The 57,714-nt window shown below is 43.7% G+C and overlaps 3 protein-coding genes across 4 annotated transcripts in view; 2 read left to right on the forward strand and 1 right to left on the reverse strand.

Annotated features, from left to right (window-relative positions):
• Positions 1–4,063: 4,063 nt before the first annotated feature.
• On the forward strand, positions 4,064–7,629 carry LOC116355072 (kelch-like protein 42). The gene is made up of 3 exons (XM_031798335.1): positions 4,064–5,287; positions 5,440–5,633; positions 5,820–7,629. The coding sequence occupies exons 1-3, from the start codon at positions 4,524–4,526 to the stop codon at positions 6,269–6,271; spliced, it is 1,410 nt and encodes a 469-aa protein (XP_031654195.1). The 5' UTR covers positions 4,064–4,523; the 3' UTR covers positions 6,272–7,629.
• Positions 7,630–10,837: 3,208 nt separating this feature from the next.
• Positions 10,838–39,145, forward strand: LOC109910308 (nuclear receptor-interacting protein 2). Its single transcript, XM_020509460.2, has 6 exons — positions 10,838–11,723; positions 22,230–22,571; positions 33,478–33,560; positions 33,817–33,932; positions 35,236–35,288; positions 36,629–39,145. The coding sequence occupies exons 1-6, from the start codon at positions 11,568–11,570 to the stop codon at positions 36,746–36,748; spliced, it is 870 nt and encodes a 289-aa protein (XP_020365049.1). The 5' UTR covers positions 10,838–11,567; the 3' UTR covers positions 36,749–39,145.
• A 16,883-nt stretch (positions 39,146–56,028) lies between these two features.
• itfg2 (integrin alpha FG-GAP repeat containing 2) overlaps positions 56,029–57,714 on the reverse strand; it is a 12,588-nt gene continuing 10,902 nt past the window's right edge. For both annotated transcript variants that reach the window (XM_031797467.1, XM_031797468.1), the window contains exon 11: positions 56,029–56,203. In XM_031797467.1, the coding sequence (XP_031653327.1) occupies positions 56,124–56,203 (80 nt within the window). In that variant the 3' untranslated portion in view covers positions 56,029–56,123. The remainder of the gene's footprint in view (positions 56,204–57,714) is intronic.

Below are 57,714 nucleotides of genomic sequence, written 5' to 3' on the forward strand. Positions count from 1 at the left end.
TAAAGGAGGTAAAGGCAATAAATAGACCATAGTGGCAAAATAATTACAATTTAGCAATTTAACACCTGAGTGATAGAGACTGGAGTGATAGATGTGCAGAAGATGAATGTGCAAGTAGAGATACTGGGGTGCAAAGGAGCAAAAAAATAATAATAACAGTTTGGCAATGAGGTAGTTGGATGGGCTATTTACAGATGGACTATGTACAGGTGCAGTGATCTGTGAGCTGCTCTGACAGCTGATGCTTAAAGTTAGTGAGGGAGATATAAGTCTCTAGCTTCAGTGATTTTTACAATTCGTTCCAGTCATTGACAGCAGAGAACTGGAAGGAGAGGCGGCCAAAGGAGGAATTGGCTTTGGAGGTGACCAGTGAGATATACCTGCTGGAGCGCATGCTACGGGTGGGTGCTGCTATGGTGACCAGTGAGCTGAGATAAGGCGGGGCTTTACCTAGCAAAGACTTATAGATGACCTGGAGCTTTGGCGACAAATATGAAGCGAGAGCCAGCCAACGAGAGCATACAGGTCGCAGTGGTGGATAGTATATGGGGCTTTGGTGACCAAACGGATGGCACTGTGATGGCACTGCCAATTTGCTGAGTAGAGTGTTGGAGGTTATTTTGTAAATGACATCGCCGAAGTCAAGGATCGGTAGGATAGTCAGTTTTACGAGGGTACGTTTGGCAGCGTGAGTGAAGGAGGCTTTGTTGCAAAATAGAAAGTTGATTCTAGATGTAATTTTGGATTGGAGATGTTTAATATGAGTCTGGAAGGAGAGTTTACAGTCTAACCAGACACCTGGGTATTTGTAGATGTCCACATATTCTAAGTCAGAACCGTCCAGAGTAGTGATGCTGGACGGGCGGGCAGGTGCTGGTAGCGATCGGTTGAAGAGCATGCATTTAGTTTTACTTGCATTTAAGAGCAGTTGGAGGCCACGGAAAGAGAGTTGTATGGCATTGAAGCTCGTCTGGAGGTGTCCAAAGAAGGGCCAGAGGTATACACCATGGTTTTGAGGAAAAATGCTATTTTTGAAAAAAGTTTATTTGTCACGTGCGCCGAATACAACAGGTGTAGACCTTACATTGAAAAGCTTACTTACAGGCTCTAACCAATGGTGCGGGAAAAAAAGGTATGTGTGTGTGTGTGTGTGTGTGTGTAGGTAAGTAAAGAAACAAAACAACAGTAAAAATACATTTGAAAAAAAGAGTAGCAAGGCTATATACAGACACCTGTTAGTCAGGCTTATTGAGGTAGTATGTACATGTAGGTATCGTTAAAGTGACTATGCATATGTGATGAACAGAGAGTAGCAGAAGCGTAAAAAGAGGGGTTGGCGGGTGGTGGGACACAATGCAGATAGCCCGGTTAGCCAATGTGCGGGAGCACTGGTTGGTCTGGCCATTTAGGTAGTATGTACATGAATGTATAGTTAAAGTGACTATGCATATAAGATAAACAGAGAGTAGCAGCAGCGTAAAAGAGGGGTTGGGGGGTGGGCACACAATGCAAATAGTGTTCAGGAGTCTTATGGCTTGGGGGTAAAAACTGTTGAGAAGCCTTTTTGTCCTAGACTTGGCACTCCGGCACCGCTTTCCATGCGGTAGTAGAGAGAAGACCTTTCTTGGTTAGAGCCAGTTTGCGCTGTTCTGTGAAGGTAGTAGTACACAGAAGTGTGCGAGATCTTCAGTTTCTTGACAATTTCACTCATGGAATAGCCTTTATTTCTCAGAACAAGAATAGACTGACGAGTTTCAGAAGAAAGTTTTTTGTTTCTGGCCATTTTGAGCCAGTAATCGAACTCACAAATGCTGATGCTCCAGATACTCAACTAGTCTAAAGAGGGCCAGTTTTATTGCTTCTTTAATCAGGACAACAGTTTTCAGCTGTGCTAACATAATTGCAAAAGGGTTTTCTAATGATCAATTAGCCTTTTAAAATTATAAACTTGGATTAGCTAACACAATGTGCCATTGGGACACAGGAGTGATGGTTGCTGATAATGGACCTCTGTACGCCTATGTAGACGTTCCATAAAATATCTGCAGTTTCCAGCTATAATAGTCATTTACAACATTAACAAAGTCTACACTGTATTTCTGATCAATTTTATGTTATTTTAAATGGACAAAAAATAGCTTTTCTTTCAAAAACAATTACATTATTAAGTGACCCCAAACTTTTGAACGGTAGTGTATGTTATGGTTCACTCTTAGTTTTCCTTATCTCCACTGTGGAGATGCCCATGTTGATCCTCTTGGTTGTCTTGGTCCTCTTGATCCATCCACCTGTCTTCTTTGTTAGTCAGACCTGACCCCTTCATCCCATAGTTTTGTCCTGTAATCTAATTGAATATGACTGAAGATGCAGAATTTTACGCCAGGCCCCTTCTAATAGGGTATAACAGACTCGTTAGAACTTTTACCACACGCCCTCAAGACAGACTACATGCCCTCTATCAAATCAAAACTGGAATTTTTACTAAAAAAAAAGTTGCAAAAGTATGCTAGATATTTATAGAATAAATCATATCTAGTTTGATGTTTCTGTGACAAACGGTGAATTAGTTATTGATTTATACCGCTTTAAATTGCATTTGAAAGATTTTATGTATTTCCATCAATTCAAAACTGGAATTTTTATTCAAAACAAATATTGTAAAAGTATGCTGGACATTTATAGAATAAACCATCTATTTTTGTATGTTTCTGTGACAATCGATGAATTAGTTATTGATTTTGACCATTTTAAATTCATTTTGACTAATGTCTGTTGAATGTCTGATGAAAGTCTGAACATGTGAATATAAAACCAACTTTACCTCGGTCTAATTGACAGCAAGAACAATTTGTTTTGTTATTAGGTCCACCATCTGTGTATAGACCTATTACCAATAGGGGCCACTGTTAAAATATATTACAGTTTATTTCCATAAATGATTAAACTAAAGTTACCAGTAATATACCCTCACCCTGGAAACATGTATGCATAGGAATACAATTTATCTGCTTTGGTACATGAGAAGGAGGTGCCAGATGGTTGTCTGTAGAGGTGCAGCAAACCACAGTTCTGGGGCAGTGTCCACAACGTATGGACACCTGACAGTCCAGCTCATAGGTCCCATATAGGGTAGACCCATTGCAGGGGTGAATAGCTGCTGTTAGTCCCAGTCTAAGTAGTGGGGTCTGCAATAGTGTTGTGTCATCACCCATCCCCCCTCCTACCAACACACACACACACACACACTCACACACACATGTTGCCTGCCCCTATACATGGCCATCTGCATTCTTGAAGAGAGCTATCAGCCATTATCTAGACTTGTCCTCCCTCGATGAGTGTTTTTTGATACAAAAGTATCAGATTCAGCTTCCTACTACTCTACTGTTAAATTGAGATTCAAATATATATCATTGGTACTCCAAAAGGCCTACTCAGTGAAGTGCAAAACAGTTACATATTTCATCACTGGGTGGCAGTAATGCACCATGCTTGCCTCCAGTCCATATAGCCATTATGTTAACAGTAAAATACTGTATCCTACATCAACCCCCAATAAACATGTCCCTGTTGGGTAGGCTCAGCCTGAGGTTGTAGGCTAGATAAGGTGTGTGTCAGGTGCCACAGAGGCTATATTTTATTTATTTTATTTAACTAGGCAAGTCAGTTAAGAACAAATTCTTATTTACAATGATGGCCTAGATACAGTGGGTTAACTGCCTTGTTCAGGGGCAGAACAACAGATTTTTACCTTGTCAGCTCGGGGATTCGATCTTGCAACATTCCTTTTACTAGTCCAACGCTCTAACCACTAACTGCCGCCCTATACACAGTCTTACTTCATTGCAAGTTTATGTTGTTGATAGTTGGAAACGGTTGGTTTTAATGTACCTGGTTCCATGAAAAGTTGGTGAAGCAAAATATAGGAACATGCACTACGGGTGGCTTGTACCTATACCCCAAGCCAGCTAGTGGCAGCAACACATCTTGTACCAATCTGCATGGCATTGTCTTTACACGAAGAAGAAAACGGTGGTTTCCGGTTGAGCAAGCAAGTGACGCAACCCACAGGATCAAAACAGGAAATATGCTGGCCAATTTCTCCTCAAAAACCAACTGCAGCTTTCTGCAGATTATCTCGACAATGCAAATAAAGTGTGTTATCCAGTATATACATCTTAAAAATGACCACATGGTCCAGCAAAACATCTTCTTTGGATGTACGTCGAGATAATACCCGCTGTTTTTGAAAGATAAAGAGGCTAGCTAGATTTCCAAGTCACTCTTGCTAGCTAGCTAGCACACTCACAGCTGAGTTGAAATGATCCAGGCATCATCCAGACGTATGGGCTGAATATTACCATATATAGGCCTGGTGACTGCGGTGCGACTAGAGTTGCAGACCACCCCTGCGCCTGAGAAATGTAAACTGACAGGCAGTCATTAACAGATCGAGGCCGGAAGAGGACAGTCAACAAAACAGATCACTTGACAACATTATCAAGCTAACCCAACCACTAAGCATGTCATCCGAACAAATAATCGTAATTGTCATGGATGACAAAACGTACAACGTCAACAAAGGCAAGTTGATAGAAAAAAGCGACTACTTCCGTGCACTGTACAGCTCTGGGATGCGCGAGTCCAGAGAGGATTCAGTGCAACTGCAGGGGCTGAGTGTGCCAGGGCTCGAGCTGGTCCTGGAGTTTATCAACACCTCCAAAGTGAAAGTAGTCAACGAGACCCTGGAAGACCTGATTGAGACTGCATCTTTTTTGCAAGTCACCTCTATCCTAAAACTCCTTTCGTCTGAAATTCGACAAGAGAATTGTGTGGAACTATACAGCCTATCTGAGGTATATGGAACTCATGATCTACACAACGCTTGTCTCAGATATATGAGCTGTCACTACCACCCGATGCTGCGGAGACCAGAGTTCAGCGACTTACCTGCTGCTCTGCGCAACCAGGTTAGAGAGATGCGTATGAAAGGCACAGCCACTCTGGTGGCTATCGGACTCTTCACCTGTCTGGCTCTGGACCTACCAGACCAGGACGAGCCCTGGTCCATGCTGAGGTATGGGGAAGTAGAGCAGCGTTGGAAGCCGCTCGCTAACAACCTGCCCTCTGACATGGTCAATGTGAGAGGCTACGGCTCAGCCGTGTTGGACAACTACCTGTTCATTGTCGGTGGGTACAGAATGACCAGCCAGGAGATCTCAGCGGCACACTGTTACAACCCCTGTAGAAATGAATGGAACCAGGTAGCCCCCCTGAACCAGAAGAGGTCAGTACAGGTCAGCTATATGAATAGATCTCTATGCAGTCTGTCGATGTCTTGATCTTCAATCTGTTTTGATGATGAGCCAGCAAACTACATAGGCTACAGTATGTCTCCGTCCTGTAACGTTGTTGTATATCCGTCTCTCCTCCGGTCAGGTCCAACTTCAAGCTGCTGGCGGTACGAGGGAAGCTGTATGCAGTGGGAGGCCAGTGTCAGGGCACTGTGGAGTGCTACAGCCCTGAGCAGGACTGGTGGACCTGTGTGTCGTCACTACCCGACCCCCTGGCAGAGTTCTCTGCCTGCGAGTGCCAGGGCATGATCTACGTCATGGGAGGATATACTGCCAGAGGTTAGTGGGGGTGATTTTCATTCCCAGCAGAAGTGAGAACATTTTCTAAAATGTCCAATGTATACACACAGCAGACATAAAGAACTGTAGGCTACACAAATAGCGCTTGTTCATTTGACAAAATATCAACGGGTTCTTAAATTATTTTAACAAATGCTGTTTGTTTTTTCTCTCTGTATCTATTAGACAGGAATACCAGCGTACTACGCTACTGCCCCACCTCTGACAGTTGGACAGTGTTCCGCTCCTGCTCGGCCCACGTGCGTAAGCAGCAGATGCTCTCGGTGGAAGATACCATCTACCTGGTAGGGGGGTACACCCACGAGCTGGAGCCAGGTCCAGGGCGGCGGGCCAGCCAGACGGAGGACATGCTGACGGTGCAGTCTTACAACGTGATCACGGGGGAGTGGCTCCACCTGAAGGACAACACCTCCAAGTCGGGCCTGAACCTCACGTGTACACTGCACAACGACGGGGTCTATATTATGTCGCGCGACGTCAGCCTGCCCACCAGCCTGGAGCACCGCGTCTTCCTCAAGTACAACATCTTCTCAGACGCCTGGGAGGCCTTCAGACGCTTCCCCGCGCTGGGCCAGAATATGCTACTCTGCTCCCTCTATCTGCCCAAAGTTCTGTGAGCGTTGCGGATGGAATGTAAGGATGTTTAGTTGATGGCAGTGGTCGTACAGTCCAGAGACTACATCATATGCCACAAGAGGCTTGTTTGTGCGTGCTGCGGCTACATAGCTCCCATGAGGAGAAGTGGTAACAGTAGAGCTGTAGATGGCTGCAGTAGGACACAGCGTGGCCACATCCCTGTTGGTGGGGCAAAATATAGAAAGACACAGACTTGTTACATTATTTAAACCTTAAAGTAGCTACAAGCACAGGCAAAGCAACAGTCGCGCGTTGCGGGTCAATGTCTATGTTTGCATAGCAGCATTGGCCTACTATCGAGATCCATTTTCGGATTCTTTGATTAGAAGTAGACTTGAATCATATAGAACATTCCCTATTGTTTACACTGCACATAAAAAAATCTTCATCTTAGTGTTCACTACAAACCTTAAATGCTAATGAAAATTACTAATAGATGTAATACATGTCATATTGGATATTGAAGAAAGTTTGTAGCCAAGAAGTGGCTTTGGTTTTACACTGCCGGTTTTGCATGGGAGATTGAAGAACTGAAATCTAATGCTAAGCTGATGCCGGACCACAAATATTAAACAAATATTTTAACTCTTCAGTGTGAAAAAAAATGGTAGAATCATGAATGGATGAAATTGAGTAATTCATTGACTTGATTTAACTTATGAACATTGTTTAGAAAACAAATGCTAAGCTCAGCAGCAGTACAGTTCAATGAAATGGATAAGGAACGTGCCTTCTCCCTCACCTGGGGGGATTTTGTACAGATAAACAAGAGTTGAATTGTAAGTGACCAACCAAAACGGTGTTTTTTTCCCCTCCCATTTCCCTGTTGAATCATCAGGAAAGAGCTTTCTTTAGGGTACTTTAATTACAAATTGATGAAAGACAATGAGAATGTAGTTTGGGTTTAAAGGTAGACTCAGCGATATGAAGCAGAAAAGTAAACAACATAGTGGTTTAATTTCCACAACTAAGAAGCGTAGGAGCGTGAGGCTCGACTTCTCAGCTATTTTGGTGCCCTGGCTACCACGCTGAGAACAGGGTGACGCGAACCAGTGCACAGATACTGTGTGTGACTGTCGCTCATCTCAATATCTCCGGCGCTGTTTCCGGCAACGTAACTTTGCTGAGTCTACCTTTATTTAAAGGGGATTACAAACCTTTTCTGTGGAGATGGCTTGTATGAACACAGTCTTTCTGCTGATAATACAACTACGTCGTTTGGCTTCTAAAGATGTGTTGGAGTTTGATGAATGTACTGTATATTGTTTTGTCACCTCTGGTTATGTTCTGACAGATGCCTTGGACTTTGACTTAGAAGAATAAAGAAAATATTCAGGGAGTAGGTGTCGTTCTGTTTTATTGTAAAAACATTGAAACCATGCATTCAGTGATTGTGCCTTTTTGGAAGTAGGAGGCTTTGTCTTTTCATCTCTGCAAGTGAAGCTACATAAAATACTTTGAATCACATCTAAACTTTCATAGTCTGGCCATATTAAGGCCTTAAGGATAATCTTTCATCCCTGTCTTCGGTTTAGTCCTTGCTTCTGTACATCCAGGTACTTTGTCCTCTATTTTCTTATGTAGGGGGAACTAACAGCCTTTCTCCTGAAATGATTCCCCTCTTTCCCTTTGTAAGCGGAACTAGCGTCCTCTATTCCTAAATGATTCCTCTCTTCACATTTGTAGGCAAAACTAGTGGCCTCTTCCTGAACAATTGCTGTATTTTCTTTTGTAGGTGGGACTAGGGTCCTCTCTTCCTAAACTCTTCTGCTCTTCCCATTCGTTGGTGGAACTAGTTTCCTCTCTGTCTAAATGATTAATCTCTTCCCATGTGTAGGCGGAACTGGCATTCTCTCTAAACTATTCCCCTTGTCCCATTTGTCGTCAAAATGAGTGACCTCTTTTACAAAACTATTCCCCTCTTCCCTTATGAAGGCGGGACTAGCTTCCTCTCTTTCTAAACTATTCTCTTCTAACATTTTGGAGGCAGGACTAAATTCCTCTGGTCCTGAAGGATCTTTTGCCTTGAGGATGTCCACATCGACAGAGAAGACAAACTGCTCGTAAGCAGTGTAATCGGTGATATTACACCTTCCCAGTATATCAGCTGCATCATCAGTCTGTCTGATTGGGGAGAAAGCCCTTATAAACTCTAGGCCTCCATAGTTCACAGAGGTCCACTCCTTCCCTGGGAAGTCTGGCACAAAGGACCCGTCACAGAGGAACCAGTCAGTGATAGTGCTGCTCTCGCTATCCCCTTGAGAGCCATGGAACTGGCCCTCAGGAAGAGACACATTGGTCAGGGGAATAGTGGAATGTTCCAGAGAGACTCTGTCCCATGTTTGCTTTCTGGGATCCAGGGTTGGTCTAGCTGGAGGGCTATAGTCCAGGGGTAGAGGGTCTGTCTGGAGGTAGGCAAGGTGGAGGAGACCCAGGGCATAAGGATGGCCTGTGAGACGGTAGTGGAGGTCTGGGATGCTGAGGGCCACACACTGCAGGTTCTGCTGTGTCAGAGGCTTCTCTTCTGTATTGGTCAGTCGCACTGTCACTGTGTATGTTGAGTTGGAGTATGTTTCCTTCATGAAATCTGCCCAATCATGAAACAAAGAATGGAACTATGAAATAGTTTGAAATAACTCTGACAAATAATAATAAATTGGTGGCTATTTCACAATTTACATAAAAAAACAATATTTACCTAAATTGAAGGCAGGATCGTCTTCTGCATAGAATGTCAGCTTCAAAAGATATTTCTCTGCATAGGGCTGAACCACCTCCATGTCTTGCAGTGAATCAACACCTTGCTTATTTGAATTAAAACAATATTTTTTATACACTCTTGGTTTGTAATGTCTCTATGGAAACAATAATTTGGAAATGATTCTGAATTCTATTGGAATGGCCCTGCACATTAGTAGAATTCTAAAATAGTGGCCATTAAAACATCTGGAATTTGTCTGCTTCCTTTGAGATTTGAATCTACAACATTTGTGCAACTATGTTTACTATTCTACACAGCTGCAAATCAATGCTAAAAGCATTTTGCAACCCCCACCAAACACACCGATTTAGATTACATTTCTCTTAAACTACATAAACAAAACTAGCCTGGTCTCAGATTTGTTTATGCTTTTTGGCAATGTAGATAATTCCATAAGGAGTTGGCAAGAGAGCAAACACAGACTGGTGCCAAAGCAAAAATACAACCTTTTAATGTCAGCTATGCAAATTGTGGTGTGTGAGAGTGCACATCTTCGACAAAAACCCCATGTAACAATCCACCAGGGTTAAAGAAAAATATCACCAGAAGGTGGCAGTATATCCCTGTCTGAGTATTTAGATTTTCAATACAGTCCATTTCCAATCAATCACCTTGGGAAGTCCAACAGTCCCCTAAATAAACACCGGTAAACAGGTTAATTGCATGTGTGAAAACAATATTCTGTGCACGGAGACATTTTAAGGACATTATACTCTGTTTGAAATGTAAATGTTGAGTACATGAAACATGTGAGTCATGAGTAAATGTACATGTATTGCGTTAGGCTACATGCATTCTTGCAGCACCAGAGAAATGTTGTTTATGACTTAACCTGCCTAGCCCAAGGTCAAAAGCAATGAGTTGCAAAATATATATTACCCTTTTAATAGGTTCTATTACACCGATGCTCATTGAGGGATTGATTTTTTTCCCTTTTGATAATTACATATCCATGAGGTTATACTTATATAAATGGGGGGGTCTGAACTGAAGGGGTTTGTGAATCTCATGCTGGAGCCTGTTCATTTATTCATGGAGCTTGATTGAGTGGAGATCAATGCTGGGGCAACCACACCAATCACACACATCAATCACACACACCAATCACACATACACTAATCACAGACACCAATCACAGACACCAATCACAGACACAACCGTAGCATAGGTGCCGGAACCACTGAAAACCCAGGGGAACTAAGTGACAACTGGTTAGAACTCAGCTAAATACACATATAGCTGACCGAGTGGATGCCTCAATGTGTTATCCATCACATAGACTACTACTGTACAGGAGTTAGAATCTCTATTGGTTGACGGCATTATAACATGTTACATCTCTGATGTGCTTTAGATGTGGCTCGGTGCACGGCTGAAGGACATTCAGGGGAAAGGCTCAAATAAATCCAAGGGGAGAGAATCTGATCTTTATGTATTTATTCAGGTAGTAAGCATCTGATGTGATCATCTCTGATGTTCTATAGCAGCATGACTCAGCATGTTCTGTACGTCAGCCAGGGCAGAAAGGTATTCCAGCTCTGTGTGTGGAGGGTAGGGAGTTAATAAGAAGGCAGCTAGGGTGCTTTTCTACTTCAAAGTGTGTCCCCCCACTACGGGGCATTAACCGAGAACATGTGGGTGTCGTGTTTTGAAACTAGGCGAGATGTGTGTGTGTGTGTACATATATATGTGTGTGTGTGTGTGTCAGTGTGTGTGAAGGAAAGAGGGCTTGAGGGGAGGGACAGGGGGTGGGTATATACTCCTCCAGAGAGCAGCAATGAGAGGAAGAGACAGAATCACAGAGAGAGAGAGAGAGAGAGAGAGAGAGAGAGAGAGAGAGAGAGAGAGAGAGAGGGGAGAGAGAGGAGACAGAAAGAAAGCGAGGAGAACGAGCGAGCAGAGAGAGAGCAGGGAGAGAGGAGAGAGAGGAGAGAGAGAGCAGAGAGAGAGTGAGAGCAGAGAAAAGGAGAGAGACAGCAGAGAAAGAGAGGGGCACAGTTTGCTCCTGCAGCGCTGCAAGGACAGACTGCACTGACAGAGGAGGACACACACACAGCCCAGCCTGAAGAGAGACATGTCTACATAACAGGACCATCAGCACACTAATCATTTCTGGACACTGACAGCAACACAGAACATAAATAGATGCCAAAGACTAGCACCTCAAAACAACCTCACCCTCACAGAGAGGGAGGTCACAGTTTGAAGGTGGAACAGTTTGAAGACGGACACAGTAAAGGTGAAGGAAGACATTTGTTCTGGAAGAGACCAACTAAAACAGGAGTGATCAACGGTATCATCTCCTCTCAGCGATCAATCTCTTGGAAGTGAAAAGGAGAGACTTTACAGTACAGGGCATTGGGCTGTGCTGCTCTGCCTTCAACACTCATACCCTTCTGTGCTGCTACTGCTGTTCCAAACCAGGCTACATCAGACAGTGGTACGCTGAAGGTAGCAGCTCTGCTCTACACTCTAGCTAGCTGTACTGCACTGACTGACTGGTTGACTGACTGACCATGAGTGAGTCGAAGAAGGGTGATCTGGCTATCCGGGATAAAGCCATCCTGGGCCAGCAGAGGCGTCTGAAGCAGGCCACCCAGTTCACACACAAAGACTCAGCCGACCTGCTGCCCCTGGATGGGCTCAAGAGACTGGGCACCTCCAAAGATCTGGTGAGTGGCTGTCAATGTCCCATTGGACTATTCTTATTCTGTTATTGGTGGCACTGTCACTTACATGAGTTCTATTCATTAAGTCACTGCAGTAAAATGTTTTGCAAGGGAAAACATCTGTTTTCTGTTGTAGAGTGCTTTACTACAGTGTTCCCTGCTCTTATTGAACAAGTTCCGATAGTCCCTCCCTCTAACGGTCTTTTGTCTTCTGTTTGCTGCCTTACGACCCTGGTCAGTGGCTGTCTGAAAGTGCCATTAGATCACACTCTATTGCTTGTACTGTGTCACTTTGACCCTTCGTGGTGGTGGCTAATGATGGCTAAATACATTTTGGATGAGACTTGGCAGATAGAAGGTGTTGAAATGAGCTTGTTTGGATAGTTAGTTGAAGAGGCTGTCCTCTGTTTGCCACCAGCTGCTTGGCATTGTTGGTGCTTTGGGGACCGTTGGGAGACAGGTTGAAAGACATGAATGTCGACACAGTATTCTGACAACACTGGGGTCAACGGTTGGCTGAATCTAACTGCATGATTTACTAGGTTTAAAATGCGGTGTAAAGTAAATGTACTAAGTCAATGACTAATGAGGTGGACCCTTGACTGACTATGATATTGCTCTGTTCTCTTGATGTCGTCGTCAGAAAAAGAGTTGAATATCAACACCATGCTGCTTTTCTATCAAACCTGTGGTGTTCCTATCATGGATCTACCGTTCACTGTTACCGCTGCACCATCAACTGCAATTTCCATTATCTGACGAGGTGTCAAGAGAAGAGGGTAGGCCATGTAACCACATAGAAGATGAAAGACTCGGTAGATACAGTAGGTACAGTAGATGAGAGGACTGCCTGTCAAACCCTGTCAGAGAACATGGAGCCTCAGAGACACAGTGTGGCCCTCACACGTCTCCTTCCATCAGTACACTAGCTATGAGGTCAGAGCGACAGAACAAACAGAGCGAGGCAAGTTAGATTAAGATGCAGGCGCACACCCACGCAGCCACCCACGCAACCACCCACGCAGCCACCCACATTCTTCTAATCAATGCATGACACACTGACAGAACACACTGTGAGACAGACCCACAGTCCCTGTTATGAAGTGTCCGTCTGTCCCCCACCATCCTCCCACCTCCTGCTCAATCAGCCCAAACTACCTCCCTAAGTCCTCTCTCCCCCAGTCCTCCTCTATGGACACAAGGGCTTCCTGTGATAATGGCTTTATTGCCCCACTGTCAACTCCTGACACAGTCTTGATTAGATGGCTGCCTCCCAAATTCCCAGAACGCACTCCAAGAATCTCCAGAATGAATGGAGAGCATCAGAAGTGTGTGTGTTTACACTGTCGGTGTGTGTGTGTTTACACTGTGTGTGTGTGTGTGTCAGTGTGTGTGTGTGTGTGTCTGTGTGTGATTACACTGTGTATTTAAAGCCAGCTTTCACAGAAGGCAGCAGCAGCATCTCCATGACTAACTTCCATCTCTCTCAACCCTCTCACGGTATATCTAAATCTCGTCTCTAAATCTATTTTCCTTTGCTCTCAGAGTTGAATTCTCTCACAAGAGCATTGTGGGAGGATAACAAGCTGTTATTTAGAGCGAAATTAAATATTTGTTGGAGCCTGTCTGGTGCTCTGGATTCTATTCACACTCTCTATGCAGTGAGAGAACCTGGAGGTAACTGTCTCCTGCATCCTAAATGGCCCTCTATGCCCTACACACATAATGCTCTGGGCAAAAGTAGTGCACTATATACAGTAGTAAATCAGGTGCCATTTTGGATTCACCCATGGTGTCTGACTTGTAAACGAGCTTCTCCATTCTTCTGAATATAAACAAGAAATATTCAGTGGAATATTTTATTACAATGGTGACAACAAGAGAGGATGATGCCACTGACACACTCAGGCTCTTAAGTGTATATTTACAGTCACATGTATAACTTTATGGCACTTTGTCACGATGTAATGCAGTCAGAGCTGAATCTTTTCTGCATCACCTCCAACATGCAGACCACATCTTCTGAATGGCAGCATTTAATTCTACGACCTTACTGGGATAAATCCCTCTTATGCTAATACCAATTATCTGCTCATAGGAAAGAGAAAAGAACTCTGATTCATACCTCATTTGCTAGAAACCCCATTCGATGGAGGAAACAGGCCACAGGGGTTACAGAATGATTTGCATGTCATCTCACGGCCCTGCATCACATTGTAATGGCCTCGGAGCCTGAACGGCAGAACGCCAGAGAGGCAGCCATTGTTACAGCGCCCCCGCCGTGCCTCGCTCTCCATACTGACTGTCAAAAGCAATCACGCTCCGGGTGGAGACATGGCTAAAGTGAATTGTAGAAGAGCAGCAGGAGTGTCCCTAAGGTGCGTGGGGCTACTCTGAGACCAAACAGAAGCCAGCAGATAGGCAACAACAGGGTAGTGATGTCACCTCACAGCTGAATAGACAGACAGTATGTGTGTATATGTGTGTGTGTCTGTCATTCTGAAATAGTGTTCATATCTCAAGAATGCTCTATTATCAGTCTCATGGGTTCCTTCCCCTATTGAGGAATGATGAACATTTGTCCTCATTATCATTCTCAAGTCATTAAAATAGAACTACTCCTGGTGTAAAAGCACACATTGAACCACGCAGGGCTTCTTTAGATGTACCCTGGTTTGCCCCTCCGCTTCAGCTGAGCCAGTACATCATTTAACAGTATAGAGCCAGTTATATGAGTGAATGTGTTTTGGCTTCGGCTTCTCTCTCTCTCATCTCTCTTCCTTTTCTCTCTCTCTCTCTCTCTCTCTCTCTCTCTCTCTCTCTCTCTCTCTCTCTCTCTCTCTCTCTCTCTCTCTCTCTCTCTCTCTCGCTCTCTCTCTCTCTCGCTCTCGCGCTCTCCCGCTCTGGTAATCATCCTATACCAGAGCCAGGGAGCAGTGAGCATGAAAAGGGCAAAGACAACCCACCATTCAATCGCAAGAGCGAGGGAAGGGAAAAGCAGAGTGGAGGAAGTGTCTGGACTTGGTGTCTGGGTGTCTGGACTCACTCACTCAATGTGATCCCTTGACATGTCCCTAAGAAGTTTGAGAAAAGTGCCCTAACTCTGACTGTGGAGGGCCATGGTGAATTGATTCAGGAGACATCTTAGGAAGGTTCTACTGATTACCATTAGAACCCAACACTGAGCCAATAAGTCCGGCTGACGAGAGCGAAGGTGAGCCCCCCTCTGACTTCAGCCAGACGAGGACCCTTCTCTCTATCCCTCCACACTCTCTTCCTACCTGTTTCTCTCTCTCTTCTCTGCACTCTCTCACCCTCCCCGCTCTCTCTCATCCACTCTCTCCCTCTCTCAGTTGGCATAAGCTTTGATGGGCGGCAGCAGACAGACAGCCGCCTAAAAATACCTGGGTGAAACAGACAGGCACAGAGACCGAGGGGATGGCAGAGGGAGAGATTGAGAGTAGAAAGAGAGAGAGACAGAGAGGGGAGGGAGAGAGAAGAGAGGAGAGAGAGAGCAGATGTGTCGCTGGCTACACCCTGATGGTTTGTATGACAGGAAGCCAGCGGCTGGGGACCTTGATCCAAATGGAAAAGCAGGCATTAGCAGAGTCATGTGACTTCAGCCATGACAGAGAGAGGAGCCTGTTGCAGTTAGATAATTAGCCCACATGGCAATTATGCTCTAATCTCTCAGAGAGTGAGAGAGAGTGAGAGAAAAGAGGACATGCCATGACAAAGAGAGGGAGGGAGAGAGAGAGAGAGAGAGAGAGAGAGAGAGAGAGAGAGAGAGAGAGAGAGAGAGGGAGGGAGGGAGGGAGGGAGAGAGAAAGAGAGAGAGAGAGAAAGAGAGAGAGAGAGAGAGAGAGAGAGAGAGAGAGAGAGGGAGGGAGAGAGAGAGAGAGAAAGAGAGAGAGAGAGGGAGGGAGAGAGAAAGAGAGAGAGAGAGAGAGAGGGAGGGAGAGAGAGAGAAAGAGAGAGAGAGAGAGAGAGAGAGAGAGAGAGAGAGAGAGAGAGAGAGAGAGAGAGAGGGAGAGAGAGAGAGAGAGAGAGAGAGGGAGGGGAGGGAGGGAGGGAGGGGAGAGAGAAAGAGAGAGAGAGTGAGCATCATAGTGACTGGTTTGAACTGGAACACTGTGGACGTGTTCCGAGGGAGGTCACAGCAAGACGCTCATCAGCCGAATCAGCAGTCTGCAATATGTATTAAGAACACAGAGAAACAGTGTGTGTGTGTATATGTATGTGTATTTGAGGAGGGCTTGAAATTATGGTATTGGTATTGGTATTCATCAATAGTGTTATACAGTGATAACAACAGTCATATAAATATTATATGTCATGCCAATAAAAAAACAATTTCAATCTCTACTCCATACTTTCAGTACCAGAAAGGCAATGGGAAGTTATACTCTTTAATTACAGCTAATTGAAGAGAGAATTGATTTCTAGAGACCAACTAGGGGAGAGACAGGAAGGGACAGGAACCTTCACATCCTTTGTACATGTTTAACCAACCATCACAAATCACTATTTAAGACTCATCCAGTCATCATCTCTGCTGGCTGAAATGAATGATGGCTAATCATGATATCAGCCAATATAATCTAATCTGCATGAACACTGATGGATGCAGACAAAGATGAGCCTAATTCATAGCAGGGACGCCAATTCCAAGTGAACCACTTAGCCAATAAAGACTACCACCTATCAGGGTGCATTTACAACCATAAAGGTCTGACGTATGACTGCTACCTTATCCCAGGGGGGATTCAATAGGGGTAACTCCATATTTAGTGTGACAAATCAAATGAATGCCTTGTATGATCTATTTGGCAAAACGAGACAGTTTTGCATGTACTCATGCTTTTGCCATTTGACGGTTGGCACAAAAGTGATGAACGTGTCCACTGTGACAGCTGAAACGGAATAAATAATCAACGTTTACTCGCGGTATTTGGTCGATGTATTATTTAGTTGTTGTTGCAAAAAGCCCTGAAATCATACTGCTTACTTCAGCACGCCATCTTGTCTCTGAGGATGTCATGGCTAGAAAAGAGACTAGACAGACACAACATCAGACATTATTATAATCTTTGTCTCCAAACGGGTTATTTTACAGCCACTTTCATCCCTGTCCCTGAAACCAGACAGAAGACTAAGCACATCTGCCAAAGTGCAGCGCTAGAACAGGGAATTGCATTTGAACTTTATAAAAAGGCCAGGGCACATACTGTATGGCAGTTCACAACCACTGTACACAGGCCGCTTGTTGTGGACAGAGGATCTGCATCCAAACAGTCTGACCTCGCTGTGGCTGCAGGGCAATCGGAACCTACAACAGCCAGCTGCCTCCTCACTCACATGGAGCAGGGGGGAATTACATTGGGTACACTGCTGTCAGCTTCAATCTGCTCTGCTCTTTGCCAGTCAGAGAGTAGCACTGAGGAGGGGAAGTATGGGGTAATGGAGATTTTCTTTAACTGATTTATAATAATGGGATTTAAAGGAAGGTTTCTCATTGGGTGGGGAGGCAGGCAACCAGGCAACTCTTTGCCTCTCCTGTTTCTCTCTCCCTCCCTCCCTCCCTCGACTAATTAATGCTTGTCAAAGTTTCAAAGAGAAATATGTTTATTTCTTCATTTTTTAAATTTCCTCCCAAGGACCAAACAAAAATCCATAAATGTAAAAAGAAACACACTGGGACGGTCAGTCAGGTAAATCAGCAGTTCCACAGACTGTGTCTGTGTCTGAAATGACAGGGATACTATGGGGCTCTGGTCAAAATAGGGAACAGGGAGCCATTTTGCATTTGTGGACGCAGACTGCGACTCCTCCCTCCAGGCTGTGACTCCTCCCTCCAGATAAACCTTTAGTAGTTCACCCAGAAAAGCCCCTCCATCAACCAGCCACACATTTACCTGGGTTTATTATCTCCCTGTGTGTGTTTTGGTACACGTGCTGTTCATTACAGCAGGAAGGAGCGGGGGGATACGTGTTGAAGTACCCTTAATCATTGTCGGATTTAGATCAATTATCTGATGCTGCAAGCTTTGAGAAATGCAAATGAGAAAACTGCTGCAATTACACCTTTTCTGTGTTGCCTTCAACAAGGCTGGTGCTGATGGAAGATAGAAGACTGAATGGTGGGGGTCAAAGGAGAATGACACACTGCTGGTTTTCTAATGACATCTTTGATAAAGGGCTGCAGACATCGAGATAAAACCCGTCTCTATGGGTGTTGATAGCAGGGAAGGTGAGTTTGAGTGATGTCAAAGGAACCACATGGGGCTTGATTTGAATGCTTGTCAGATATGACACAGTCAGAAAACAATGTCCACTTAGTTCCAGGACCATTATCTATTATAATAATAGATCACTATGATTCAGGCCCGGTCCAAGTGGTCCTGTTGATTGATGTGGAGCAGACATCGAGCTGCTCATTGTGAAAAGCCTATTCTGGGGAGGGCTCCTGTGGAGAGGCCTTCTTCACAGCTTGTGTCAGAGCTGACTAACACAGATCAGCCTAACAACTACATGGTCAGCTAGAACTGAGGCTGGGTTGGGAGGACAATAACATACAGACTGGTAGCTTCTAAAGTACCCAGATGAATTGTGTAATGCCCAAACTAGTTGCTTTGGAACAATACAGAAGGATTTTTCTATCTAAGTTCCATGTCCTCTGGGAGTGATTGAATACCTCTTACATCCCGTATCCATTAACCTTGGTTGGACTATGAGGAAGCAACAGCAACAATATACTTTTGCCTTCGCACTGGTAGAAAACAGTGAAGGAGGGGAGAGATGGGAGGGAAAATAGTAGGAGATGTGGGAGGGAGAACTAAAGGGATGACAGATAGGACTGGGATGTGTATATGAAGAGAGGAATACAGTGTGACCCCTAGGTGACCTCTAGGATGACAGGGTGTGTTACAGAGAGACAGATGTCAATCAGTGTTGTGGAGCAGGAGGAAAGCCATTATATACACTGCGCACGCACGCACACTCACACACACACACACACACACACACTCACACACGCACACTCACACACACACACACTCACACACGCACACTCACACACACACTCACACACACACAATCTGTCGTTCTGCCCCTGAACAAGGCAGTTAACCCACTGTTCCTAGGCCGTCATTGAAAATAAGAATTTGTTCTTAACTGACTGGCTGAGTTAAATAAATAAGAGGACAGTATTATAGCTGGGATCTCTCTATCCCTCTTATTCTCTCTATCCTTCATTCATTATCTCCCTGTCTCTACCCTCCTAAACTATCCCCTCATCTTCATTCATATTGTAAACAGGTAGAACAAGCTGCAGCTTCCAGCACTGTGTAGAGAATGGAAATTAGCCCTGCACATTGCACAATACAAAACAAGGATGAACAATACAATCAACTGAGAAAAGAAGGGGACAAAATACCAGCGTGGCATTTATCCTCCTCCTTCCTCTCCGTCTTGCTCCATCTGTTCCTCAGTCTATTGGGTATGATTGCGCAATCGCAGTATTTTGGACAGTCAACCCTCTGGGGATTTGTGCTCTTCGTATCTGGGTGCAATACAATACAATACTGTGATTACAGGAGTGGGCCATGTAAATACTTCATTTATATGCAGAGAGAGCAGGATACAAGGTAACAAGGCTATGAGGTTTTCTAATAACACTAACATACAGAGACAATGTAAAATAACATGATTTATTATAGAACTATAAAATAACTCCATCAGAGGTGGCATTGTAACACAACATAGTAATGAGGCTGATTGTGCTGTGATGTCCTGCAGCTGCTCTCAGTAATAGTATATTTTAGAGGAGGCACTAGACTACAGACTCTAGGCTTCATACAGAACGGACACCTGCTCGTCTGCTGAAGGTGTTGAGGAGGTCAAGGGTCACGTCTGTGTAAACTCTCACCAGACACTTCCGGTGTGACACAGAGCCTTTAGAGAAACTGCAGTCTCCCACAATACCAGCAGCAGAACCCACCTACAGATGTAGGATCTTCATTTGAGCCTCCTCTCCTAATGCAATCTTGCTGACTTTACAGTAGCCATCGCTCAGAGATTTTGAAATGAATCGTGAATAATGCTGAGTGAGACGCACAAAGTTACAGACGCACAAATATCATACCCCCCCACCCCCAAATTCTGTTATTGTAATTGTTAGCATGTCTTGGGGGTTTGAAATTTGTGAGTCTGCAACTTTCTCACTCATAATTTTTCATGATTAATTCAGGACTATCCTTAATCACGGTATCATCCACGTTAATGTAGAAGTGTTTAGAAACATATTCTATTCTTATTTACAATAAAAGTGATTCCAAAATGACACAATAGATTATTTACCATTCATTTCTATTGGGCACAAAATTATCTGAAACGCAACCAAAACAACCAGTAAATCCATCCAACATGTTTGTAGAGTCACAAGCTTGATGTAATCATCACGTGCCGGGAATATGGGACAAAATACTAACCTTTTGACTACTTTAATACACATGAGTGAATTATCCCAATACTTTAGGTCCCCTAAAATGGTGGGACTATGTACAAATAGGGCTGTCATTTCCAAAACGATTCACCCGATATGGATGGAAATACCCTCAAACTAAAGCTGACAGTCTGTATCTTAACCTCATAGTCATTGTATCATTTCAAATCCAAAGTGCTGGAGTACAGAGCCAAAACAACAACAAAAAAGCCACTATCCCAATACTTTGGAGTTCACTATATACAGTATACCCACTGAAGTCAGAGAAAAGTCAGAGAAAACAAGATTCCTGTTTTTGCTTACCTATTAATTTGACCTTGATCATGTGGTTATCACACATACGCAGACCTGCTTCTGGGTGCGTGTGAAAGTGTGTGTGTGTGTGTGTGTGAGAGAGAGAGAGAGAGAGCTACAGTATATATGAGGGAGCGAGAGAGAGAGAGAGAGTGCATATAAGCCTGATTACAGAGAAGCCTCTGCAGAGAGCACTTCCTCCCTGATCAATAGAACACCTACCCACAGAGGTATACAGAGGCCTGATACGATCTATTGTGTGAGCCAGTATGAGAGCACTGACCAGTAATCACTTTGACGGGCTGACAGGGAGAGCTGGAGCACAGGAGAAATGAGCCCAGGAGGAGACTGACAGACAGTTCGGCTCTGATGTTGTGGTCATTACCTGAAACCTTCAACACCTCAACTGAACTCACAATGAGGCCCCAAAGGTGAGATTTGAGACCAGCAACTGTGTGATACAAGCAGAACAACTGTTTTGTAGGCTACGTACTGTACAGACATGCACAGTGCAGATAAAAACACATCAAATTGGAGGCGCGCCTACACACACATAAGCGTGCACACACGCTATTTACAGCTAACGATGTGCCTCTGGCAATAGAGACAATGGATGTTTTTCAGCAGCAGTTATGATATCTGAAATGACCGACATCCTCCTTCTGGTGAATTGATACTGTTGGTTTTGCTGGTGTTTGCTGACCTTCTGTTCACTTCGAACCACATGGCCTCTTAGAAAAACTATTTCCATCTTTCTCTAGAGTGACTCCCTACTGGAAACAATTAGATTACCATGAGGCTCTGGAGCTCAAAATTCTATTCATTTTAGATTTATCACATGAAAACAATTGTTCAACTCAGCCATTGCCCACCAGTTGTTTTGAAATGGTTTAAAATCGAATTTCTTGTTCGTCATCCAGGCAAGTATCAAATCATAAATCAACAGTTGCCTTAATATCGCTATGGAATGGGGTTGGTCTGAGTAACTGAACATGAAAGCTGTACAGAACACTAAGATAGAAATGTATCATATTTAAAGAACTCTCTGTCCTGAAGAATATGGAATCATCATAACATTCTAACATTGAACATCAGCCAATTTGTTCTATTAATTGTTTTTATTGAACCTTTATTAAACTAGGCAAGTCAGTTAAAAACAAATTCTTATTTACAATGACATCCTACCGTGGAACAGTGTGTTAACTGCCTTGTTCAAGGGCAGAACAACAGATTTTTACCTTGTCAGCTCAGGGAGTCGATCCAGCAACCTTTCGGTTACTGGCCCAACACTGTAACCACTAGGCCACCTGCCGCCCCTAGCTGGTTCTCTTTTCTATTTATTTACCATTCCAGGTCTACTGTGCACTACCTATTAAAACTAAAAGACCTATTAAGACTAAAAAGCACTTTCAATGGAGATTCTCCAGTGACATCCTTTTGAGTCACCCTGCCCCCATCCCAATGGACATTTATCATTGCCACAGTTGTAATATGTATATATTATTATTTTATTATCGATTTTTATTACATTTTTATAGTTTTTTCACTTTGTCGTGCATTGTTGGATCCTGGAGCGCAATCATTTCACTGTACCCTGTAATTACATCTGCAACCCTGTATATGTGACTATTAAACTCTCTAATCTAATCTAGTCCAGGACTAGGATTAACCCATTGAAACTGGTGTCTGACATCCCTGTCTCCTGGTTACAGCAGCCCCACAGCATCGTGCAGCGCCGCCTCATGGCGGGAAACATCACACAGCTACGTGGCGAGGCCCGCGTGGGGAGACCCTCGCCCCTGGTCGACAGCAAGGAGGGGGGTGCCGGCGACGCAGAGGAGAAGAGCGAGAGCACGGCTGACGACTCCACGGAGGAGAGGGATTCGCCAGAGGAGAGCGAGAGGAGCCTAGAGACGAGGTCGGACGAGGAGGAGGACAGCAGCGAGGCCGGGGGGAAGACAAGCAGCACGGCTGGGAACGATAAAACAGAGGAGGGGAGGAAGGAGAGGCAGAGGACGGAGAGGCATCTCACTACCCTGCTGGTCCAGTGCAAGGTATGCTTGAACACCCATCCTTCTTCCTTCATTTTGGCCTCATGGGTTTTTTATTCACCTAAATTAAATCTCAGATACTATTGTGTTCCATTCCATATGAGAATAAAAGAGGAGTGAAAGGGAGAGATAAAGGGATAGGAGGAGAGAGAAGCACTCAGAGAGACGACAGTGACTCATCATTTATCCAGATGATGCATTCCCTCATTGTATTCCACTGAGCCCGCTTTCATCAATTCTTAATGGCTTTAATGCTAGGGTTTGTAGAGTACCCATATCGGGCCCTCTGTACCCCTCAGACACTCTCGTCACACTGTGTCTGTGGCTAAATGAAGAGCTAATGTAACACACTGTAACAGTGACTCCTCCACACGCAGGATCAACAACAGCCTCATAATGAAGTCAACACACAGCTGAAGACCCCATCATACTAACATCACAAGATAATCATACGAACAACATTGGTGGAATCAATCTATATGCAAGATGGGAAGACAAACCAGTAACGCAAATGCATTGAGTTCACTGCCAACATCATTTATTTCAGTGAATGAATAGCATTCAATGAAATACTGACTCTGTATGTTCAGGCGCCATTATTTCTGCACACAACCCACTGACAACCCACTGACAACCCACAGACAACCCACTGACAACCCACAGACAACCCACCTACTGCAACGTAATAATTGGACTAACTTTAAAACACCATACTGCACCCACCCACAAGTATTGATTGTCTGGAACACAGGCTCAGACTGATGAAACAACACCTACATACACGAGACTAACCAGGCATCAACTTCGCTGAGAGGTACAGAAATATACCCCCAGTTAAAGGAGTTTGACCCTGGCGGCAGAGACTACTGTGTACTTTCCCTCCTCCAGATCACCTCACCTGAGTCACTCTGTAGACCAAGGATGACTGCCACACAAAAAACACCCACTCAATTGCATCCTTTCTGACCGATGTCTTGTCATCGCAAGGCAGTGTGGTGTGTATTTCCAATGTCCCCAGTGTATTTCCAATGTCCCCAGTGTATTTCCAATGTCCCCAGTGTTACCTAGCAGCATTTAACTGACTGGCTTTCTGAATCACACCTGCCTGAATCATACCTGTGAGAGCATTCAAGGTTCCAACAAATCAATGTGGTTTGGAATAGATGGAGCTTTGTTGATGAACTCATACACATACAGTGCCTTCAGAAGGTATCATACACCTTGACCTATTCCACATTTTGTTGTTACAGCCCGAATTCAAAATGGATTAACTACAATAACTTTAACTACAACCTGGCACAGCCAGAAGAGGACTGGCCACCCCTCATAGCCTGGTTCCTCTCTAGGTTTCTTCCTAGGTTCTGGCCTTTCTAGGGAGTTTTTCCTAGCCACTGTGTTTCTACACCTGCATTACTTGCTGTTTGTGGTTTTAGGCTGGGTTTCTGTACAGCGCTCTGTGAGATCTGCTGATGTAAGAAGTAATTTATAAATACAATTCATTGATTGATTGATTGATTGACAATAAAAATCTCACACATCTACACGCAATACCCCATAATGACATCCCAATACCCCATAATGACATCCCAATACCCCATAATGACATCCCAATACCCCATAATGACATCCCAATACCCCATAATGACATCCCAATACCCCATAATGACATCCCAATACCCCATAATGACATCCCAATACCCCATAATGACATCCCAATACCCATAATGACATCCCAATACCCCATAATGACATCCCAATACCCCATCATGACATCCCAATACCCATAATGACATCCCAATACCCCATAATGACATCCCAATACCCCATCATGACATCCCAATACCCCATCATGACATCCCAATACCCCATCATGACATCCCAATACCCCATCATGACATCCCAATACCCCATATGACATCCCAATACCCCATAATGACATCCCAATACCCATAATGACATCCCAATACCCCATCATGACATCCCAATACCCCATAATGACATCCCAATACCCCATCATGACATCCCAATACCCCATAATGACATCCCAATACCCCATCATGACATCCCAATACCCCATAATGACATCCCAATACCCCATAATGACATCCCAATACCCCATAATGACATCCCAATACCCCATAATGACATCCCAATACCCCATAATGACATCCCAATACCCCATAATGACATCCCAATACCCCATAATGACATCCCAATACCCCATAATGACATCCCAATACCCATAATGACATCCCAATACCCCATAATGACATCCCAATACCCCATAATGACATCCCAATACCCCATAATGACATCCCAATACCCCATAATGACATCCCAATACCCCATAATGACATCCCAATACAATACCCCATCATGACATCCCAATACCCCATAATGACATCCCAATACCCCATAATGACATCCCAATACCCCATCATGACATCCCAATACCCCATAATGACATCCCAATACCCCATCATGACATCCCAATACCCCATAATGACATCCCAATACCCCATCATGACATCCCAATACCCCATAATGACATCCCAATACCCCATAATGACATCCCAATACCCCATAATGACATCCCAATACCCCATAATGACATCCCAATACCCCATAATGACATCCCAATACCCCATCATGACATCCCAATACCCCATAATGACATCCCAATACCCCATCATGACATCCCAATACCCCATCATGACATCCCAATACCCCATAATGACATCCCAATACCCCATAATGACATCCCAATACCCCATAATGACATCCCAATACCCCATAATGACAACGTTTTTTTTTTTTATGTTTGCAAATGTATTTAAAAATCAAATACAGAAATATCTCATTTTCATAGGTATTCACACCAGAGTTAATACTCTGTAAAAGCACCTTAGGCAGCGATTACAGCTTTGAGTCGTCTTGGGTATATCTGTATCAGCTTTACACACCTGGATTTGGGGACTGTCTCCCATTCTTCCTTGCAGATTTTCACAAGGTCTGTTAAGTTAGATGGGGAGTGGTGGTGAACAGCAATCTTCAAGTCTTTTCACAGATTTTCAAAGGGATTCAAGTCTGGGCTTTGGCTGGGCCACTCAAGGACTTTCACATTCTTGTTCTGAAGTCAACCCAGCATTGCTTTGGCTGTATGCTTGGGGTCATTGTCCTGTTGGAACATAAATCTTAGCCCCAGTCTAAGGTCATTTGCACTCTGAAACAGGTTCTCATCAAGGATCTGCCTGCTGTCATGTGCTTTTTTCTTAGGAATGGCTTCTGTTTAGCCACTCTCCCATGAAGACTAGACTGGTGAAGTTCTGTAGAGACGGTTGTCCTTCTGGCAGGTTATCCCTTCTCAGCCAAGGAACTCTATAATTCTGTCAGAGTGGTTCTTGGTCACCTCCTTCTTGCCCGGTTGCTCAGGTTGGTCGGACAACCAGCTCTAGGCAGAGTCTGGGTAGTTCCATATTTTTTCAGTTTCCCAATGCTGGTGACCACTGTGCTCTTGGAAACTTTCAACACTTTATACCTTTCCACAGATATATGCCTCATCACATTTATATCACAGAGATCTACAGACTTCATGTTATAGTTTATGCTCTAACATGCACTGTCAACTGTGGGACCTTACTGTATATAGACAGGTGTGTTTTATTTCTATATCATGTCCAAACAATTGAAATGTCCACAGGTGGACTCCAATCAAGGGGTGTAAATACAGTACCAGTCAAAAGTTTGGACACACCTACCCATTCAAGGGTTTTTCTTTATTTGTACTATTTTCTACATTGTAGAATAATAGTGAAGACATCAAAACGATGAAATAGCACATATGGAATCATGTAGTAAACAAAAAACTATTGAACAATTCAAAATATATTTAGTATTTTAGATTCTTCAAAGCAGCCACCCTTTGCCTTGATGATAGCTTTGCACACTATTCTTAATTTGTGCCCTTGAAAACCAAACCCAGAATCAAACTGAAAACACCTTTGAAACCTTTAGACATGCCTCCTCGTCCTTCATTTCAAAAGGTTAAGTATAAAAGAAAATGTCAACGAAGTTGAATTTCATAGTGGTTTTTATTAACACCATCATTTGCCAAGTGCAAGATGAGTTATGGTATGCTGAGATAAGTTCATGAAGTGCCATATGAAAAGAGAGCTATAACAAGGCACAATAAAAACATTCATAAATCATTATCCGTAGGCATTAGATAAACATGTATGAAGAGAGCTTTACAAGACAAGATATAAAAAATGTAAAAAATATCTTGCAAATATAATCAGGTAAATGTGCATTTGAAGGAGAACTGTGACAGACAAAAACGCACCAATCTAGAGTTATGCTTCAATAATAAGGTAGAGCTGACAGAGCTTTACAAGACACAAAATATATGTACTATATATTTTTTTAAGTATAAGGCCCCTAGATAACACATAGATGGACATATTTGGAGCACATAGTTAGTCTGCCTGACTGGAACTCATCTACTATCCTTGGCAGCATATTGTGAAATAGAACCCCATTCAGTTTAGGGATAACATCAGCACAGAACTTCACATCAAAAGGCACATCAATAACAACCTGCTCAGATGGAGCCCAGACAAGCAGTTTGCATCTGTACGAATATTCAAAGATAAATACACAACTCAGAGGACTAAATGTCAAGAGGGAATTCATTATCAATGGAAATAGTTGTTTTTCTGTAATGGGGAACTGAAGATTAATGGGTCAGGGACACGGGAGGTTCTCATTGGTCCGTATTGTCTATATGTTGAGCCTGAAAGAGGATATTTGTTATTTGGCCATTGGCCCAGTTTTAAAAAGGAAGGAATTCTAATTGGTCAACCACAGGCTAGGGTTGGGTTATAAACTACATCCTGTCTCTTTGTTCAGAGGAGAAACATTGAGGACAGGGAAGAATAAACATCTGCCACCTACTTTCAAGCATAACAACAATGATTTGTTCTCTTTGAATAAATATATTTTTCTCCCACTGATTTGCTTTGGGGTCTGTGTTATTGAAGAATAACATCAACTGCTAACACATCTTTCCAGTCATGAACCATTTGCACCTGCATGTAGTACCCACGGGCTGCATTAGGTTTCCGCTGAGGAACCCCATCCACCAGCTTCACATCGGTGAGTTTGCCAGAGAACAGTTCAGTCAGAGACTCACACTTTTTAATCAGAAGAGGACATTTGATTTCGAATAGCTCTTGAGAGTTTAACACTCCATCTGGGCTTGGAGAAAGACATGGCTCTTTGACACTCAATACTGTGCCTCTACTCTCCAGACTAAACCCATCCATGTGTAGGCCACCTGCTCGTTCTCCTTGCCATATGTGCTTGTGGAACCTGGGGGAAGAGATGCTCCCGCACAAAGTGGTCGGGATTTGTTGGGTTGCGCACACAAACCTTCTTTTCTGAGCTAGCAGTGATCCGAAGTTTACGCGTGTCATACAACGCATGGGAGACACTCTGTGCTTTAGTGGCCTTCTCCAAGCTGGCACATTTACACTCCTCCAGCTTAACATAAACGTCACAAAATGAAAAGCATTTCTGACACTGCATGTTAATGCCGTGTTCACCATAAGGCTGCTGTAGCTGTGTGGCTGCTGCTGGAACCTGACGACTGTTGAGTTTAGCTTTGATGCAGAAGGCACCCCACTGGAACATTGGCCCCTTCCACAGCGCACTTAATAAAAGTTTTGGAATGGTATGCAGGAGTTGGAGGTGGAGATGGAGAAGTGGCTGGGGTGATGTCAGAGAACTCGTCACTTGGTTTGTGACGTTTGAAACAGATCTCGCTCAACCTTTTTGGAGCTAAATTCCGCTGCGTCCCCAGAGTGCCACTGGCATTGCTCATCTGTACAGGACACCCCTGTCAATCTTCCATATGTAACGGATGTGAAACGGCTAGCTTAGTTAGCGTTGCGCGCTAAATAGCGTTTCAATCGGTGACGTCACTTGCTCTGAGACCTTGAAGTAGTAGTTCCCGCGGCTTTTGTGGAGCGATGGGTAACGATGCTTCGTGGGTGACTGTTGTTAATGTGTGCAGAGGGTCCCTGGTTCGCACCCGGGTATGGGACGGTCTAAATTTATACTGTTACACATACACAGCATTCTGCACCTTCAACAAAACACCACTGTTAGAATAGTCAATTACAGTACAGAACACTAGTTTACATGGTGTTCACAGCTGACTAGTTTACACAGTCTCCTTTTAACTGGTAGGTTTAGGTTATGCTGGTAATTTCCTATTCGATTGTAAAACTCACTGTGATTCTGTACCTACCTCATTGCCATTTGAGATTAAACTGATATACTTACACAATGAGCCATTGAAACCAAAAAGCGTGTATGCATGTTGTACTAGTTAACGTTCTGGTCAGTGATATGGTATCATCACAATTAGTTAGTAACTAGCTAACGTCAAACGTATCAGTCAAAGAAAGGGTTATGATAAACAAAAAGCCAGCGAGCTAGCTACCTTCCATAGTATTGCAGCTGCATGCCCGCAAGACTTCCCCTGACCTGCAACACAACAACACCCTGCACTCTCCACCATACCAACAGATGATATAAGAATCCAGGCAGAATGATGGTGTGTTTTGCTCTGGCTGGGCTGGACATCTGCTTTGAGGAACAGCAGGTTGTCATCCTCAAGACAGTGAATAATAGCTCCTCACCTCTGACCCATCCACACCGAGAGACGAGACAAAATAATTGAAGATGTCTTCGGAGGCGATATTCAGCCATTTTTTCATATCGTCCTCCCACTCTTGAATAATCCGCGGATGTGGCACAGACTTGCCATTTGACTTTTTTTTTGGTATGATCCCACGACATTTTGAGCTAGCTAGCTAACGTTCGCAAAAAGGCAAGAACGTCACAACGGAAGCACTCTACAAAACAGAACGTTTGGACATTGTTTTCTTTCTGGGTTCATAAATAAGGTGAATACTTAAGCAATAAGGCCCGAGGGGGTGTGGTATATGGCCAAAATGCCACTGCTTAGGGCTGTTCTTACGCACGACACAATGCGGAGTGCCTGTGTAGCCGGTGCTATACTGCACCGCTGTAACTCTGCATTGTGTGTGGTTGATTGAGACTATAAACGTGGACTTTGGACATCAGGTAGTTTTAATCAAGCAGAACTCACTCTCTGCATCCTGCATCTGCATCCAAAAGGAAATAAAACATCTGTAGAGCACATCTGTTCTGAGAATCGTCGCCTCTTTCTACAACAGATGCACAATAGGAGGGACTGGGATCATTCGAGGAGCTAGCCATCGTTCACACATACAATAGCCTGCTAATACCTTAGCTAGCTATTAACCACATGTTGAATTCAGAATGTTGAAATCATCCTAAAAAGTACAATTACAAGTGCATCTTAACAATACCATCCACTTATGAGTAACCTCTAAATATACATCATTATTCATGAACAAAACACTGTGTGTATGACTTTGTACTTAAAAGAATCAAACTTTTCTGAAGACAGAAAAATCGTGCCTACCTCTCTCAGTGCATCAAAATGATTTGAGCACGAGCACGCTGGGCAAAACGTAAGTACACACTCCCCTTCTCCCAGGATGCAGGCATGCATAACAAATCAACACAACATATTAATATATGCACCTGGTGAAATTCACATAGTACTTTAACAACTGTTACACCTGGATACAGCCCATAGCTTTGGTATATTGGCCATATATCACAAACCCCTGAGGTGCCTTATTGCTATTGTAAACTGGTTACCAATGTAATTAAAGCAGTAAAACTAAATGTTTTGTCATACCTGTGGTATACGGTCTGATGTACAATGGCTTTCAGCCAATCAGAATTCGGGGCTCAAACTACCCAGTTTATATTTCGTATTTTTGCGAATGTAGTACGACAACCGGGAACTTTTGGCATACTAACCTTATCCATACTATTACCAATAAGCATACTATATTCTCAATTTACGTCACAAGTAGTATGGTTAGTGCGGTTAGTATGAGTATTCGAGCACAGCTACTGTGTATGTGTTTGAAGTGAGTGGTTCGCCTGGGAACATTCCATGGGGATCAGCATATCTTTGATCTTGTTTGTTTAATTCATTTTTTTTAAGCGGCTAAAAGCTCCATAGTTACCCATTAATTCCGGAGCCATTTTTAAACATCACAGAAAGGAAGGAATTTTTCACCACTCAGGCAGAGACAAAAGCACACGTTTGCAAGCTCAACTATATTGTGTGTCGGGGACTACATTTTTACACCCAGCCACAGCAACGGGATTTGATGTCCTAGTGGGCTTTAATCTAGGGGGTAAAAATGCCCTAGAGCCAAGTCGATGTATGTGTGATACAAAGTGAAAATATGCTTTCTCAGGATGTTTTATCCATCCATACATCTATGATTCATTTATCCACCCATCCAACTTTTATCCAACCTTTATTCATCCATCCAACCTTTATTCATCCATCCAACCTTTATCCACCCATCCAACCTTTATCCACCCATCCAACCTTTATTCATCCATCCAACCTTTATCCACCCATCCAACCTTTATTCATCCATCCAACTTTTATCCACCCATCCAACCTTTATTCATCCATCCAACCTTTATTCATCCATCCAACCTTTATCCACCCATCCACCCATCCAACCTTTATCCACCCATCCAACCTTTATCCACCCATCCAACCTTTATTCATCCATCCAACTTTTATCCACCCATCCAACCTTTATTCATCCATCCAACCTTTATTCATCCATCCAACCTTTATTCATCCATCCAACCTTTATTCATCCATCCAACCTTTATCCACCCATCCAACCTTTATTCATCCATCCAACCTTTATTCATCCATCCAACCTTTATTCATCCATCCAACCTTTATCCACCCATCCAACCTTTATCCACCCATCCAACCTTTATCCACCCATCCAACCTTTATTCATCCATCCAACTTTTATCCACCCATCCAACCTTTATTCATCCATCCAACCTTTATTCATCCATCCAACCTTTATCCACCCATCCAACCTTTATCCACCCATCCAACCTTTATCCACCCATCCAACCTTTATCCACCCATCCAACTTTTATCCACCCATCCAACCTTTATTCATCCATCCAACCTTTATTCATCCATCCAACCTTTATTCATCCATCCAACCTTTATCCACCCATCCAACCTTTATCCACCCATCCAACCTTTATTCATCCATCCAACTTTTATTCATCCATCCAACCTTTATCCACCCATCCAACCTTTATTCATCCATCCACCTATCAAACCATTCATTCAAAACATGGTGGATGTTAGAGAAGGCTTGAGATGAGGTACAATGGCTCAGAAACCACAAGGTAGTACTTCTGACCTAGCAAGGACACAGAGGTTATGTCACTGGGTTGTGTTAACTCGTGTTCATGGAAGCATATCATTATGTGTCCACTCGGTTGTCTTTCCCTCTCCATCGAGAGGGGGCGGGTGTGACATCTTGTTCCGTTCTCACTCTTGCGGATCCACCATATGCTGTGAAGTGTGAACATGTTTTAAATCCTCCCTCCATAGTTGCGTGTTTTCACCAGCATTGCCTGTTCTCCCTTCCACTCGAAGAAGTGTGATTTGTCATATTCTAATAAGAGCCTTAAGATTTACAACAGAAACTTCATTATAGAACATTTGACATTTATATTTGAGTCATTTAGCAGACACTCTCATCCAGAGCAACTTACAGGAGAAATTAGGTTTAAGTACCTTGCTCAAGGACACATCGACAGATTTGTCACCTAGTCGGCTCGGGGATTCGAACCAGCTCTCTTTCTGTTACTGGGCCATTGCTCTTAACCACTAGGCTACCTGCAGTCATTAGAATCTGCCGCAATGTCTGCTTCCCCTTTACCGTGAATCACTGCATTGTGACATGAAGTGCTCTACGGCAGAACCACTGGGAGATGTGGAGGAGGATAAAGGACCACCACCCTGGCTGAACACACACACGCACACACACAGGCTGGATGACAGGAAATGAGACAGATAGGATGCTTTAGGTACCCAGGAGAAGACAGCACTGCTGATCCTCACTTCAGAAGTGTTGTTTACTGTTCTATGGTTCTGGCTCAGAAGACAACATCATGTTGCTCTTGTACAGAAGATGTTGCCCTTGAGCATAATGGTTTTGGACGAGCACTATTTTGAAGAATATTCCGCAGGCTCTGCTGATTGGGCTAATATTCCGCTGTCTAGTAATGCATTCAGGATGATAAAAGCATGGAGAGGCCTCAGATAACATGGGATCATCATCTTTTTCACAAAACAAGCACAGTCACGTGCTCTAATGGTTGAACTAATAGTCAACACATCCACTGGAGTGAGACTAATTTCATAGGTGTGTTTTTCTAAAACAGTCATGGTTGGTTTGGTATTATCTCTAACCATGAGGCAGAATAGTCCTGCATCATCAGCACAGGCTTCATGGTCTAATAGTCTCTGACTCAGACAGAGGATCAATACAAATGTGATTGCATATAAACAACTATACCAAACCTAGAAAACGCCTAGTCTTAAACACTACTTGTAATTGGTTGGGAAATGTGGCTTAATAATGGACTACTAGCACAAATATGACCAAAACTCTATAGAGTCGGTAAGCCTTTAATTCAGACTTTATATCGTAGTTTGGCAGTTTTACAGGCAGGCACTTGGCAGGCGTAGCAGAGCTGTTGGGACCCATTTGATGAAAAGCCTTTTGTAATCAAACAGATCTATTTCACTAAAGCCGCAGGACAAATATACGCGTTCCTGTCTGATGTTCTCTCCTTTGTGCGAGTATAAGTGTGTTGACTATACACGTACACTGTCAGATAACACTGTAGTTGTTATGTTGTATTTCCACAGTGCTGTGACACTGAGGTGAAGGCTTCCATCAACACCGGGAGTCAACACAACCGCATCTCCAGCTCCTGCTGCAGGAGGCTTGGGTGAGAGGCCATATTCTCCCTCGCTATCTCTCTTTCTCCGTCGACCTCTACCACACCCATCACATAACACTCCTGGGTCCAGGTTTGCCAACCAGCACCGAAGTACAGAGTGCCAACACACACATTTGAGTTCCACAGGCACTCACACAACCACAACCAACATCAGACTGCATCAGCATCAACAAACTGGCCTGTGAGAGACAGAACAAAGTAGCGTCCTAATAACCTCTACCATGGCCGTGTTGTGTGTTGCCAGATTGGTTCCCACCCAGGAAGGTCCACCCTGTGAGCAGACAGAGGGCCAGGGCTCTGTGAGGGGCCTACAGCTGCAGCTGGGCAGACAGAGTGTCCAGTGCTCTGCCCACGTCACCGGTAAGGAAGGGGAGACCACATATTACATCACATAAACATTTAAAGCAGCATTGCAGCCAGTTGTATTGACTGTCAATGAAGCAAGAGAGAGTCCACTCATACAGGGTAGGAATACAGGTGTTATGATAGTGTCAATGAAACACTTTTGTTTTTCTTTCTCCGTAAACATACAGACTGTGACAAACAAAATTGAATTGAATAATACTATGGATTGGACAAGTACACTTGATTACATAAATCGCTGGGGTTAAACAGTAATGTTCCTGACATGGATCAATACAAACCGTCTGGGTGCTATCTCACAATGACCACAAGTCATTTTCCACACCATCAAGATTACTTCCCTTTACCAATGTCAATACAAAACCCCCTGGTAAAACCCCCCCAACGAATCAGTGCCTAGACCCAGCACTGTGTTGCATCTAGGTACTGATCATTAACAGACGGTAATAGATTTGCTTACTGGCTGTGTTATTCCTGAATGCTTTGCTCTAAAAAGTCAGCTGTCTTAAAAGGTGTTGGAGATGCGCTTGGCAGCCAATGTGTGTGACAGCGTGTGTGTCTGTGAGAGAGTGTGAGTATGTGTGTGAGAGAGTGTGAGTGTGTACTCAGTGTGCAGCATCTGCTCCTGACCTTTCCTATTCAGCAGCCAGGGTCAAATCACAAAGACAAATAACACTGAGCAAGCAGGGAGAGATTAATATCTTAATGGTTGAACACACACACAGAGCATGCACGCGCACACACACACATATGCACACACACACACACACACAAGCACACGACGCAGATGGGAGAATTGAGAAGTGCTGATGATTCCTGTTAGTTTTGAGCTCATTTATACAGTGTTAATTAATCAGTCAGCAGGAGACACGGCAGGTTAGAAATTCACTGTTTCTTATTCTGCTCTCTCTCTCCTCTTTATCTCTCTCTTCCTCTCTTTGTCTCTCCTTCTCTCTCCTCTTTATCTCTCTCTTCCTCTCTTTGTCTCTCCTCTTTATCTCTCTCTTCCTCTCTTTGTCTCTCCTCTTTATCTCTCTTCCTCTCTTTGTCTCTCCTTCTCCCTCCTCTTTATCTCTCTCTTCATCTCTTCGTCTCTCCTTCTCTCTCCTCTTTATCTCTCTCTTCCTCTCTTTGTCTCTCCTTCTCTGTCCTCTTTATCTCTCTCTTCCTCTCTTTGTCTCTCCTCTTTATCTCTCTCTTCCTCTCTTTGTCTCTCCTCTTTGTCTCTCCTTCTCCCTCCTCTTTATCTCTCTCTTCCTCTCTTTGTCTCTCCTTCTCTCTCCTCTCCATCTCTCCACAGAGGATGAGGTGTTTGAGCTGTGCCTGGGTCTTCAGACTCTGCAGGAAATCAAAGTAAGTCCTCATTAGTGTCGCAAATATGTAAATGCTGTGTTTGATCTGCCATCCTCCCTAAATCTCCCCCAACTTGAACTTCACAGCTAATGAAAATTACTGCTAAAAATAATCATAGGAAAAAGGGAGGCAGACATTGAATGTAGCAATTAGATTATGCAGAGACCTTAGTAACACATTGAAGATGCCGGTTCCTATCAGAACACATCAAGTAATATCAGGTTAAAACAGAGATGGAGACAAACAGGTTTGTGTTATGTTATCTGAGGGTTACGGCTGTCTGCTGGCGTTGCCTGGTGAGGACTGCAGGTGAAAGCAGACAGATAAGACAGAATTCAGATCAGCACATCTCACTGAGGTTTAAAATGCTGCCATTTCCCCAGGATATACCAGGAAATGACAACATAACGTGACAATCAACAAACAGAACAGGAGAGGAAAACACAAACAGAATTCTGTCTTAGAGGGTCTGAGAGGGAAAGTAGAATTAGGGGTGAGACTAATTGCGACCATTTCTCACAGAGAATCAAATTAATTAGACTTTAAGAGTACACTGGAAACCAGATCTCCGATTACGCAAAAGGACCCCCGGAGGATCCACGATACCGGAGCCAATTCTCCTTCCAAGTGCACCTAGTCTCAGTATTCATCTCCCTCGGCAAAACTCAAGATGGGAACTCAATTTAACTCAATTTAAATCATAGCTGAAAAGTTTTCAAAATATTCCTTAAATAGATCAGTGGCTTGGAAAAAAGGGTGAATCCTAATTTAATGATCACGTATGCCTGCAAGGAAAGATACTCATACATTCAGATGGAGGAAGCCTGTAGTTACAGTTATAGACAATTGTTAGAACGGAGACAAAATGTTCAGTTTAGTCCCTGGGCCATTCTGGTGACCTGGAAGTAAAACACAGAGCTCAGTGGGGTCTGTCAGGCCCAATGGAAAGCAGAGAGCTAGACTCAGGTGCATCTCACAGCCATTGTGTGAATTGTGATCACATATGCATGCGCACTGGGGCATACTCAACGTTGTGCAACATTGCATGGAGCCCCTCAAGAACCATTTGGATGGAAAAGCACAGAACTGAAAAGAGTACAGTGTCTCCCTTTAATGTCACCATGTGCAGACAGATTTAACTGCTATTTGGAGCAGCAGCGGCGACTTTTCCGAGGATATTGGTTTACATAACATTATTAACCTTCTGTTGTCTAAAATGGCACTTGGTTGGATGGCACTGCACTCTATCTGTGGTAGAGTTGATGTTAAACCACGTTTTGACCCTATGGTCAGTCACGGTCACCCATCTGACGTCTCCCATATCCATCCTTTATCTCTAGTGCTGTGTGGACCTGAGCAGTAGAGTCCTAAAGCTCCAGGGCTCAGGGGAGGAGCTGCCTTTCCTGGAGCCGCCATTGGTCAGCCAGTGCCATCACCAAGACAGCAATGAGAACATGTGACCCTGGCGGGTCACAACCTCCCAGCCGTCCCACACCCTCCTCTGATTGGCTGGCGCTGTAAAAACATGATGCAGTCTGGGTCTGGACTGTCCAACCAGTGTTTCGCACTGCCAGCAGCATGGTTGAGCACCCCAATTCTCTTCAGTTTACACCATTGTGTTTGTTTCTGTGGAATTAAGACATTACCATGATGTTACTGCTGTATTGAATTAGCCTAGATTATGGAGTGGATGGAGCTCAAGGATTGGGACGATTCTATGTAACAATATTCATAATTATGTACTTAATCAAGGTGTTTTTTTTATCTGCCAGACAGTGCATCATTGTTCAATACACTCTTGGAAAAAAAGGAATCCAAAAGCTTTCTTTGGCTGTCCCCATAGGAGAACCCCTTCTGGTTCCATGTAGAATCCTCTTTGTAAAGAGTTCTACATTGATCTCAAAAGGGTTCTACCTGGAACCAAAAAGGGTTCTTCAAAAAGTTATCCTATGGGGACAGCCGAAGAACACTTTTAGGTTCTAGATAGCACCTTTTTTTCTAAGAGTGTACTGAAACATACTGAGGAGTCAGACGATAATTATCCTTTGAAAATGAACATATTGTGATTTGGAAGTATGAAATCATTTACGTTGATCATCAATTAAATGCCAAAACTGTTTAAAATCAAAATCAGTTCAGCCTTGAGGGAAAAAATGATATCTCCCTCACATCCCTTTACAGAGAGATAGTCTTCTAGATGTCCTCTCACACGTGGTCAAGAGAAACAAAAAACAGGTCTTATGAAACCTTTGAATCTGCCTGTTAAAAAAATCTAATTGAGAGTCAGGACAGACAGGGAATTCTGGAAGAGATGTGAGGAGACTACTGCTATTCCTGAACTAACTGCCTTCAGCCAAGTGAAGACTCTCTCTCTCTCATCTATTTTCCCAAATGAAGAGTGCTCCTAAGAATGTCACAATGACCCCCATCAAAACTAATTCTCAATAATTCCACTTAAATGTCAAGAGTCCTAGAGCTAGTTGTGTGTGTCAGACGGACAGCACAACAAAAATATCCAAACAGTCCATAATTCCGCATTATTTTTTTGTCAAAGTCTGGATGTTAGTGTTCCTGTGAGAGTGTGAGTTCTATTTACTCCTCCTCCTCCTCCCAGCTCCTCCTCCTCCTCCCAGCTCCGGTCAGAGGGAGTTGGCAAGACGGAGCCGACCCCAGCTGCCTTCCTTCCCTCGTCTTCTTCAGGGGACATTAATCACTCTGCTCTGAGGCTGCTCTCTGGGTCAAGGCCCTCATAGATGTTTGTTTAAGCATATTCTCTCTCTCCCTCTTAATTTTTGAAGTTCGGGAAACAAATCTGCTTGGTACATTTTTCCTCTTCTCGTTCGTTCCACTTTTGCTGACGTACGTTATTCACTTTGACAAGCCTTGTTTGCTGATTTGGTATTTTACTAGGACCGGCGCAGCGGCACAGAATCATCATCAGGCCCCTGCTTGTTGCCTGACTGACAGTTTCACACTACAGGGTCGACTACAGGGCCGAAACGTACTGTGCTGGCTTGAATATTGTATTTTCTCATTATCCTTTGCAGCACGGTTCCAGCTACTATGGTGGAGTCGTAACGAGGCCAACCCAGTACTGTACAGCTCGGCTTAGTTCAGTTTGACCCTATGGTGTGAATCAGGCATGTGAGAGAGCCAAAAGGCCACACTATAATCTTCCCATTAACATGAATTACACACTGCCTTGATCCATTCGCATTGTTTGGACAATCGAGAAGCGCTTCAGACGCACTCAGAAAGGTCTTCATACTCTGCTTTTACCATCTGGACCTGTATTCAAAGAGTCTCTGAGTGTGGGGTTTCCACTAGATAGCACAGCCACAAAGTCAAAAGTGGCTATATATCAAAAAAAAAAAATACATGAAAACAAAAATGAGCTTGTTGGTCTTAATTCAAGGTTAGGCATAAGTTTTGCAGTGTGGTTACGGTTAGGTTTAAAATCAGATTTTTGGAAGAGACGTAGAAATAGGCTGGGTTTAAGACTTTGTGGCTGTGGTAACTAGTGACTACCCTGGGTAGGTGCTGATATCGGAACAGTCATGCCTTTCAGAGCATAATGGATAAGATTACATGGACCTGATCCTAGGTCAGCACTTCTACTCAGACTTTTTGTGAAGAAGAGCCCTGGACAGTGCCATGCTCTCGACTGTGTAACAATATCCATCTGACCTCTAGCTCTTTCTTTGGAGGTCACCCACTAATAGATTGCTAATGTTTCGTACTCATGTACTTCTTAATATGCTGTGCGATGGTAATCGATGTATGAAATACATTTATTTTTTGTGTTTTTTCTGAACAGTATTTTCTCTGCCTATTAAAATATGTATTCTGGCTAGCTATTATGCTTGCAGTTTTTTATAGGACTAATTTGCACACATTTACTATGCCAAGACTAAGATGTGCCAGTCACATCTTGACGAATGCCTGATATGACACAAAAATAAGACTAAGCTAACAGTACAACCATTTCTCTGCTCAAAACACATCAAACCACAAGCAGTATCACTAATATCCACCACCTGATCAACTGAGGATATGCAGCGCTAACTAAAACATGAGTCACTGTGCTGCCATTTTCTTTTTTTAATAACCCACCTGTAGCCACGACATTCTCATGGTTGTGTTGCTGTGACGTCGTTATAAAAATACCCTTTTCTCGTTGGCGCAGCAGAGAAAGCAGATGTTCCCACAGCGAGGGACTGGGGGGCTGGAGGGATGATGACTCTGACTAGGGAGTAGGTCCCTGGCTGGCTGTGTCCCTGTGCTAATGCTGACATGTGTAACAGATGTGATCGTACTACGGAACTCTTGCGTTGTGTTCTATCCAGCCAGGGATCCCCTGTTGATTGGTGTTTATTCTGATGATAGACACAAGGAAGCACATTAGATATGACGGACAGTAGGTTGACGGCTGTAGATACGTTATTAGTCGTTTGCATGTCAATATCAGACTGGGTATTTTGTAATCAAACATCATAACAATTACAAAAATAGTACAGAATACAATAAATTTAAGTACCTGACAATAGACACAAGGAAGCAGGACCAACAGTATGTTGATGGCTGTAGATTTGTGATTCGTCTGTTAGCATGAAAACAACTGAATAAGCAGGGAGCTAATGTGACCACTACAATTAGAGAATGCTAGCTAACTTGCTCTTACAGCGATAACATACAAAAGCAAATCCCAGGAAGCCCACAATATCTAACATGTACTCACGCACGCACACACAGTGTACAAAACATTAGGAACACCTTCCTAATATTGAGTTGCACCCCCTTTTGCACTCTGAACAGCCTCAATTCCTCAGGGCGTGGACTCTTCAAGGCGTCGAAAGCATTCCACAGGGATGCTGACCAATGTTGATTCCAATGCTTCCCACAGTTGTATCAAGTTGGCTTGATCTCCTTTGGGTGGTGGACCATTTTTGATACACACAGGAAACTGTTGAGCTTGAAAAACCCAGCAGCGTTGCAGTTCTTGACACACTCGAAACGGTACGCCTGGCATCTACCACCATAAGCTAACAGTACAAGAGTTCAAAGGTGCTTAAATATTTTGTCTTGCCCATTCACCCTCTGAATGGCACACATACACAATCCATGTCTTAATTGTTTCAAGGCTTAAATATCAAATCAAATTTAATTTGTCACATGCGCCGAATACAACAGGTGTAGGTAGACCTTACAGTGAAATGCTTACTCACAAGCCCTTAACCAATAATGCAGTTAAGAAAAATAGATAAGTTAAAAATAACAAATAATTAAAAGAGCAGCAGTAAAATAACGGTAGCGAGGCTATATACAGGGGGTACTGGTACAGAGTCAATGTGAGGAGGCTATATACAGGGGGTACTGGTACAGAGTCAATGTGAGGAGGCTATATACAGGGGGTACTGGTACAGAGTCAATGTGAGGAGGCTATATACAGGGGGTACTGGTACAGAGTCAATGTGAGGAGGCTATATACAGGGGGTACTGGTACAGAGTCAATGTGAGGAGGCTATATACAGGGGGTACTGGTACAGAGTCAATGTGAGGAGGCTATATACAGGGGGTACTGGTACAGAGTCAATGTGAGGAGGCTATATACAGGGGGTACTGGTACAGAGTCAATGTGAGGAGGCTATATACAGGGGGTACTGGTACAGAGTCAATGTGAGGAGGCTATATACAGGGGGTACTGGTACAGAGTCAATGTGAGGAGGCTATATACAGGGGGTACTGGTACAGAGTCAATGTGAGGAGGCTATATACAGGGGGTACTGGTACAGAGTCAATGTGAGGAGGCTATATACAGGTGGTACTGGTACAGAGTCAATGTGAGGAGGCTATATACAGGGGTACTGGTACAGAGTCAATGTGAGGAGGCTATATACAGGGGGTACTGGTACAGAGTCAATGTGAGGAGGCTATATACAGGGGGTACTGGTACAGAGTCAATGTGAGGAGGCTATATACAGGGGGTACTGGTACAGAGTCAATGTGAGGAGGCTATATACAGGGGGTACTGGTACAGAGTCAATGTGGAGGCTATATACAGGGGTACTGGTACAGAGTCAATGTGAGGAGGCTATATACAGGGGGTACTGGTACAGAGTCAATGTGGAGGCTATATACAGGGGGTACTGGTACAGAGTCAATGTGGAGGCTATATACAGGGGGTACTGGTACAGAGTCAATGTGGAGGCTATATACAGGGGGTACTGGTACAGAGTCAATGTGGAGGCTATATACAGGGGGTACTGGTACAGAGTCAATGTGGAGGCTATATACAGGGGGTACTGGTACAGAGTCAATGTGAGGAGGCTATATACAGGGGGTACTGGTACAGAGTCAATGTGAGGAGGCTATATACAGGGGGTACTGGTTCAGAGTCAATGTGAGGAGGCTATATACAGGGGGTACTGGTACAGAGTCAATGTGAGGAGGCTATATACAGGGGGTACTGGTACAGAGTCAATGTGCAGGGGCACAGGTTAGTCCAGGTAATAGTACATGTAGGTAGAGTTAAAGTGACTGTGCATAGATAATAACCAGAGAGTAGCAGCAGCATAAAAGTGTTTGTGTGTGTGTGTGTGGGGAGGGGGGGGGGCAATACAAACAGTCTGGGTAGCCATTTGATTAGCTGTTCAGGTGTCTTATGGCTTGGGGGTAGAAACTGTTTAGAAGCCTCTTGCATGCATGCCGTGCTGTAGCAGAGAGAACAGTCTATGAATAGGGTGGCTGGAGTCTTTGACAAATTTTAGGGCCTTCTTCTGACACCGCCTGGTATAGAGGTCCTGGATGGACCTCCATTGATGCAACCATGCTCTCGATGGTGTAGCTGTAGAACCTTTTGAGGATCTGAGGACCCATGCCAAATCTTTTCAGTCTCCTGAGGGGGAATAGGCTTTGTCATGCCCTCTTCACAACTGTCTTGGTGTGTTTGGGCCATGGAACTTGAAGCTCTCAACCTGCTCCTCTACAGCCCTGCCGATGAGAATAGGGGCGTGCTCGGTCCTCCTTTTCCTGTAGTCGTCAATCATCTCCTATTGTCTTGATCACGTTGAGGGAGAGGTTGTTAACCTGGCACCACACGGGACTCTGACACCGCCATTTATTTTACATCATTCTTTAACTGGTCTCCTCCCCTTCATCTACACTAATTGAAGTGGATTTAACAAGTTACATCAATAAGGGATCATAGACTGACCAGTTGAATCCAAATGAAAGCTATGTTATGGAAAGAGCAGGTGTTCCTAATGTTTTGTACACTTATTAGGTACACCCCCTGTTCACGAAAATGGTTCGCTCCTACAGACAGTGAGTCAAGTGGCCGTGGCTTGCTTTGTAACGCAGGCAGACAGGCATCAAGGCATTCGGTTACTGTTCCATTTAATGTTATAACGGGCAAATCGACTGACCTAAGTGACTTTGAGCGTGGTATGATCGTCAGTACCAGGCGCGCTGGTTCCAGTATCTCAGAAATGGCCGGCCTACTGGGCTTTTCACACACAAAAGGGTCTAGGGTTTACAGAGAGTTGTGACACACAAAAAACATCCAGTCAGCGACAGTCCTGTGGGCGAAAACTCTAGATCACATCTACTCTACAAACAGAGATGCATACAAAGCTCTAGATCACCTCTACTCTACAAACAGAGATGTATACAAAGCTCTAGATCACCTCTACTCTACAAACAGAGATGCATACAAAGCTCTAGATCACCTCTACTCTACAAACAGAGATGCATACAAAGCTCTAGATCACCTCTACTCTACTCTACAAACAGAGATGCATACAAAGCTCTAGATCACCTCTACTCTACTCTACAAACAGAGATGCATACAAAGCTCTAGATCACCTCTACTCTACTCTACAAACAGAGATGCATACAAAGCTCTAGATCACCTCTACTCTACAAACAGAGATGCATACAAAGCTCTAGATCACCTCTACTCTACTCTACAAACAGAGATGCATACAAAGCTCTAGATCACCTCTACTCTACAAACAGAGATGTATACAAAGCTCTAGATCACCTCTACTCTACAAACAGAGATGCATACAAAGCTCTAGATCACCTCTACTCTACAAACAGAGATGCATACAAAGCTCTAGATCACCTCTACTCTACAAACAGAGATGCATACAAAGCTCTAGATCACCTCTACTCTACTCTACAAACAGAGATGCATACAAAGCTCTAGATCACCTCTACTCTACAAACAGAGATGCATACAAAGCTCTAGATCACCTCTACTCTACAAACAGAGATGCATACAAAGCTCTAGATCACCTCTACTCTACAAACAGAGATGTATACAAAGCTCTAGATCACCTCTACTCTACTCTACAAACAGAGATGCATACAAAGCTCTAGATCACCTCTACTCTACAAACAGAGATGCATACAAAGCTCTAGATCACCTCTACTCTACAAACAGAGATGCATACAAAGCTCTAGATCACCTCTACTCTACAAACAGAGATGCATACAAAGCTCTAGATCACCTCTACTCTACAAACAGAGATGCATACAAAGCTCTAGATCACCTCTACTCTACAAACAGAGATGTATACAAAGCTCTAGATCACCTCTACTCTACTCTACAAACAGAGATGCATACAAAGCTCTAGATCACCTCTACTCTACAAACAGAGATGCATACAAAGCTCTAGATCACCTCTACTCTACAAACAGAGATGTATACAAAGCTCTAGATCACCTCTACTCTACAAACAGAGATGTATACAAAGCTCTAGATCACCTCTACTCTACTCTACAAACAGAGATGCATACAAAGCTCTAGATCACCTCTACTCTACAAACAGAGATGTATACAAAGCTCTAGATCACCTCTACTCGACACACAGAGATGTATACAAAGCTCTCCCTCCATTTGGCAGATCTGACCATAACTCAATCCTCTTAATTCCTGTTTACAAGTAAAAACTCAAAACAGGAAGTACCAGTGATTCGCTCAATATGGAAAGTGGTCCAATGAAGTGGACTCTAAGCTCCAGGACTGTTTGGCTAGCACAGATTGGAATATGTTCTGGGAGTCATCCAACTGCATTGAGGAGTTTACCACATCAGTCACCGGCTTCATTAATAACACACACACGCACATATATATGGAAATGTACATAGTGAACTCATACACATTGTAATTATGTAAATAGAATGCACTATTTCAGAACGTGACCTATCGCATTTCAATATCAGACTGGGAAGAATGTACATTTTGCGATCTCCCCCTATCTGCAAGCATGACCAACGGCATAACACCTTATTGATATGTAAATTAAACCAACCAATAGGAATACATAAACATTGAATACATATTTCTTCAGTGGCAAGTGGAAACATAACCAACCCTGTTACACATGCTCCCCCCCAATCAGAGAGGATCCAGGGAGGCAGGCTGCCTCTGTTAATCCTCCATATCAGCCCAGCCCCAGGTGCTCTGCTGAATCACTGCTACCAACAAACAGCTTTACGACTAGAGCCATTCATATTACACAGATTTAACTCTGACTGCGAAGGACTACAAGTTCAAAACAATGCTACTAGCAGAGGTCTCTATGACCAAGTCATTACCTTGGCACACAGAACCAAATCAGCATCAATGTTAAGGCTGTCACAAGAGACTATTTTCTCACTGTTCTCCATGTCCACAGTGCTGATGGAATAAGAACAGGTACTGCAGTACACAGGATTCAGAATAACATTGCTGATGTCAATTTTGGAAGAGAAATGGACCTCGGCTAAGGAAACGTCTAAAGGGATCAGTGTCAATTTAAAAAGCTATTGTCCTGTGCTGCTGCTGCTGTTTGTTCTATGACTGAGGCTCCTGCATCATTCGGGATTTAAACAGATGTATCAGCTGTCATGTCACAAAAACAGCCAAGTCCATTCATCTCATCTGGACTGTCTCTCAGTAACAGTTTCATCTGAGCCATGAGACGTCCCTGGCTTATCCTAGGTTTAAACACAACGCGTGGGCTCAAAAGTGTAGGCACACAGATAGAAGGCACTCTGCGGAGCTACATTATATCAAAGCCAGGTACAGAACGTCCCCCGAGCACCTTACAGATAACCCAAAGCATAGTCATCTGTGCAAAACTGCAGTTTGCCGTCGCAGCATGCTTTGGGCGGCCAGTAGCAACTTTCCTTTGGAGTCAGTGCACAGGCCACATCCTGTCACTGCTCTAACTCGCCACATCATTTGTTCCTCTGCAGAGAACAAACGGCATATGGTGTAAACATTGAACACAGGAAACAGCAATGGTACTCTCCATTGTTGGCGCTTTGAGGCTTTTGACCTCCGCCAAGCTATTTTCTTGCTTGATTGCTTGAAAACTGCTGTGAATAAAACAGAAAACAGTGTATCACTTGAGATTCTGTTAGTCATATGGTTAAAAATACATTCAACTCGAGGCCTCTTTTGCCGCCCAGTCTAGCCACGTCTGAAGTCTCTCGCCATCTTCAGAAGAGTGTTGCAGGGTAACAGAGCACCTCCCCGCAGACCTTGAGTACGGTGTCCATTTTATGACACCCTCACACCTCAACAAATAGACACCGTACCGGAGACAGTTCTCACTTACTGGAAGGAGAGGGGCTCTGCAGAGCCTAGCAGGAGACATAGTCAGACCCAGTGGATGAAAGGCTGATACAACACTCCCACTCACAGAACCATCACACACTGAATCTCCCACTCACAGAACCATCACACACTGAATATCTCTCGGAGTCTTCATCGCTACACATGGGCTCTATCTCAGGTTACATAGGCGTTCCACTGATGAAAGATGGTCAATGTGTGACTGTGTCCAACCGGTCACGAATGGAAGAGCCTTCATTGCTTTTAAGCATCGCAGGCTGAATGGTGTAACTATGGCAATTGAAAGAAAAGTGTTGTTTCAAATCATGCACTAGATTATGATATGAAAATAAATATTGGACAAGAAAGCACAATTGTAGTCAAAATTGTGGGCCAGTGTTGCCATACTGTATTATAATTGACATGTTACCTGCTCCTATTGTAATAGATCTGAGAATAAACAGACAGGGTTGGTGGGGTGGAGGAGAAACCTGTCTGTCTGTATTCTGTACGTCAACTCACAATGCGATGATTTGTCTTGCCTGTCAAAGACAAATTGCTCTTTGGGTTTCTATTCCTCTCCATCTCTCACTGCTGTGGTGAAGTGATGATTCTGTCTGGCACATAGAGCGCTCTCCTGTGGGTACCAGAAGGGTGGTCACGAACAGCCTCCAGCTGACTGAGCCCAGGGAGAGCTGCTGGGAAGGATATTAATCAGGGAACACACAATAAATATATCTCACACACACACACACACACACACACACGGAGAGTTCCCCCTCCCACAGACAGCAACATGACTCCTTCCTGTCTGTAATGAAACATGCAGTGCCCTCTACACACTGACTAGCAGACCCACAGGGACATTGTGGTTGATAAAAAAACCATTACACTGACATCCACATCAATGTGCGCTCCGCGCTTGGTGGACACACTGAGTTTGAAATCCTCGCCACTGTGATAAAACTCGCCGCTTATTAAAACATCCACTTGTGTCATTCAGCCCGCGTTAGACCCCCGAGGGGGATCGTGAGTTTATGAAATGGTGAAGTATGCCATTGGATGCCATTCAGCTGTGTCAAATGTCGTGGCGGGGGCCGTGGGGAAGACAGAGACTAGCCCTCACATCAAGGACCCTTGTGAGGTGGCTAGCGGCCGGCAGGATGTCAGTCAGGATCAGAACCTGTCACGGTGACACTGGGATCAAGCCTGAGTGCGCGCGCACACACACACAAACATCAGCATCAAGCCTAAGCATGCACAGGGGTACCACGCTAGTTTGGAACAGACTGTAGCCACCACAGAGAGTCAGCAAAAGCACAGTACAGATGAGTTTTGTCTCATGGACTAGGGACTTTGTTATGGCTTATCTTTCTAACAGCTCTCATGTAGTCACAAGGACCAGGACTGATTACATTACACTACCATGTCTATTCAGGTTGAGACAATGCATGAAGCGTACGTAAACTACTACCAACATTACTTCAATATTCAACCTGTATGAATCCTATTCGGCCTGTATGAATCCTATTCAGCCTGTATGAATGCAACATTGTAGCGCTATTGTGTAAAAATCAATAAGGCTCTGTAGTGCAACAGACCCAGATTATTAATGGAGGCTCTCACATAGAGGGGCTAATGAGCATTGATACATACATACTTAACTGTTCTATTTAATGATGTGCTACAGAGGTCAGGGGAGCATGTGGGCTCGTAACACACAGAATGGCACATAAACACTATGATATATAAAGGAAACGGGGGCGGTAGGCCTATAGAGGCATACAGTGTTTGATAGAGAGGAGACCTTGAAGGGACAATGATGGCTGAAATTGAACTTGTATCATGGCAAGGCGACTGGAAACATGACCGAATACAAACAGTGTAGTTATTCCCTCCAGAAGGCAATCAAACATGCTAAGTGTGAGTATAGAGACAAAGTAGAGTCGAAATTCACCTGCTCAAACACGAGAAGTATGTGGCAGGGCCAACAGACAATCACGGATTACAACAAGAAAACCAGCCCTGTCGCGGACATCGACATCTTGCTCCCAGACAAATGAAACAACTTCTTTGCACGCTCTGAGGACAATACAATGCCACCGACACGGCACGCTACCAAAGCCTGTGGGCTCTCCTTCTCCGTGGCTGACGTGAGTAAAACATTTAAACGTGTTAACCCTCGCACGGCTGCCTGCCCAGACGGCATCCCCAGCCGCGTCATCAGAGCATGCGCAGACCAGCTGGCTGGTGTATTTACAGACGTATTCAATCAATCCTTATCCCAGTCTGCTGTTCCCACATGCTTCAAGATGGCCACCATTGTTCCTGTTCCCAAGAAAGCTAAGGTAACTGAGCTAAACGACTACCCGTAGCACTCACTTCTGTCATCATGAAGTGCTTTGAGAGACGAGTCAAGGATCATATCTCCTCCACCCTACCTGATACCCTAGACCCACTCTAATTTGCTTACCGCCCCAATAGGTCCACAGACGATGCAATTGCCATCACACTGCACACTGTCCTATCCCATCTGGACAAGAGGAATACCTATGTAAGAATGCTTTTCATTGACTACAGCTCAACATTAAACACCATAGTACCCTCCAAACTCATCATTAAGCTTGAGACCCTGGGTCTCGAACCCAGCCTGTGCATCTGGGTCCTGGACTTTGACGGGCCGCCCCCAAGTGGTGAAGGTAGGAAACAACATCTCCATCCTGCTGATCCTCAACACTGGAGCCCCACAAGGGTGCGTTCTCAGCCCTCTCCTGTACTCCGTGTTCACCCATGACTGCATGGCCATGCACACTTCCAATTCAATCATCAAGTTTGCAGACGATACTACAGTGGTAGGCTTGATTACCAACAACGACGAGACAGTCTACAGGGAGGAGGTGAGGGCCCTCGGAGTGTGGTGTCAGGAAAATAACCTCTCACTCAACGTCAACAAAACAAAGGAGATGATCGTGGACTTCAGGAAACAGCAGAGGGAGCACCCCCTTATCCACATAGATGGGACAGTAGTGGAAAAGGTGGAAAGATTTAAAGTTCCTCGGCGTACACATCATGGACAAACTGAAATGGTCCACCCACACAGACGACGTGGCGAAGAAGGCGCAACCGTGTATCTTCAACCTCAGGAAGCTGAAGAAACTTGGCTTGTCACCTAAAACCCTCACAAACTTTTACAGGTGCACAATCGAGAGCATCCTGTCAGGCTGTATCGCCACCTGGTACGGCAACTGCACCACCCTCAACCGCAAGGCTCTCCAGAGGGTAGTGCAGTCTGCACAATGCATCACCTGGGGCAAACTACCTTCCCTCCAGGACACCTACAGCACCAGATGTCACAGGAAGGCCAAAAAGATCATCAAGGACAATAACCACCTGAGCCACTGCCTGTTCACCCCGCTATCATCCAGAAGGCGAGGTCAGTACAGGTGCATCAAAGCTGGGACCGAGAGACTAGAAAAACAGCTTCTATCGCAAGGCCATCAGACTGTTAAACAGCCATCATTAAAATACTGTAGAGAGGATGCTGCCAACATACAGACTCAAATCACTGGCCACTTTAATAAATGGATTTAATAAAGGTATCCTTAGTCACATTAAATAATGCCACTTTAATAATGTTTACATATCCCACTCTGCTCATCTCATTTGTCTATACTGTATTTTATACCATCTATTGCATCTTGCCTGTGCCGCATGGCCATTGCACATCCATATATTTATATGTACATATTATTATTCCATCCCCTTACATTGTGCGTATAAGAAAGTCGTTGTGAATTTGTTAGATTTTACTGCACTGCCTGAACTAGAAGCACAAGCATTTAGCTACACTCGCATTAACATCTGCTAACCATGTGTATGTGATCAATATAATTTGATTTGAACATGAATCAGTCTCAGTCCTAGTGATCAGGGGAAGGAGGGGAGGGAAGAGGGGGGGCTTCTTTAGTGTCACACAAGTGCTATCTGACAAGCATTATTATTAGCCGTCTGAGGAGACTGCCATGACAACCGAGTGACCTGATGGCAAAGGTGAAGGATTTGAGGGGAATACTGCCTTGAAGAAAAAACACATGATCTGACGTGAAAAATCCCATGATTTCACGTTTTGGAACGTTTGATGTTATGACATGTTGCTTTACATGTTATCACATTAACTTCACAAAAGATCACGTGAAGTTCATGTGGTTTATCCGTAAAGACTGTTTGTACGAGGGGCGGCTGGCAGTTTTCAGAGTAGGACATTTTTCTTTTCACTCATAAAGATGCTATTTCCTACAGTACTTATTATTAGCCCTGTCTTTGAGCTTAGATAGACTCAAAGGGAAAGTTTTCCAAACCCTTTTATGTTGGATAAAGCTCTTATAGCTACTGCCTTCATCTCCATATCAGATTTTTTCCCCTTCAGCTTTAACTTCAATTATAACTTGATTATTATAATTTGTAATGAAATTAAATGTACCCCTTTCTTCTAAGGTAATTATAGCTGTTGATAATTTGCCCAAAATTATATTATGTAGTCTAAATCAAATGACACATCATGTTGTTAGTTGTCATAGACCCCGGGCCCTGATCATAGCCTCACCATTCTGCTTCATCAGAACAGTTGTTCAACCTTTCTACGATTACACTAACCCGGTAGCCATGCTCTGTGGAAGCACATGAAATGTTAACCTTCGCTATCTCTGAGAAAAAAAATAGTCCTCCATCCATTACACATAGTCCAAAAAAAGTGTTGTTTTTCTCATGCCACAGTAATGGGAGCAACAATTCAACGTAAAAACATAATCACAAAACGTGTTAAACAGACTAGCAAAACCCATTAATACAATGATTAACAGAGAGGAAAGAGGACATGGAACACACACATCATTCTACTGTTCCCATTCAATTCCTTAATGACCGGATGTGACGAGGTGTAACTTCTAACCTGTTGACATCTGTTTACTGGAACTAACATATGTCAACACTGACTATCAATATAACTGTAAAGACTACAGGAGGGTGGAGGCAAGAATAGCTCCAATTGCTTAAATATACACACACACACTGCTGGTGGGGACATTAACCATGGGTGGTCAGTTCCCAGGGTCATCCATCTGCTGCTTCTGTGTTAGATAGTGTAACATCCAGCCTGACTGCATTGGGGAAATATCAGGGCAAAGGTCAAATTCACACAGGATCCATACTACTCCTCCATGTTGCATTTATTATACCAGGCCAGGGGTGTCCTTTGTGGTAAATAATTTAATAAATACGGCACCGATTGCTGGTCTTGACATTACTCTATTTGCTGGGGCTTGACATACATCTACAGTCGGAAGTTTACATATACCTTAACAAAATACATTTAAATTCAGTTTTTCACAATTCCTGACATTTTACCCAAATAAAAATTCCCTGTCTTAGGATCACCACTTTATTTTAAGAATGTGAAATGTCAGAATAATAGTAGAGAGAAAGATTTATTTCAGCTTTTATTTCTTCCATCACTTTCCCTGTGGGTCAGAAGTTTACATACACTCAATTAGTATTTGGTAGCATTGCCTTTAAATGGTTTAACTTGGGTCAAATGTTTCGGGTAGGCCCATTCCTCCTGACAGAGCTGGTGTAACTGAGTCAGGTTTGTAGGCCTCCTTGCCCGCACACTCTTTTTCAGTTCTGCCCACAAATTTTCTATAGGATTGAAGTCAGGGCTTTGTGTTGGCCGCTCCAATACCTTGACTTTGTTGTCCTTAAGCCATTTTGCCACAACTTTGGAAGTATGCTTGGTGTCATTGTCCATTTGGAAGACCCATTTGCGGCCAAGCTTTAACTTCCTGACTGATGTCTTGAGATGTTGCTTCAATATATCCACATAATTTTCCTACCTCATGATGCCATCTATTTTGTGAAGTGCACCAGTCCCTCCTGCAGCAAAGCTCTCCCACAACATGATGCTGCCACACCTGTGCTTCACGGTTGGGATGGTGTTCTTCGGCTTGCAAGCCTCCCCCTATTTCCTCCAAACATAACGGTGGTCATTATGGCCAAACAGTTCTATTTTTGTTTCTTCAGAACAGAGGACATTTCTCCAATAAGTACGATCTTTGTCCCCATGTGCAATTGCAAACCATAGTCTGGCTTTGTTATGGTAGTTTTAGAGCAGTGGCTTCTTCCTTGCTGAGTGGCCTTTCAGGTTATGTCGATATAGGACTCGTTTCACTGTGGATATAGATACTTTTGAACCTGTTTCTCCCAACATCTTCACAAGGTCCTTTGCTGTTGTTCTGGGATTGATTTGCACTTTTCGCACCAAAGTATGTTTATCTCTAGGAGACAGAACGCGTCTCCTTCCTGAGCTGTATGATGGCTAGGTGGTCCCATGGTGTTTATACTTCTCCTCTGTTCCTCTGGTGATATAGAGGTTAATCCAGGACCTGCAGTGCCTAGCTCCACTCCTACTCCCCAGGTGCTCTCATTTGTTGACTTCTGTAACCGTAAAAGCCTTGGTTTCATGCATGTTATTAACATTAGAAATGTACTCCCTAAGTGTGCTTTATTCACTGCTTTAGCACATTCTGCCAACCCGGATGTCTTAGCCGTGTCTGAATCCTGGCTTAGGAAAACCACCAAAAACCCTGAAATTTACATCCCTAACCATAACATTTTCCGCCAAGATAGAACTGCCAAAGGGGGCGGTGTTGCAAACTACTGCAGAGATAGCCTGCAGAGTTCTATCTTACTATCCAGGTCTGTACCAAAACAATTCGAGCTTCTACTTCTAAAAATGCACATTAATTACTTAAAAATAATACAATGTGATTTTCTGGATTTTTGTTTTAGATTCAGTCTCTCACAGTTGAAGTGTACCTATGATAAAAATTACAGACCTCTACATGCTTTGTATGTAGGAAAACCTGCAAAATCGGCAGTGTATCAAATACTTGTTCTTCCAACTGTATGTGGACAACTACAAATACCTAGGTGTCTGGTAAGACTGTAAACTCTCCTTCCATACTCACATTAAACATCTCCAATCCAAAATTAAATCTAGAATCGGCTTCCTATTTCGCAACAAATCTTCCTTCACTCATGCTGCCAAACATACCCTCATAAAACTGACCATCCTACCGATCCTAGACTTCGGCGATGTCATTTACAAAATAGCGTCCAACAATCCACTCAACAAATTGGATGCAGTCTATCACAGTGCCATGCTGCCGTTTTGGCACCAAAGCCCCATATACTACCCACCACTGCGACCTGTATGCTCTCGTTGGCTGGCCTTCGCTTCATACTCGTCGCCAAACCCACTGGCTCCAGGTCATCTACAAGTCTCTGCTAGATAAAGCCCCACCTTATCTCAGCTCACTGGTCACCATAGCAGCACCCACCCGTAGCACGCACTCCAGTAGGTATATCTCACTGGTCACCTCCAATGCCAATTCTTCTTTTGGCCGCCTCTCCTTCCAGTTCTCTGCTGCCAATGACTGGAACGAACTGCAAAAATCTCTGAAGCTGGAGACTCTTACCTCCCTCACTAGGTTTAAGCACCAGCTGTCAGAGCAGCTCACAGATCACTGGACCTGTACATAGCTCATCTGTAAATAGCCCATCCAATCTACCTCATCCGCATACTGTATTTATTTATTTTGCTCCTTTAAAAAAAAAAGATAATATTTTTTTTACCTTTATTTAACTAGGCATGTCAGTTAAAGAACCAATTCTTATTTTCAATTACGGCCTAGGAACAGTGGGTTAACTGCCTGTTCAGGTGCAGAACGACAGATTTGTACCATGTCAGCTCGGCGGTTTGAACTTGCAACCTTTCGGTTACTAGTCCAACGCTCTAACCACTAGGCGACCCTGCCGCCCCAGTATTTCAACTTGCACATTCCTCTTCTGCACATCCTACCATTCCAGTGTTTAATTGCTATATTGTAATTACTTTGCCACCATGGCATATTTAAATAAAGGTGAAATAAAAAAAATACTTGTGTACTATTGTTTGTACAGATGAACGTGGTACCTTCAGGCATTTGGAAATTGCTCCCAAGGATGAACCAGACTTGTGGAGGTCTACATTTATTTTTCTGAAGTCTTGGCTGATTTCTTTTGACGTTCACATGTTGTCAAGCGAAGAGGCACTGAGCTTGAAGGTAGGCCTTGAAATACATCCACAGGTACATCTCCAATTGACTCAAATGATGTCAATTAACCTATCAGAAGCTTCTAAAGCCATAACATCCTTTTCTGGAGTTTTCCAAGCTGTTTAAAGGCACAGTCAACTTAGTGTATGTCAACTTCTGACCCACTGGAATTGTGACACAGTGAATTATAAGTGAAATAGTCTGTAAACAATTGTTGGAAAAATGACTTGTGTCATGCACAAAGTAGATGTCTTAACCGACTTGCCAAAACTATAGTTTGTTTGAACTATATAGTTTGAAATTTGTCAAACCCAATGACTACAGCCAAAGTGTATGTAAATTTCCGACTTCAACTGTATATAAAGTAGAGAGAAAAACACTTAAGAACATTAGAAGATTTTATATACTGAATAACCACATAAGGTAGCAAGTACTGGGACTGCAGTCAGAGGCCTTAGTCGGCAGACGGAGTCAAAAGTCGAGACCCAAGTGGAACCCAGTTATAGAATGCAGTGTTTTTCTGTCCCTTCAGTCTTGACGCACAGAGACACAGGTCCTGGGAAGCAGCGTGACACACTGACGTGCCAACCGTTTGACCATTAACGGTCAAAACAGGAACAAGTCTCGACAAAGCTGATAGGAATGCTGCTGACCAATGGGCCGGCTACATATAAGGGCATATATCAGTGTTTTTTTCCCTCAGTAACGGGCGCAATGATCAACCTACAAACATAATCACATAACTTTTTGAACAGCCTGGCAGACCCATGAATATAATGATTAACAGAGAGGAAGGAGGACATAGAACACACATCATTCTACTGTTCCCATAGCCGGTTCATTAAATACCTTAATGAACGTACAGGTAACTGCCAAAATAAAGAAAACACCAACATAAAGTGTCTTAATAGGGTGTTGGGCCACCATGAGCAAGAACAGCATCGATGCCCCTTGGCATAGATTCTACAAGTTTCTGGAACTCTGTTGGGGGGGATGCGACACCCATCCTCCTCAAGAAATTCCAACTTTGGTGTTTTGTTAATGGTGGTGAAAAATGCCGTGGATGGGGCATTGCCATCCTATGGGGTCATAGCTATGGTAGGCGAAATAATGGCCTACCCAGATTTTTCTTTACATGACACTAAGCTTGATGGGATGTTAAACGTTTAATTAACTCAGGAACCACACCTGTGTGGAAGCACCTGCTTTCAATTTCTCTTTGTTTCCATTATTTTGGCAGCTACCTGTATGCAACTTCTAACCTGGAGAAGTGAAACTAAATAGATTAAAAATGAAGTGTCCCTGCTTTGGTACATACTGCACTGCAGGGCTTTGGCCCATAAAGGAGGGGAGAGCTCCAGAGTAGGATACACAAGAGACACCTGAGCCCAGAGTCTAGACACACACATACACACTTGAGGCAGCCACTCGTCCCTCCTCATTTATAATACATGAGAACCAGAGTAGACAGACTATAGGCTGATATAGGATCTTCCCTTTGGGAGAAAGGAGGATTCCCCTATAGACCCATCCAGCAGTCAGCCAGTGTTTACGCTTGTTGCCTCGACTTAGAAGTCCTCTGCAATACAAAACTGACAAACAGTACAGTCTTGCTGCTGATGGTCAAGTTACATAACGCTGTTGGTATTATGCAACATCAGTACCTCTCCAGATCCTTGAGGATCAAAGAACAGAAAGACAGAAAGAAAGGGACTAAAATGGCTGACATTTGGTATAACTTACAAGATCAAAAACCAGGAATAAATATTGGTGGTTGAACCTATACAGGTTATTCACATTGAGAGCATATATCACTTAAATGTGTCTTCCAGACCCTATTTCTAAACCAATCTGGTGCTTGGAATACCAATAACTATGCCAGAAGGGAGATCTGAGACAGTATGAAATAGATACAACCTGAGCTAGGCAAACCGGACATGTTTCATAATAAGATTCTAACAAAAACATGAGAGAAAACTAACAGTCAGTGTGTGATTCAGCCTTTATTCAGAGTATTTACATAAACGAGGAGAAAGAGGGGGGGGTTGGAGGAGTGGAGAGGTGAGGGTCGTGTTAAGGTCATCCGGCCTGCTTCTTCAGCGTGTGTCCATAGAGTGTGTCTCCCACCAGCTCTCTCACAGCCTCCCTGTCCTCAGCGTCTGTCAGAGACACAAATGGTGGCTATGACCCTTGACCAGACAATGACCATATGACCCGCCTTCTGATTGAAAGGTTGCAGGTTCGAGTCCCTCTGAGGGAGCTGGGACTGCTCTGTATTAAACTGTCTTTAGTGGGGTTGAGTCAGAGTGGGTTTTGCAATGCAGATGAGAGCACTGCTTTAGATGAATCATAAATGACAGCTCAGCCAGTGGAGGAGCTCCCTGCTGCTCTGAGGAGCTCTTCTACCGGCATTCACTTAAACTGGGGAGTTTAGAATGCATGACCATGGTTGCTTAGGGAAGGTAATGCAGAAAAAGTGTGACATCATCATGCAGAAGCAGGATGCATTACGGATGGACCCTTCATATAGCTGGCCCCTTAAAGAAAATGCATTAGGGTAGGATGTTAAATCAAGAGATGCAGACAGGTAGTAGCTGCATGTCTGAGCTTTCTTGTTGAGGGTCCAACTTTGTAAGTGTTGTTCAAAGCCATATTTACATAGTAATGACATACTGCAGACAGGTACACAGGTTCACTTAACATACATGTTTCAGCTTGCTACAGTGAAACACCTGAGAGTGGTGGTACAAAGTCAACTGTACCATCTGCATGGCAACTCTGCTGAAAAGACATTCAGATGATTCATTTACTGCTCAAATAAACACAAGCAGAGAGAGATCAAAGTCCCCATAGGTATAACAACAAGCATCTCTCCTCACGGTGTCTTGCTTTCACCTGTACAGCAACAGCCAGAATTATCATGCATTGTCACATTGTGAAGCCAGAGAAAAGAAGCTTCTAGATAAACATAAAACACACTGTAGATACATTTACTTTACTATCTTCCTTGTTATTAAGCAATGACTCATATATAATAATATCTCAGTTCTGTCGACAGAGTCAGAAAAGGGGGATGTGTTTGGTTGTTATTTGTGTGAGTGAAGATGCCTACCGTTGTGTGGAACTCAGACTTGGTGACAGGTGACAGCTTCACACACACACAGGCAGCGCTATCTATCAGCAATAAGCTGATGTCACACTGCTAGCTGGGTCTCTCTCTCTCTACCTCCCTCTCTCTCTACCCCCCTCTCTCTCTCTCTACTACCCCCCCCCTCTCTCTCTCCCCCCCTCTCTCTCTCTATACCCCCCCCCTCTCTCTCTACCCCTACCTCTCTCTACCTCTATCTCTATCTCTATCTCTATCTCTATCTCTATCTCTATCTCTATATATATATATATATATATATATATATATATATATATATATATATATATATATATATATATATATATATATCTATCTCTCTATCCCCCTCTCTCTATATATATATATATATATATCTCTCTCTACCCCCCCCCTCTCTCTCTCTACCCCCCCCTCTCTCTCTCTCTACCCCCCCCTCTCTCTCTCTCTACCCCCCCTCTCTCTCTCTCTCTCTACCCCCCCTCTCTCTCTCTCTCTACCCCCCCCCTCTCTCTCTCTCTCTACCCCCCCCCTCTCTCTCTCTCT

This window comes from Oncorhynchus kisutch, linkage group LG19 (genome assembly GCF_002021735.2).
Source record: "Oncorhynchus kisutch isolate 150728-3 linkage group LG19, Okis_V2, whole genome shotgun sequence".
In the NCBI taxonomy this organism is placed as follows: Eukaryota; Metazoa; Chordata; class Actinopteri; order Salmoniformes; family Salmonidae; genus Oncorhynchus; species Oncorhynchus kisutch.

Coding starts and splice junctions, on each gene's coding strand:
- LOC116355072 (XM_031798335.1), top strand. CDS start 4,524: ATGTCATCCGAACAAATAATCGTAATTGTCATGGATGACAAAACGTAC. Junction 5,288..5,439: donor GCCCCCCTGAACCAGAAGAG/GTCAGTACAGGT, acceptor TCCTCCGGTCAG/GTCCAACTTCAAGCTGCTGG. Junction 5,634..5,819: donor GGGAGGATATACTGCCAGAG/GTTAGTGGGGGT, acceptor TGTATCTATTAG/ACAGGAATACCAGCGTACTA.
- LOC109910308 (XM_020509460.2), top strand. CDS start 11,568: ATGAGTGAGTCGAAGAAGGGTGATCTGGCTATCCGGGATAAAGCCATC. Junction 22,572..33,477: donor CCCTGCTGGTCCAGTGCAAG/GTATGCTTGAAC, acceptor GTATTTCCACAG/TGCTGTGACACTGAGGTGAA. Junction 33,561..33,816: donor TCCTGCTGCAGGAGGCTTGG/GTGAGAGGCCAT, acceptor GTGTGTTGCCAG/ATTGGTTCCCACCCAGGAAG.